Below are 72,089 nucleotides of genomic sequence, written 5' to 3' on the forward strand. Positions count from 1 at the left end.
AACCAAAAAGATTACAACGTAGAGCTAAACAAGCTCGAAATCAGCATAAAAATATCAAAATAAACACTAACAGCCCGAACAGAGCTCAAAACAACACCTATTCCCACACAACAAAGAGCTAAACAAGCTCAAAATCAGCATGAATATAACAAAAAACAGCACCACTAGCTCAAACAAAGCTCGAAATTGAATTGAAAATATCACAATATGGAGCTAAACAAGCTCGAAATTAGCATGAATATAACAAAATCAATACCACCAGCTTAAACAAAGCTCAGAACCGAATAAAAAATATCACAATATAGAGCTAAACAAGCTCAAAATCAACACGAAAATATCAAAATCAGCACCACCAGCTCAAATAGAGCTCAAAACTAAATCTATTTACACAAAATATAGAGCTAAGCAAGCTCGAAATTAGCATGATAACATCAAAAACAGCTCTAGAAACTCAAACAGAGCTCAAAATAGCACCAATTCCCACACAATATAGAGCTAAATAAGCTCAAAATCAGCACCAGAATCCATGAATACTTACTAAGGCTCCGGATATAAATAGATTGGTCATAAAAGATTGTCTCGCCTATAAAACTATGATGCAATGTAGGCTACTCTTCTGAGGGATTGCATCACTCAAACACTGTAATATCAATGTAGATTGCATTCCACACAAAATTACCTCGCCTAAACATTACATAATAAATATAGGCTGCATTCTTAGTTTGTTATCATCATCATTGCCCATCTAAATAAACATGAACAAAAAGAACCCATACCATAATTGAGTACCAAAGAAAGTCATCCGTCATTAAGCTCAAACCGAGCATTATATACCACAAGAAGCCAACAATCATTACCTCAATCTAAGCACAAAATAGCCAACAATAACAATTAACCACATGAATATAACCAAACACAAAGATTACCTATAGAATTGCAACATGTAAAGTTTGCAATTAACAAAATATAAGTAAGCGTAGGCATTTAGGAATTAGCAACATTGTTAGGGTTCTGGTTTTGAACCTACACTATTGTTTTGTTTTGATGATTTTACAAATAATTTATAACTAATTTTGTTTCCTAGTGATTGTGGCTTATTATAGGTTTATATCGGAGTTAAAGATCCAAATCAGCTATGTTTAGGTATTATTGTATATATCGTGTGTTATTTTCTAAGCTCAATATATATTTACACACACATAGTTGTTTCATCTCATGAAAACAATGTGGCTTTGGTTTAAACAATATGGCTTTGGTTTAACATCATGTTTACATTATATATTGCTTTACAAAAGTTTTGCAATACACCTCTTTATTAAAATCAAATGTATATGTTTACATATTTACACATATATGTGCACATTTGCTAAAATGATGATCTTTTACAAATGGCAAATGTAATTTCCAAAATTTCTTCACAAATATGTTTAATATCATGTTTATAAACCATTCCCAAAGTTTTATATTTTTTAGAATTTCTTTGATATTTTTTAACAAGGTTCAAAGTTGAAATTTTTTATGTACATGTTTATGAATCAACTCATGAACAGTATTGAGTCGACTCACAAACTGCTGCGTAGTTTAACATTTGTTTCTGCTGAGTCGACTCATAATCTTATGAGTCGACTTATCAAGTTGAGTCGACTCATGCCTGTCATAAGTCGACTCACAAACTGTGCTAGAAAATGAGTTTTGTTTGTGGTGAGTCGACTCTTGATCTTATGAGTCGACCCATGGTTTATGAGTTGACTCATGAATCTTATGAGTCGACCCATAAGTTGGTTTTTAGCCTATAACGGCTACTTATGAGTCGACTCATGAACAATACCGAGTCGACTCATAACACTGTAACAGCTATTTTCAGTTTTTATCTTCTTCTGGCTTTTTGGTCTTTTTACTTGGGTTCTTGCTGATGTTTTGGGGGTGTTATAAATATCCCAGTGTATTTAACATTCTGACCAATCAAGAGATTTATTTAATTAAGTTTATAAGTGTTTTAGAGGTGTTTAAAGCCTTGTTTCAAGTTTTGTTTCAAAAGAGAAGTTTTACACAAAGAAGAAGCTTTCAATTTCAATTGAGGAATTCATCCTCATCATCATTTCTTCAGTTCTTTGTGTTTATAGAGAAGTTTTTTAAAACTCTTTTATATAGCTTATTGATTGTCAATTTCATATTCATATCTTGCTATATTAAATTGAGTTAGAATTTCATTATTCTTATTTATCACACACACCCTTATTGAGTTTAGATTATTTCATACAATATATTAGTGGGTATTGGTGTGTGAATCTATGAGAGTGAGCTTCATTGTGTTCTCATTCATTATAGAGAACAAAACATTGTATTGAGCTTATATTGTGAGTGTCACTTGTAATACACTTGTACACCGAGAGAAGTGTGTGATGAGAGACGGGGTCGAATCCAAGAGAAGTGGCATCGGTTGACGAACCTAGGGAGAGGTTGTATCCGAGCACTTGAGGAGGAGGACACGGGCTAGAAACCAACATTTAGTGTGATTGATGTGAGAGTTTTCGGTGAGCTTGAAAACCGAGTGTGTAGAAGTTCCGGCTTCCAAACCGGGTTGTGATAGTGGAGATCTCCTCGAGGTGAGGAGCGGGGACATAGGTCATAGGGACCGAACCTCGTGAACATATTGTGTGTTTGTGTTTGCTTGGCGTTCATCTTTATTTGTGCTCACATCATATATCGCTTTCATCTCTTTGTGGTGTCATATTTATTTACACTTGTGTTTATATATCCTTGCATATATTTCACCATTTAGGATATATCTCTTTGTTCATATTGCATATTCTTGCTCATAACATATTGTATATTTATCCTATAAGAATAATTTATTAATAAGTTTTAATTGGTATAAAATAGGATTAGATTAGCATAAGACCCTAATCAACCCCCCCCCCCCCCCCAGGGTCTAACACATGAATTGTAATAACTAAAGTTTGCAATTAACAAAATATAAGTTTGTGTGGAGATTTACATTAATCCATCAAAGGGAGGATGTATCCAATCCTTGGGACGCCGCAAGATTTATAATAAACCTCTTCTGCGCCTCCTTCATTTTGATAAAAAACCTCCTTGCCTCTTTCTCACTTTCATACAAGCGATTTAATACCATGTCGAGGAATTCATCACTGTTTGTGTCACTATGAGACTTCAAGGCTGCAACTAATTACTCAGTCCAATGTATGATGTGTTGATTTCTAATTGAGTCTGACATTGACTCAACAAAGCTACATATCAACTCATCATCATTGGATTTCTAATTTTTTTTACTTGAGAAAGGTATTGTATTAGACTCATGGTGGGATTTTCTAGAAGTGAAGTTAAGGGTAGTGTTAGCATCAGATAGAAGTGGAGTTTAGGGTAATGTTAGCATTAGATTGAGGCTCAGTCTCACTCTCATGTAGAATGCCTCTATCATCATCATCATCAAGAGGAATGACATTATTGGCGCCAATCGTATCATAAACTGGCTTAACAAATTCACTCCTAACATGATCATCACCCATGATCTTCTGTAAGGGGCTGTTTGGTTCAATTTCTATAAAGAAAGGAAAAGAAAAAGTGCTAAAATTTTTATTTCCTTGTATTTCTATAAAATTTTAGAAAAATGTATTGAACCCAAAGAGTAATCATATATATATATATATATATGTATATATATATATATATATATATATATATATTGCTATTTCTTTGTTTGGTTCAAAGCATGGAAAAGTTCCTAACTTTATAGAAAATATGTTGTTTTTTTTTCTTTTGTTTGGTTGGATATCACTTTATAGAAAATAGATTACTAACAATGCTCATGAGAAATCGCATGCGGAATGGTACTAGTGTACTTAATTATTTTTTAATATAAGTGTCAGATTTCTAGACAATTTCCTTTCATTTGGAAAGAAAGTTGATTTCTATAAAATACCCTACTTTTTCTTATTTTATAGAAAATATTTCTATAATTTTTTTGAACCAAACGTAATTTATAGAAATCTATTATTTACAAAAATACTATTGTCTGGTATTTTCTCAAAACATATCTACAAAATGGGTGAACCAAAACACCCCCTTAGCAATAAGATGCTCAAGGAGATAACTGACACTTTATATCCTCATCTTATTTATTACCACCAAACTATAAAATTACTCTCTCTCTCTCTCTCTCTCTCTCAGACTATTACAACTCAACCAACCTCTGAGGTCACCAGCCATGGCTGTGGCACCACTAGCTTGAGCCTAACGGAACCCTTGGTCAACCCGGAACTTATATAAAAACCCCACAAGTATAATAGTCAATGCATTGCATATCGAACCGATCGAAGAGATCTCCAAAAGCAAATTCAGTCAAGGCGGTCATGTTCTTTGAACTAATCAGTTGTTAACCATGAACAAAATAGGAAGAATAATAAGGTATATTGTAGGTTTGCAAGTAACATTCACATGTCTTGATATAAGTTCGTACAAAATATAGTATGTATGGAGATAGTCTTATTCAAAAAACCAAGTTAAAAACTGTGTCGCAATCTCATGCTCGTATATATCACATTGCATCCTCATATTAATAGCTCTGGTTAATCATGATTAGTTTTAAATTACGAATGCTCATTAATAAAATAGAACCCGGCCAGCAGAAGATTAAGGTTCATCTAACCTTGTTACCTTTTTGACGCCCACATATAACACAATTTCTTAAACAATCTCATAGGAGGCCGAGATACTAAATTATCCTAAGAATGTGTTAAAATGTCAATATAATTTAGGTGTAGGTTCACTACAGAATGTAGGACCACTTCCCGTTCACTTTATTAGCTCAGGAAATCTCTAGAAGATCTTGCCCTCAAGTTTTCAGAATGTACACAACATTGACCAAATAATTTTGGAGTACCAATATCGAAGTCACGAAAGTGCATCTGTTAAAAAATTGAGAAAGAAAATTGAGAAAGAGTGATATTCAGGATGATTAGAATATAATTATTTTCTTCTGTTCATCACGCTACATGTTGATGGTAAGCAAGAAATATAAGCGACGGCTCCATTAGAATTTTTATATTGGACAGTCCAGAAATGGTTTGACCGGGGTAGCGTAGGCGTTACATACCTATTATCCTTTTGTGTTGTTATGATATGGTTCGTGAACTGAGATGGACTAAAAGATTAATTATTTGGACATAAAATAGCTCAAAAAGACTGAACCTACTTAAGTCCAAATGTTGTTTTTTAATTTCTGTGTGACATTAGACCGCGTCTCATATATAGTTTTGATAGACCAAACTCATATGTTAAACTGAACAGATGTTAGATTCTCCTAATAAATCTCATGCGGATCCCAAACCTATTTAGCCCCACTCAAGCCCATCGACCCTGACTCAGGGTATTTAGGCCTCGTACTTAATTTGATGAAACCTTATAAATTATTTATTACTTATATTTTTTCTTATTTTGTTGGAGAGTAAAGTAATCTTTTAACATGAACAAGTAAACTCACTTATAAATACCCAAAAAAATATAACTAGGGAAATCCCGGCTTTCCTACTTATAAGGAACAAATAAGTAAATACGTACTTATTTACCAAACATAGATTTGAATCGTTATAAGTGAGAAAAAAAACTTATAATTCGTTAAACTAGGTAATTGGCCAAACATGCTCTTAGATACTGTGACGACATCATGTGCACCCAAGGCGAATCCTAAGCAGCGTTTAATCAAGTTACACAAACCAATATGTAACGTTGCATGCTTTCCACCTTAATTAAATCATAACGGAGTGAGAGATGGACTATGATAAATTGTACATGGACTCAAATTGATTAAAAGGAGTTAACCATATATATTATCTGAGTCATGAATCCAAATATATTTAACTGCATAATCAAACTTTTCCCCCAATGTGATCGAGCCTAAATCTCATGCATGCATGCGCTGCCTTTATTAGACCAGATTCACTCGTTTAACTGAATATGTACGCATCAGACACTTCTAGTACACTTCATTAAAAAAGTTAGAATATATCTTCAATATCCATTTGAAAGATTCAATATTCACCAAGTCACTGAGATTAATTGATCGCTATATTTTATTATTATTATTATCAGCTCGTTTATCTTATACTTGTATATGGATGTTACAAATACCTTGTCGCCGAACATTTATACTGCTTACATGATACTTTAATGTTCCCTCAGCGTCCAACTAAAAGCGACGCTAGCCGAACTCTAGTTTCATTCACACCTGTATTTGACAGGAGAAAATAAATTCGTGACGTGATAAGCATTATATTGGAAGCAACTATATATATTTGCATGCCTAACTTGATCAGCTGGATATGCCATTATATATTTGGCTAGTAAAATCTTTAGATGAGAACTTTATGCAAGGTATATGATAAAGTAGGAAGTTGATTAAGGTTTAGTTGCTTCAAAACAATTATTAATTATGTTCTCTTAATTATTCTTGGTTGGTCGATCATCACTTGAGAAAGAATGGTACTTGTACTATATCCAATGCAATAACGCATTGACCAGTACCTATGCATTAAGAAATCATTGAAGATTCCATCCCAAAAAAAAAAAAAGGAAAAGAAAGAAACCATTGAAGAAGTATATATTTGTTTAAGTCTTAATTCGATTTGGATATATCTATTGCATATGACATGGGATCTGGTAAGATCCCTTACTCTTGAGATCTCAATTTGAATCAATTAATCTTTCATAATCAAATATGTCTTTGCAACAGATTATGACGGCCATTGAATCAATTATCCAACATACTCAAATTTTTAACGAGGTTGTCTCCTAATTAATCTTTCATTCTCTCCAGCTAACAGCTTTGATAGAACTCTGCAACAAATGATCGTAAATATATCAATTACTTTGGTACGGAGTATTCTCATTCATCAACAACAGTTAAAGAGCAGCTCCTCATAAAACCAGACAACAATTTAATAGGATATTATCAAATTGTTGGCATTTATTTAAGGCAATTTTTATAAATTTCTATAAAATCATGCGCTCAATGTCAAGGTCAGCCTCACAAGTTCTTGAAAAAGCCTTTGCATTCAATGTCCTATAAAATTAGTAGATATTCGTTTGTCATGATCCTCAAGAACCGCTCGCATGATTTTCTCAACCTTAATGACCTAATCAGTTACGTAACTATGTTATCTGTGATTATTGATAGTCAAAGTATCCGGATCCGTGGCGCAATGGTAGCGCGTCTGACTCCAGATCAGAAGGTTGCGTGTTCGATTCACGTCGGGTTCAATATCTGAAAGTATTTCTAAGTTTTTAATTTTTTTTAAAACTTTGTTCGGCTTGTGTTGGACCAGTTTGTGGTTTATTCTGGCCTCGGACTTACTGTATACATTAAAAAAGGCTGCATCCAACGGAGAGATTTTGGGCTCAAAGCCCTATAATATCACAGCAAATTTGAACATTAAATGAGTAGGCCGCCTACCTGGGGTTTGTTTGGTTGGCGGAGTACATCTGATCCACGTATAAAGGATTTTGAAAAATCTGGACTTAAAATTTTGTTTGATTGAAATTGATATTGAAGAGTGTATTTGCACGAAGAATAAAATTCAATGAAATTTTTTTGGGTGTAAGTGAATTTTGTTAAGGATATGTATAAAACCACTAAAATCAGGAGAAATCAACTTATGTTTAGAAAATTATATTTAATGCACCAATTTTACATGTTAATCTAAAAATTGTGGCATGCAAAATATCAAATAAATAATATATTCAATGAAAATATGAGATTTTAAACTTGTAGTGTTTTTTATAATGCAAAATCCCACCAAATATACGGAAATAAACAACCCCAAAGAATTTTTTTGGGCCTTGCATATTATTATTGATAACACAGTTGATCTTTGATTACTCCTACCAACTTTATCCTCCAAAACTAGGACAAATAGAGTGACCACAATATTAAGCAAATTAAGAGCAAGCCAAAACAAGATTACCCTTACGTTTGCTACGACTTGACCAGACAAGGTTAAACTTTCCATTTGCATCAGTAACAAAATCGTTTACATTTTCGGGTTATTTAGATATCAAACCCTCATATCTTAAATAATTCCATCGTGGCGCAATGGTAGCGCGTCTGACTCCAGATCAGAAGGTTGCGTGTTCGATTCACGTCGGGTTCAATATCTGAAAGTATTTCTAAGTTTTTAATTTTTTTTAAAACTTTGTTCGGCTTGTGTTGGACCAGTTTGTGGTTTATTCTGGCCTCGGACTTACTGTATACATTAAAAAAGGCTGCATCCAACGGAGAGATTTTGGGCTCAAAGCCCTATAATATCACAGCAAATTTGAACATTAAATGAGTAGGCCGCCTACCTGGGGTTTGTTTGGTTGGCGGAGTACATCTGATCCACGTATAAAGGATTTTGAAAAATCTGGACTTAAAATTTTGTTTGATTGAAATTGATATTGAAGAGTGTATTTGCACGAAGAATAAAATTCAATGAAATTTTTTTGGGTGTAAGTGAATTTTGTTAAGGATATGTATAAAACCACTAAAATCAGGAGAAATCAACTTATGTTTAGAAAATTATATTTAATGCACCAATTTTACATGTTAATCTAAAAATTGTGGCATGCAAAATATCAAATAAATAATATATTCAATGAAAATATGAGATTTTAAACTTGTAGTGTTTTTTATAATGCAAAATCCCACCAAATATACGGAAATAAACAACCCCAAAGAATTTTTTTGGGCCTTGCATATTATTATTGATAACACAGTTGATCTTTGATTACTCCTACCAACTTTATCCTCCAAAACTAGGACAAATAGAGTGACCACAATATTAAGCAAATTAAGAGCAAGCCAAAACAAGATTACCCTTACGTTTGCTACGACTTGACCAGACAAGGTTAAACTTTCCATTTGCATCAGTAACAAAATCGTTTACATTTTCGGGTTATTTAGATATCAAACCCTCATATCTTAAATAATTCCATATCAGTCCCTCAAGTCTATGAAATTTGATTTAGGCCCTCAAAACCTAGAGTTATTGCATTTTGGTCGCTCAATGACCAAAATACCCTCAATTGATGTTTTCTTTAAGGGTTATTTTCAATATGGGCCTAAAATTTAAACCTTTTTAAACTTTGGTACCTCATACCTTACATCTTTTTAACTTTCATATTTCAAACCATTTTTAACACTTTGATACCTCAAACTTTACACATTTTAAAAATTTTATATCCTAGAGATTCCACATTTTCTTTAATCTTTGATACCTCAAAGCTTGCACAATTTTTAACTTCAATACCCTAAAGTTTAGGGTGTTAAGAGTGTCAAAAACAAAACTTTAGGATATTAAAGTTAAGATGTATAAACTTTTTGTCGTAACTAAAGTGTCAGAAGAAAACTTTAAGATGTAAACTTTAAGATATCAGAGTGTCAAAAAACTTCGGCATGTTAAAGTTCAAAAGCTGTATACTTTAGAATACCAAACTGCAAATAATTGTTTTTAAACAAGATGGGTTTTATTTTGAGGGACTAATATCTAAATAACCCTTTTTCAGTAACAAAATCCTTTTGCAATAGGAGATCATGCCACGAGCACACGTAGCCAGTCCAACAGAGGTTGATGAAGGCTACATGATTTGAGCCTTCGGACTCTCAGAAGAGGAAGAAAAAAGATCATAGTATTTGACTCTGTACAGTGCATCAAAGTTTTGTAACTCCACATTTTAAATATAAAAATAAGCTGAGATAGATTTTACTTAGAACCGAAAGTACAACCTTAAGCAAAATTCCAGTTGAAGTAAAAACATTTGTCAAATTTCCCAAGTTTTACAGAGCAAGATGCAAGACCTTATTTTAGTAAAGCATAATACAAAAATAGAGGCGGATTTAAGTGGTGCCCGGGTTAGGCAACTGCACCCCTGGAGATCTTACTTTTGTAGATCATGTTAAGAGCTTTCTGAAAATATATTATAATAGTGATTCCGATAACAGAATCAAAAGTTGTGAGCCGTGCAAGTTTCAGCATATGTGCATGTTTCTAAGTCTGTTGCTAATTGTTTTGATGGTCTTGTAAAAACATTCATATCACTGGTTATACATCTCCGAATTGAGTTGTATTTATTTCTATAAATAGATACTTATAGTCCCCCCCCCTCCCCTGCCCAAGAAAATTTTTCTGAATCTACCACTGTATGATCTCTATCAGTGAGTTTTCAGAGATTATTCCCTGCCTCCGCTTCATATTCTGTTGTACAGTGAGAGCATATCCCTTAACTTCTCTGCTTCAGGCTTCAGGTCGTCAAAGCTTATGGAACTCGGTATCCTCCAACTCCAATTTCCTAGCTGCAGCAACAAAACATATCAAAGGTTAGAAGATTAAAACCCTTGAAATTAAGGACTGTTGAGATTATGTCTTTGATTCTTTATATAACTTCATGAGAATTGGATATGGTTAGATGTCTATCATGATTAGGAGTTTATATTCTATTCTAATTAGAAAGTTTGGCTAGGTTAGGATTTTGATTTTCATATATATATATATTCCTCTATCGTTGAAAGAAAAATCAAAAAAAGAAAAAATAGCTATTCTTGTAATCTTGGTTAGCAGAGGGCATAAAACAGATTCACGAATAGTGTGTGAGAAGCAAGGGTTTCATAGTCTTTCTTCTCGCAAAAGATTACAACATTAGTGAGAGATTCGTAGTCTTTAATAGTGCAAAAGATTATAATATTGAGAGAGGATTTCGCAGTTTTTGTCTGTTTAAAGATTGTAAGGAGAGGGCTTTGGAAAGAATAGGAGAGTTAATTGTGTATGTGAAGTTAAGAGATTGAGAGATGAGAGTTAAGTGATTCCTCTTGTAGTTTTCCTTGACATATAGTGGATTTCTCGTATTATTATCCCGTAGATATAAGTCAAAGTTGATTGACCGAATCACGTAAATCTCAGTGTTGTTTCTACTTAATTGTGGTTGTTTTTATCTTGTGGATTGTTGATTGGCTTCTAAGTTGCACAGATCATAGGAGTGGAGATTAAAAATCCCCAACAAGAACTAGAACACGGACCACGGACTTGTTGTATGAAAATTTTTGGAGTCAGCTACATGAACTAATCTAATTCCTCCATTCAATTTAGTTAGGGGTTATTTCTTCTGTTAAGTAAACTATTATCACATTCTTCAGGGCATAAAATTGGATATCCAGAAATGGTGGATTGACCTGGGTCGCAGGAGTATTCATTCTAGCAGAACTTCCCAAGCTTAAGATATCTTGCATCGGTACAATAGCAGTTCTGGCAACTGAAGAGATGGCAACCTGAATCAAGGCCCATGAGATTTCCGACTCTTCCACAGTACAAAGGTACTTTTTCACCTGTATGTAGATATTTATTTGTAGTCAGCATTAGTAGCACAATATCAGAATATGTTCATGTCCCTAGCAAGTATCATGCACGTTGATGGTAAATGCATATTTTTGTTTAAAAATCATTCATGAAAATATTTTCAGTCAGAATAACATCTAAAACTTTATAAATTACATTTGGTATACATTTTTTCATGTGAAGGCTACAAGGACAAGGTCACAAAATTTTAGTAGTATGAACTCATTCAAGATACATGCATGTTCCTGCAGATGCAAATATATCAATATTCGAGTTATTTGATATAGCCTAAAGATATTAGCCGTTGATATCTTCCTTGAATAAAGTTGACTCATATCCTATTGCTCTCAGTCACACGCAGGACTCCACCCATTAGATCTTCGCATTTAACACTAACTGAATATCTCATTTCTTTCACTTCTGAAAAGAATCAATCAGAAGTAGAATTTAAACATATCAAGCAACAATCCATGTAACTAATTTAATGTTTACTAATAAAAATGGAAACTGCAAACACTAACAAAATTGGAAACTGCAAACTCCAATTTGTGGTTACTAATCCAGTACAATAGAGGACAGGAAGCAAGTCAAAAATACTTACAGTACACTTCTCTTCATGCTTCAAGTTTTCCCACCAGCCTACAGCCTACAACAGGACAATTAGTGCCATTAAGAAATAAATTACCATATTATACAGTATCCATTGTAATTTGCAAAGAGAATACTGCATGGAATTGGATTCGCGGAAACAGATAAAAAGAGCTCTGGATCAAGCATAAAGCTACACAGCTATAAAGCCTAGCATAAACTTTTGGAGCTGGCTCATTGACCAAACACAAGCAGGCTATTTCTTCTTTTATTAAAAATTTCTTCGTACCAACACCTAAAATAGTCTCAAATTCCCCATTTACTTCTAACATCATTTATAACATCCCGTTTAAAATTGGTTTAAGTAGACACAAAGTCCCACCTATCATAAATCACTTGGTTTACAGGTTAAAAAGAAACTAAAAATATTCCATATCTCAGACCTCGATTCAATCAATTGATAATATCAATAACCAATACCAATCTTTCATTGATGATAAACTACAAAACACAGGAGTTGTATATTTATAACCTCAACATCAAGTCAAATTTCCAATAAAGGAAAAAGGCATTAAGTCAAATTTCTAATAAACGAAAAAGGCATCAAGATTAAACCTAACAAACTTAAAAGCCTAAGTAAAAGATAAAGTAAAACAATGCGTCATAATTCTATTCTATTTTAACAAATAACAAACTGGGATAGAGATAGATCCAAAATTTTAACAGAATTCGATTATGGATGACTAGGGGTTCTTCAGGTATCCGTGGATCTTTTATTCAATTTAGTTTTGCATCAATTCTCCTCCTCTCGAAAAGAGACACCTGATCTTGTGTTTTGCATAATAAACAGTAAGTCTCAACACATCGAGATTGGCTTTATTACACAATTCATGTAAAGGAGGAAGACTCCAATGAATATTCAGTTGCAAGAAGATTAAAATTTGATAGTTACCAGACAGTAATGTTTAATGAATCACAAACCCATTTCATACTCCATTAATGACATAGTATCATCAAATTGTGCAATGTAGTGAATCTCGATATGTTCTCAACTTTTGATGATTGGAAAAATAGATTCACTTTTTTCTAGCATCTGGCTCTTCAATTAGTAAGAGAAATTAAAGGAAACTCGAGAGTATTGTCAATTCCATTCATCAAACTGTTGAGTTCATATTTCACTTCTTTGAGCTATTTTAAGAATGATGCATGGAGATTCTAACATCGCTAACCAGCAATAATAACTCTATGAGGTCTTCAAAAGGAATCACCATAAGGAAGAGAGATAAACTTCCAGATGCGGATGGATTAAGGATGTCACACTTAGAATTTTTGGGTGGTTACTACTGCATATTATAGTACTATATTTTTCATTTTTGTACGGAGACTGAAGAGAGCAACAAGGAAGATATGGTGGCAAAGTTGATAAGATTGGAGTAGGTAACTCCATAATCTGATTGATCGAACAAAAGATAACACAAAAAGGTTCGATCCTAGATAATCTTATAAACTTCAACCTTTAATTTGAATATTCTTTCAGTTTCCAGTGCATCATCAACTGGACTTGGCTCGGCATCAGTTGGCATTACATTCACCAATATATGAGTGCATTATTTACTAAATGTAATATCCCAAATTCTCAATTGTGATTAACTAGGTTTACAAATTATTTTCTTATTGCATATTTGAATAACAGAACTGATGAATACTAGATTGCAATTATCCAATTGCAATAGGAGATTTAAGTAAATAGTAATATTAATTATAATACATGTATAATTATAGTTCAGTTGAGGTTTAAATAGTTATATTAATTATAGTACATGTATAATTATAGTTTAGTTGAGGTCGTCAGAGAGAACTGTCAAATGATCAAATGGACAAGTCAAGTATGTTCAAGTTTTGAGGACAAAACTTTTGTTAAGGGAGATAATATGTAATGACCCCTATTTCAGGCTAAAAGAAGTATATATTATGTATTTATTTAAACTAAATGTGGAATTGTAAATATTATATTACAATAAGGTTTTTATGGCTATAATAATAGTAACTATAGTAATATATAGGCTAAACGATCAACTTGGTCCTTGTACTAGGGTCTCATACTCAAATTGGGCCCTCTACTTAATTTTTTCTCAACTTAATCTTTGTACCCCTTCTTAGATGTAAACTTAGTCCTATTTAAACTCTCGGTTAAAAACCCCATTAAATTAAAATTGAAAAGACAAAACTACCCTACACATTTCGTTTCTGAAAAAAGATCACTTTCCACTTAAATGCCTCCCTCCAAAACACAAAATAATGTATCTCAAGATTTCAACAAAGTACATAATTATGCATCTCTATGATTATGACCCAGCACTTGGTAACTCCCTTTGCCATTGTACTGACCATTGAATCTCCCTCTTTTCCTAATTTGCAATTTCAAAGGTCAGGGAGCATCCTTTATTCAATTTAATTAAACCAAAACAAAAAATTAATGCATTCTTAGTAGGGGTGCCAAACGGTTCGGATATATCCGAACCGATCCGCATCCGTATCCGAACGGATACGGATATGGTAAGCTAATTTTGAAACCGAGCGGATACGGTAACGGATACGGATATGGTTTCGGATTTTTTTTCGGATACGGATTCAGAAACGGATATGAGGGTTGCGGATACGGATATCCGCGAATGTAAAAATAATTCGGGTCCCAAAGTTTCATTTCCAAACCCGTAACCGCTAACCCAAACCCGTAAGTATATAGGTTGTAAGTTCAAAACCCTAGCCTCCAGCGGTCCAGCCCATTCCATCTTCCTCCACTCCATTCGTAACCGCTAACCCTAGCGCCTCCATCGCCTCACCAGAAGATCTTCGTCGTCTTCGAACCTCAAGGGCCTAAGTGAAGATCTTCGTCAGATCTTCGTCGTCTTTGTCAGATATTCGTCGTCTTTGAAACCTCAAGGGCCTAAGTGAAGATCTTCGTCAGATCTTCGTCGATCTTCGTCGTCTTCGTATTTGAGAGTAATATATACCCGTCAATTTGAAGAGCTCCTCGAGATTCCTATCTCCTCGTGAGTCATTCCTTTTATTGTGTCACTCCTTTCACTTGTCATGCTCTTTGATGGAGTATTGCTCTGTAGAATGGGTTTTAAAATTTGAGAAGGCTAGTTATTATGTTTTTTATTTGTTTTTTTTTGTTTGCTTAATTGTGCGGGTAAGAAAAAATTTCCACGGCGTACTATTGTTTATACCGATTATTAGAAAAATGTCTCATCTATTTATTTGCATATTGTCTTTGATGTTTCTTGAATCAAAGACGTCGTCTTCGTCTTTTAACTCTCTGCCTCCCTTCACTGAAATCTTCAAGTTTATTGAATATTTATAACTTTGTTTACGTTGTTATTGTATAGTGAAATAGATGGGAATTCATTAGGGGGAAGGGTTCCAGACGTCGTCTTCGTCGATCCACACACTGTCGTATGGACCATAGGACATAATCTGAAGTCTATTTTTGCAAGGTGACAATTGTTCATTTTTTTTCACCTGTTTGCTATTCTGTTAAGAGTCAGATATAGTTACTGTTTTATGTATGAATATAGCTACATGAATAAACAAGGTAAGGTTAAAGATTGCAAAAAACTTTCCAAAGTTCAAACACAAGTAGCCTGGAAGTTTAGAGTTGGGATTAAACTAACAACATATAAATTAGCCTGGAAGTTATTGTGTAGGTAAGCTCATTACAGACATGATTTCTGCAGTGTGTTTTGTGATTCAAATTATGTTTCTGCAGTAAGTTTTATTTCAATGTTTAACATCATACGTTACAGACAACTGAAAGAAGATAATGCAGCAGAAGGGATGATACACATACTTAATAGATTTGTGCTCAATTTTAGTATTTCTAATTATATGTGAATTAAAGAGAAGCCTACAACGGTACAACCACATACATTTACCTATTTGGTTGTAATTCTAACTATACGTGAATATCCGTTTATAACCGTGATCATATCCGATCCGATTCTCAAATATCCGATCCGTATCCGTTTCCGATAAGTGCGGATATGGTTAATGTTTTTTCTTACCGAGAATGATCCGTATCCGTATCCGTATCCGTTTACAAGAAGCGGATATGGATATGGTAAGTGTCATATCCGAACCGTATCCGCTCCGATAACACCCCTAATTCTTAGTCATTAATGTTGTTGAGATAATTTTTTTAGTTGGGTCTGATGATAAATATGTTGTTTGCAGCTGTAAGTGTTTCTGGTTATACACTATGCTACATGTTGTCAATTACTTCTTGATGCAGTTTCTTCTGAATTGCATCGACCTGTTTACTGAAATTCACTCAGATTTTTTGCTTGGGTTTGTTATCTTTATGGATCTTATTTAATTATATTGCTCAGAGTTTGTGCATTGTCATCTTGTCCCTTTTAATTTTCAATGTCAAGGAATGAAAGATTATCAAGTGTCATTGAACCTACAGAGTTTGAGCATCTTTGAATTTGGACCCTGATTTGAGATTTCCAATGAGTTTGAAACTGGAGAAAGGATTCACGAAGGTTTTATTCATGTTGTGTACGGATATGCTCACCATAAAGATATGATTATCGACCACCAAATTTTGTTTGATACTAGTTTACGCCCCTCAAACCAAAACCCCTGTAGAACTCAAAAGCAGCTCATGAGCTACTAATAACTGGTATTGCTTGTGACCAACCTTTTCAACTATTCTTATAACCAAAATTCCTCTACCATGCAGATGTTATCTCTACAGAGTACTGGGTATGGATGTCACTTCACATACGAACACAATATAGTTTTCCTAAGAACAAATTATAGCTTTCTAAAGCACGTGGACCTCTACTATCGACATGCCACTGGGGTAATATGATCATAAATGAAAAGTTTAACATCCTATTTTTAACGGATGTTAAAAAAATGACTCAGTTTGCATTTAATGTGTGGTACAAGAACTAAATTGAGAGATAAGAAAATAGAGGGACCCATTTGAGTATGGAGCCCAGTGCAGGGACTAAATTGGTCTTTGAGCATTTCTTGAGGGTTCTAATGTAAATCAGATCTTAAATACCGAAACCTTACCCCAGTAACCCCACAACGCCGCATCTATATTTTTTATTCTCTTCTCTAGAGCAAGCGACTCTAGGAGAAAAGAAAGAGAGAACAAAAGACCGAAGATCTTCAGGAGAAGCAATTGGATTTTTTGAATTAGAAGCATTTAGCAAGGTAGATATTTCTAATCTTACCTTAATTAGAATGTTTCATTTGATTTCTTTGTCTGTGGTTTGACCATGGCTTCAACCTAGGTTTTCAATGTGGAATTAATCCAACTTAGTTTCTATGAGTTTTTTTGATGCCTCTGTCCAAAGACAAGGCATTAGTCTCGAAACCACCGATTCGTAGGTAACTTGAGGCTGAAGCAGCCCTTTTCTTTTTGTTCTTTTTATATAAAGGTGATTTATAGATAGTCTAGTGTAGGACCTCCTTAATTCCTATTAGATCATATAATACAGATTACTTTTGAGTTGTATTTGAAAGGGATAAGAAGTATTAGAATGTTTGATAATGGCTAGAGCCCACGGATCATGTATATAGTTAAAAACCAGTCAAGTGGGTTGATGTACTAAGTTTTTCTGGAGATAATATAAATCGATGACCGAATCAATATGTGCTAATATAAGAGGTATTAGAATGTTTGATAATGGCTAGAGCCCACGGATCATGTATATAGTTAAAAACCAGTCAAGTGGGTTGATGTACTAAGTTTTTCTGGAGATAATATAAATCGATGACCGAATCAATATGTGCTAATATAAGAGGTATTAGAATGTTTGATAATGGCTAGAGCCCACGGATCATGTATATAGTTAAAAACCAGTCAAGTGGGTTGATGTACTAAGTTTTTCTGGAGATAATATAAATCGATGACCGAATCAATATGTGCTAATATAAGAGGTATTAGAATGTTTGATAATGGCTAGAGCCCACGGATCATGTATATAGTTAAAAACCAGTCAAGTGGGTTGATGTACTAAGTTTTTCTGGAGATAATATAAATCGATGACCGAATCAATATGTGCTAATATAAGAGGTATTAGAATGTTTGATAATGGCTAGAGCCCACGGATCATGTATATAGTTAAAAACCAGTCAAGTGGGTTGATGTACTAAGTTTTTCTGGAGATAATATAAATCGATGACCGAATCAATATGTGCTAATATAAGAGGTATTAGAATGTTTGATAATGGCTAGAGCCCACGGATCATGTATATAGTTAAAAACCAGTCAAGTGGGTTGAGTACAATGTTTGTATTGATGGTTGTGCATATTTATTCTTTAGGTATTCCTAGAAGTTCCAAGGAAGTGTCTTGAGTTGATCTTGGACCATTTTTAGATTTAGATAAGTAGTGAATTTATGCTTTTCGCATTGTGTATTTTTTATCTCTAAAAGTTAGCTTATATATATGAGAATTATTCCACGATGGATTATATCCTTTTGTATGATTTACATGTATATCAATTGTTGATTGGATAGAGTTTGTGATTCACACAAATATTTTGGTATAAGCCATACTTATGTTCTTTGTCAACAGACCTGTCTCTTTCATATATTAGTAGGTTGGGATGCATATGTGGTTGATTTTCACTACTTATTGGTCTTTGGCATATTTCTTTATGAAATATTTTGCTTATATCAACTTTTTTCATTTTTCTTAAAACATGTGTTTCAAGTCAATATATCGGTATATGTCAGATATAAGTCATTTAAACTGGGCTCAATGCGGCTTTATGAGGTTATTTTAACGCTAAGCTCATGTTTTGGGTCTCTATATCCTACTACCACAAGATTAATAAAAGTAGGGATATCGTGTCAGCCGGGATATTAAGCATTGACCTCAATGAGATGTGGCCTATTTATTTTCAATATCATGATTTTTTTAAAGTTTTCAAATATTTGCATCAAATATAAGAGTTCATTGATGATTTTCTATTGTTCTAATATTTTGCTTATCAAGTCAAAATATTTTAGCTTTTGCAGAACTAGTGTTTAATGTATAAATTTATCCACTTATTGAGTTGTGAACTCATTGTATTTTATTAAACTCTTTTAGAGTCTCAAGATTAGGTGGAATTGATGGTTTCTAAATCACTTAAAGAGTAAGGAATAAATTGTAGACTGCTATTTTTTTTGAAGGTTAAATAAAGACTTCGATGTTTAGCTAATACTTGAAAGCTTTTGTAATAATGAGATTTCCCCTTTAGGATAAGTTTTATTTCTATACATATATCTCATCTTAGTGGGAGTAATATTGACTTTTGGATTATGGTGATTAATTGTTGTTGGTTTTAATTTATATGACAAATGGTTATTTGGTGGATATTTGATAAATTTGAGCAGGTTTAGTCCGCCTCCATGTTCTCTCGAGGTCTGGAAAATGGGGTCGTGATATTAAGCCTTTTGGAAAAGAAATGGTGACTAAATGTAATGGGGTTTTGTCTCGACTTAAACAATTCGAAGGCAAAATATGGAATTATGAAGCTCTCAGAGGTGAAGAAGGAATTCAGAAAGATTTTAGTTGTCGACTATGAAAACTCCATTAATTTAATATTATTGCCAACAAAAAATAATTTTTTTCTAAACGGGAAAGGTCAGGTCCACAGAAAAGGGAACTCACTGTATCATTATCATGTGTTCCAGTATATACAACTTGATCTTGCTCATGATTATGAGGCAAATGAGGATTGTCTGAGTCACTTCCAAAAGCTGGTCATTGAAAGATATTATGAATTAGCAACTAAGTTAAACAGTTCGCTGAGGAATATAACTAAGCAATAGCTAAAAGTACCAAATTGCAGAACAGCCATTCCAGGAGCACCGATAGCTTTCCTTAATTGAACAACATCTTCAGTTATAACTCCCTATTGAGCATAAGTTATAATTAGAATAATAATAGAACAATAATAGAACAATAGTAAACATTTTATTCAGCAAATCGTAAAATTGACCTTTAAACTTTTTCATATAATATTTAGCATTCACTGGACCATACCAAGTCTTCAGCAATTATGGTAATTCTTCCAACAGCTTTGGAAATGGCATCAAAGAAGGCTTTCCCTGGTCCAGCCTACTGCCAATGAAATATTAAAAAAAACTTATTTATCAGTAAAGTCTTCAACAGAGAACAATAATGCTTATATATGTGAATCTCACCTTCCATTTTCCAAACATTGCAACCTTTGCTTCTGCAGATTTTGAAATATAGTAACAATCAAACAATCAATGCTCAAATTCCTTGAAGATGAACAGAACAGACTCCCAGAAATTGTAGGCATTTGTTTTACTAAACTAACCCGAAGGAACAGCCCAATACCCGGCAAATCCACGAAAATGGTCTATACGGAACTCATCATACAGGTCAAGTGCTCGGTTTATTCTCTGTATCCACCATGCATATCCATTTTCCTCCATGGCTCTCCAATCATATAGAGGGCTGTAACAGCAAGAAATTAAACTCGAGATTACAATATTGACTTTAAGATGAAGATGAAAATTGCAAGGCGCAAAACTTTTTCAATGAGAATTTAATTCTGTGCTTCAGGAATGAGTGTAATCTTTGTACATAACATGAAAAGAAGGACCTGGTTAACTATGCATTATCTGTTGGTCTCGGGTGTGGAGACCCAAACCTGAAATCAAACAAACGAAGAAAACAGGAAAAACGTGGGTCGGTCGACCAACGGACCTGGTCCGGTCGACCGCAACGCCTGCAAGAAAACAAGCAGAAATCAAAGCTCTGGTCGGTCGACCGAGGGCCTTGATCCGGTCGACCGAAAACATGCACCAAAACCCTGCAGAAATTGACATTTTGGCCGGTCGACCGAAACACATGGCTCGATCAACCGGGAACGGGATTTCCAGATTCCTAAACTGTTTGGGAAACTGTTTTAGATTGGGATCCTATATTATATACTTAAATGATTTTAGGGTTATGAGAACATGTGAAAAAGAATGTTTTGAGAGGATTCTTTCAGAGATCTCAGAGAGATAAAAACCTATTTGTGGACATTGTAATCTTCTTCAATTAATCAAAAGAATTACATGGTGTGACTCCAAAGGACGTAGGCACGTTGCTGAATCTCGCTAAATCTAGTGTGTTTTTTCTTGTTTATCCTTCTTGTAATTTTTCTTTTATTTGCGATGATTTTCCAACTTGCTTGTGACGCCCCAGGGTTCACACAAGGCTACAGTCCATAGTAAGTCGGATTGTCAAACCTGCCAAGCACCAAACACCATGCTACGATATATTTCACAATCACAGTCACTATCTCTTTAGTGAAAACAACAAATAGGTGAATGTACAAAACATACAAATAATCAAAATAGTATAATCTATCTATATCATTTTCCCCGTATCTAATGGAGTTAATATTTAGACACCTACAAGACGAGATGTAGTACCTCGAGCGAAATAATCCAAACAAGGAAACTCTCATATATATACCATATGTCTCAAATCGTAGATCCCTAAATACCAATTCTAACTCTATGAATAAAAATAACACTCAAAAGAAATACTCCAAGCCTAAACCATATAGCACCAATGTCACAATCGCGAACTACTTCTCAAGTAGTTGGCGCAATAATAAGATAATATCATCCAACTAAAAAATCACCATAGGTCATATCATGTATGCCACAAATCAAGGAATGTACCCTACTCATGGGTAATCTAACATGGGAGTAACTACAGCTGATGATATATATATGTATGCATCCCCTTATGCAATAGCAATACTCTTGTAATATTCTTACTCAATCGCTCTGCGACAATAGGTTTTGTCTTCCTATTCCGGATACATAAAATAACGATACTATTATAATACTCTTACTCAATCGTTCTGCGGTCAATAGGTTTTATTGTCCTATTCCGGATACATGAAATGATGATACTTTTATAATACTCTTACTCAATCATCCTGCGAAAATAGGGTTTATCTTCCTATTCCGGATACATAAAATGACGATACTTTTGTAATACTCTTACTTAATCGTCCTGTGAAAATAAGTTTTACCTTCCTATTCCGGATACATGAAATGACGATACTTTTGTAATATTATTACTCAATCGTCCTGTGAAAATAGCTTCTATCTCCCAATTTCGGATACATGAATAACTATACTTCTTTATATGTGCTTACCAATTCAATTTGCGATAAAAGTATGTTAACACAACATAAACTAAGCATACATGCACATATCTCGGTGTGCGTGTCCATAACTGATGTTCAATAACATCTCAGATGCTAAATAACTCTTAATCATTGTAATATAACAGTACAAGATCGAGAAACTCTCTCGAAAATAACAAACAAGAGCGAAAATCAAGAAACTTTCACGTTATATATCAATTATTTCAAATAAGCACATTTACAGTTTTCTGCAGAACATATCATTATTCAATTGAGCATATCTTTCTCTAGACAAACTCTTTTTAAGAATAGTTTTTCGTTTTGAAAACTAGATTCATATAGCTACCATTTGACACTGGTTTGGTTCGGTTTGGAGCTCATATGATATCTCTAATTTCTAATTAAACGTTATATATGTGCAGCAGTTTTTTTGCAGAATGTATCATCAGTAAATTGAGCATATCTTTCTCTAGGAAAACTATCTTTAGGAAATGTTTTCTGTTTTGAAATCTAGATTCACATATCTTTCAATTGGCATTAGTTTGGTTCAATTTGAATTTTATTTGTTATTTTAAATTTCTAGTTAAACAGTATATATGTGCAGCAGTTTTTCTGCAGAACATAACAAGCATGATTATTTGCACAAAAAATCATATTTAAACCTTCAATCATGTTTAAAACAGACTGAAACATATATAAAACATATAACAACACTTAAACTTTAATAATCACTTACTAAAATTATCAACCTAATTAACAAAATTCTTCAATCTAAAGCATGAACTTTTAACATATTAAACATAAGCATGATTGCCAAACAACTTAGAAAAGATATATATTCATTAAATCATATTTTTAACACTTAGGTATCACAAACCTAGGGTTTTCTCATCTTTAATCCACATGTAAACTCAATTAAATATCAAATTAGGGTTTAAACATGATTAGAACATGATTAACAAGTTAAAAATAAAATTTTGAAGAACCTTAATGATCATGATCATGTTTCTATTATAAACAGCAAGAAAAATATGTAGATCTAACATTTTTTAAGATCTAACAACAAAAATCTATTCTTTTTCATATTAGATTAAGATCTAAGCATGTAAACACAATTTAAACTTCTAAACTAGCTATTTAACTATGGGGATGGGTTTGGATGTAAGTGATCTTGCATTAATATTATGTGCAAGCTTCTAAAACAAAGCAAGCAATCCCCGAGCATAAATAACTCGTTCTCCCTCGTCACACGTCGATGATCTCGCCCTCGTGTCAGTGTTTTACTTCACAAAGCTCTCCAAACTCATAAGAAAAGATATAGGATTTTTGAGGGGAGAGGGTGGCTGCTAGGGTTCATAGATATGATAAAAGAAAAGAATTTTCGTGAAAAACACATGTATTTATAGAGGCAAACCCAAAACAAACCTGTTTGACCCGAACCAGGAAACCTAGTCTGACTAGAAAAATAACCTTCGGTATTTTGGCTGTAATTTTCTCATCCAACCTCAGAATGAGGTTATCTAAGATTTGTTGGAAAGCTGTTAAAAAGATCTACAACTTTGGTCTTTTATACTTTACCAGATTCTGACTGCATCGGTATGCAAAACATAGAAACTCATAACTGGTCATTATTCCCAGATTTTCACTCTTTTGGCCTTTGTGCATGTTTTGTGCATTAGATTTTCACTCTTTTGGCCTTTGTGCATGTTTTGTGCATTTGCACTCATATTTTTACAAATATACATTGAATTTGTTTTGTGCATTTGCACTCATATTTTTACAAATATACATTGAATTGATCTCAAATCAATTATTATCATACTCAAACATCAAAATATGTTATTTTTTACTATATAACATATTTACCATTATTTATCATAAAATATTCAAATTTACGGGATTTTACATTGCTAAACTCTTAATACAAGATCCGGAAGGGCACGGCTATGATGCACGGATACAGATATGAGACACGGATACGATACGGACACGGATACGAGATACAGTAAAATCCAAAAAAATAGGATACAAGGATAGAACAAGGATTTTTTTAAAATGATTATTATATATAGAAAAATTTATAAAATTTAATTAACAATCTAAAATATGAATCTATCATAAAATAACAAGTTTGTAAACAAAAAGGAATTAGAGTACTTACTCATTCTATCATAAAATAACAAGTTTGTAAACAAAAAAGAATTGGAGTATATACTCATTCTATCATAAACAAAGAGGAATTCGAGTACATACTCATTCTATCACAAAATAACAAGTTTGTAAACAAAAAGTACATCAAGATGAGTCGAATACATCTCCACAAATATCCCACAGGTTCGATTCTCCTTTTTGATATTCTTGGGATGACCGAGAAAGTAAACGAAGATTGTTATGCACATACACAAGATCTTCTACCCTTGTCGGTGTCATCTTGTTCCTCTTCAAAGAATGAATGAATATGTACTCCAATTCTTTTCGCAGCAAGAGGATGAGCAAGGTTGGCCCAGAATCTTTAAGGCCAATGCTTGCAGATTTGGAGCTGAGAATCCATAGAGCACCCACCATAGTTTTGGATCCATTAATCCTCTATCAGCAAGAGCATATGGATCACTAAAAGTGTCAAGAGCGTCCGAGAACCTAGCATATTCCAAGTTAACTACCTTCCGTTCATCGGCATTAGGATAATATCTCCTCAGAATCAGAGACCTTTCTGAAGAGATCTCCTTATCTTGATAGGGTGCTTGCCGATGGATATTCTCATTGAGCTATGCCTCGTGATAATATCTATAAAAGTTTAACATTGAATTAGACACTATTAATAAAAATAATCACATCAAAAATAATGAATTGATAACATAATCTAAATTACTTGGATTCAAAGAGTGCGCCAAGCACTAAAGTGGCGTGTTGCTCTTATTCCATCTATCCACCAAGATCTTGTGTACGACATCATAAAATAAGGAGGGATCATTTTCTCTTTTGCCCTCATGTCTATAAATAACAACATTTACCTTCTCAATCATTATATCCCACATATCATATACCAAATGAAGGCTGAGTTTGTCGGTATCGATGAGCTAGATCATATCATATATAGGAGCAGTGAAAGCAATAATATAATCCACCCTATCCCACCACAAATCATCAAGCACTTTCTCCTTAACAAATTGTGCTTTTCCCACATCATCATCTCTGTACAAGCTCCACCGGTCGCTAAGAACCATATCTTGAAGGCTTCTCTTGATCACCGTGAACCTCTTTAGCATGATGATCTATGAAGCAAATCGCGTATCAGCAATTGAAAGAAGCTTCATTTTCAAATGCTTATTGAACATAGCCAGCCTCATTGAGTGATACATAATGAAGTTCTTAATCATCAAAGCATCATCAGATACCTCTGTAATCCAGCTGCACTCTGCATAAGCAATTACATTAGCCTCTGTATTCTTCGCAGCATAGATATTCTTAAGGGCTAGATTGAGGGTGTGAAGAACACATAGAGTCCAGAAGATGTGTGAAAATTTACCCTCCATAACTGCCCCTGCTGTAACGCCCCGCCCCGGAATCCTGGAGTCGGTACGTTATTAGATCTGATGGACTGACCTCACAAACCACCACATATCTTTTCAACACGTTTTTGTCCTCACTCAAGTGCTCCCTGGAAAACTTCCCAGGGGGTCACTCATCCTAGAATTTTTTCAGGCTAAGCACGCTTAACTTTAGAGTTTCTAAAAGTTGGATTCCCGAAAAGAAGATGCATCTTGGTGGTATGAGTATTCCAATCAAATCTATCAATACTAATCACATCACCCTCTCAAGGGTTGGGGTATTACAAACTCCCCCACTTAAACTCACAACGTCCTCGTTGTGCCAAATCATATCATCCAAGACCGTACCATCCGTGTGAGATTCTAGAGGTGGCTCCTACGACCTCAAGAGGTGGCTCCCGCCCTCTTAACGTAGCACTTTGCGCCGCATAGCACTTAGCTCTCATAATTCCGGTTGGCTTGGCTCTGATACCATTTGTAACGCCCCGTCCCGGAATCCCGGAATCGGTACGCTACTAGATCTGATGGACTGGCCTCACAAACCACCACATGTCTTTTTAACACGTTTTGTCCTCACTCACGCGTTCCCTGGAAAACTTCCCAGAGGGTCACCCATCATAGAATTTCTCCAGGCCAAGCACGCTTAACTTTGGAGTTTCTAAGAGTTGGGTTCCCGAAAAGAAGATGCATCTTGGTGGTATGAGTATTCCAATCAAATCTATCAATACTAATCACATCACCCTCTCAAGGGTTGGGGTATTACACCTGCGGCCTTGCATGCCGAAACATTATCAATAATGATTTGGATCACATTTTGAGACCAACATCTCTAATGCAATCTTCAAGCTTCTGTGCAATGAAATATCTATTCTTCTGCTCTCCCTCATTAGCCCGTTTTCTGAGACCGCAATGAAATTTATCAGTGTCCTCTGTGCATTTGCCCAACCATCACTGCAAATAGAGATCCTATTCTGTTTCCATGTGCCCCTAATAAGCTCTAACAACCTCTATGTGAGCCTCCTCACATTGCAAAAGAGTGATCCTCAAAAAATTATAACCCGGAGGCTTGTAACCGGCAATTGGATTGCTTGCGGCATATGTGAAAGCTCTGGAGAAATATGAATTTCTTGTCAAATTAAATGACAGCCCATCGGTATAAAACATCTTTGCAATGATTGAATCTAATTCATCTATTGCCCCTGTATTGAAGGCATGTTCAACGGTAATGGCTCCCCTCCTCTTTGGCTCACTTGGACGAGAAGGCATGCTTTGACTTCCTGATGCTGCACTTGAAGTTGAAGAACCTGACAGCATCACTATCCTAGGCATAGAAGCCCTCTACCTTACTTTTGCTTGATCCATATCAGTTTGCATGTCTCTCATATTGTGTGGCTTAACACCTTTGCACATTTTAATTCCTTGCCCACTAATCCGCATTAAATGAGCTTTAACCCTTGAGTGGAAGGATGTAAATATTTCATGACAGTAACTACACATCCACTGCCAATTCCCCCCTCCTTTACCAATCTTCTCCAACTTCGTGACATACTTCCACAAAGAAGTGTGATCATCTTGAACAGACTGTGCACCAGAACTACTTTCTGCTTCCATTGCTATAAACAACAAGGAACAAGTACTAACTAAATATTAAACCATAACATATATAGTAATACGAAAATCTCGATTTAGTATAAATGAGTAACTTTCTCCATCAGATTTATGATAATAATATGAGCTATTAGCATGCATAACATATAGAAGTTTATAAGTTCCCACAAATTACAATGCAAGAAATATGTATTTTCATTTAAAATATGAAATATATTTTTTAAGTAAGAATTAAGTGATTAACAATTAAATATTTACATGTTCATAATTTATTAGTTAGCATGTTAATTACTATTTTAAGCTCTTTTTTCTAATTATACTAATTAATAAGTTGTTGTTCACTGACTTTGTTATTCTTTTTACAGATTGTACTTAAGAGTTAAGTAGCAACGAGCAAGGATGTAGGATCAATCAAAATTTTCAACACAGCTATCAAAATAAATATCCATAACTCATTTATTAAATATGTATATTCATATTGTATTCCTATTTTCTAATTAGGATGCGGTTCTTGTTTTACTTGGTGTCATGACATATAAAAAAGAGAGAATAAATTCTAACTCTTATTAACTTATGTGATAAATACAAAGGTGTGAACGTAATATAATTATTGACTATCAAATAATCAGAATTAACCAAACTTCATCATCATTGTCATAACAAATTGAAATGTTAATATTCATAATTCATTTGTGTAATGTTAATAATTCATTTGTGTTAAAAACCATAACAAATTGAAATGTTAATATTCATAATTCATTTGTGTAATGTTAATAATTCATTTGTGTTAAAAACTAAAATTGAAATTGAAAAAAATTGTGTAATGTTAATAATTCATTTGTGTTAAAAACTAAAATTGAAATTGAAAAAAATATTCATATGTTAAAAAATTGAAACTAAAATTGAAACTAAAATTGAAAAAAAATAAAATACCAAATGAAGTGACTTGCTCAGTTGCAGCAGTAGCACAAAGCTGCATAAACAAAAAAAAGGTAAGTCTTATAACAAAATAAGTGAAGAGAGAGAGAGACTCAGAGATTGAGAGAGACTGAGATATTGAGAGAGAGAGAGACAGAGATATTAAGAGAGAAAGAGAAAGAGAATCGGAGAGAGAGAGAGAGACTCAAAGTTTGAGAGAGACGAAGAGATTGAGAGAGAGAGACGGAGATATTGAGAGAGAGAGACGGAGATATTGAGAGAGAGAGAGAGAGAAAGAGAATCGGAGAGAGACTCAGAGTTTGAGAGAGATGAAGAGATCGAGAGAGAGAGATAAAGAGATCAAGAGAGAGACTCAGAGAGAGAGAGAGAGAAGACGAGATCGATGAGTTAGAGATCTGACCTAGGAGCGACGAGTGGAGCCGAGATCGATGACGAGCGACGGGATCTGAGAGAAGACGAGATCGATGGACGAGGACAAGCGACGAGATTTGAGAGAAGACGAGATCGATGGCGGCGTCGGGACTCCGGTGAGTGAAAATATTAAGGTTTAGCTTTGGGTTTGGGTTTCGGTTATAAGTTTTGTCTTTCAGTGATTCTTTTTTCTTTTTGTTCGGCAAATCCAAGCCGTGTCCTAACTGCCCTTGACCGTGTCCCCCTGGTTGGACCGTTGACCCGTGTCGGACACGGTCACGGATCAACCGTGTCCGACACATGTCGTGCATGAATCCGTGTCCGATTCGGGTCGGACAAGGATTCGTGACCTCCGGGGGCGAATCTGTGCTTCATAGGGCACCGGTTCGATTGATTGTTTTGAATCCTCAACAACTGATATCAGAGCTTCGTTCAGAAGATTTGTGTGAGAACCATGGCAGAGAAAAGCAAATCAAAGATTGAGAAATTTGATGGGTTAGACTTCGCCTACCAGAAGTCGCATATGAAGATCTATCTGTACCAGAAGAATCTTTACCGTCCGTTGATGAGTAAGGCTAAGGGAAAGAATGAGGAATCAGACGAGGAGTGGGAAATACTACATAGGAAGATTTTAGGGCAAATCCGGTTATCGCTTACCAAATCGGTTACCCATAATATATTGAAGGAGAAGACGACGGTGTGACTTATAGAAACGCTCGCGAAGATATACGAGCAACCGTCAGCTACAAACAAGATGCATCTCATCAAAACGCTCTTTAACCTCAAGATGGCAGAAGGATGCTCCTTCACGATGCACCTCAGCGAGTTCAACACGATTGTTGATCAACTTATCTCCGTAAATATCATATTTGATGACGAAGTGCAGGCCCTATTAATTCTATCGCAGTTATCGGATAGTTTGGCAGGTTGTGTGACCCAATTAGTAATTCGACGGGAAAGAAGAAGTTAAAGCTGAGCAAGGTTGTTAGCATGATTCTATCCGAGAAGGTTAGAAGAAAATCGTTCGAATCAGAAGGTTCAGGTTCAGCTCTAAATCTCAAGCAGAAAGGCCGAAGCCAGAAGAAGGAAAACCAGAATAGAAATCGATCGAAGTCAAAAAAAAAAGAGGTCGAACTCAAAGGTTAGGCCTATCAAAGGAAAATATTAAAAGTACGGCCAGGAGGGTCATATGTCTTCAGTCTGCAAAGCGTCAAAAAAGGATGCAAACGAGCAGGAGGCTCACATCGTGCAAGATGTATTGATCCTTGCTATGGACAACGATTCTGATTCTTGGGTTGTTGACTCAGGAACCTCTTTCCACGCCACTGTTACTAGGAAACTTCTTCAAAACTATGTAGCAGGGGACTTTGAGAAAATGTACTTGGGGAACAACGAGCCTTGCAATATTGTTGGAAGAGGCGACATGCAGATTCAGATGAAGGGCTCTAAGTGGAATCTAAAAAATATCAGACACGTACCGAAACTGAAGATAAATCTTGTTTCGGTTGGTCAGCTTGGAGCAGAAGGCTATGTTTCAACATTCACCGAGGATTCGTGGAAAATCTTCAATGGTACTATAGTGGTTGCCCGTGGTAACAAAACCGAAACACTCTACCTTACTTCACATGTGAGTGACACCCTCATAATTATAACTGACAAGGAGAGTGCAGATCTATGACACAACAGCTTGGAACACATGAGCGAGAAGGGTATGAAGATTCTTCACTCACAGGAAAAGCTAACCGGCATCGATTCAGTAGAAGTTGGTGTTTGCGAGAATTGCATCTACGGGAAGCAGAAGAGGGTCAGCTTTCAGAAGAGTGGAAAATCACTAAAGGCTCAAAAGCTAGAGCTTGTTCATACAGATGCATGGGATCCAGCTAGCGTGTCTTCACTTGGCGGTTCGGTGTACTATATCACTTTTATCAATGATCATCGAGGAAGGTGTGAGTATACTTCATGAAGCACAAGTCAGAGGTGTTCGAGATCTTCGAAGTGGAAAGCCTTGGTTGAGAACGAGACAGATCTGAAAGTGAAGTGTTTGAGATCAAACAACGATGGAGAATACAAGTTGGAGGAGTTCAAGAGGTTTTATGCTCTAAATGGGATTCGTTTGGAGAGTACTCCAGGGAAGTCGCAACAGAATGAAGTTGCACAGAGAATAAACAGAACATTGACAAAACAAGCGAGGAACATATGTTTACATGCAGGTCTACCTAAGACGTTTTGGACAGACACGATGCATACGACAGCTTTATCTGATTAATCATAGACCATCACTTCCATTGGATTTTGAGATTCCAAAAGAGGTTTGAAGTGACAAAAAGGTTAATCTCTCACATTTGCGAGTATTTGACTGCGCGGCATATGTTCATATTAGTGACCATGTCAGGGACAAACTAGAAACTAAGTCACAGAAATGTACATTCATTGAATACGATATTGATGAGTTCGGGTATCATCTTTGGGATGAGAACTAGAAAATCATCAGGAGCAAAGATGTGATATTCAATGAGATGATGTACAAGGACAGAGATAATGCCAAAACAGTGAGAGCAGCACTACTGATGCAGGTGGATCTGAGTACATAGATTTAGAGAAACTTTCAGATGGGGGAAACAACGTTAGTTCTGACTGAAGAACGAAGGAGACTCCATATGCAGAGACTACTACCCAGAACGTGAAGCTTAGGAGGTCATCCAGGGTACCCAAACCAAATCTCAAATATCTCTCATCACTCGATTACTTACTTTTGACAGATAGGGAGAACCAAAGTGCTATGAGGAGGCTATGTAAGTGAGTGAATCTCAGCAATGGTAGCATGCGATGCAAGAAGAGATGGATTCTCTACACACTAATAAGACGTGAGAGTTAGCCCAACTATTTACACAGAAGAAAGCCTTACATAACAAATGAGTCTACCAGATCAAACAGGAGAGTAATGGAAGTAAGAGATACAAGGTCAGATTAGTCGTGAAGAGGTCCCAACAGCGGGAAAAAATGGATTATACGGAGATACTTTTTCCTATTATAAAGCTTACAACCATCAGAATGGTGTTGAGCTTAGTAGCTACAGAAGATCTCTACCTTGAACTGTTAGATGTGAAGACTACCTTTCTTCATGGTAACTTGGATGAAATCTATATGAAGTAATCTGTTGGCTTCATTAAAGAAGAAAAGAAAGAGATGGTGTGTAAGCTCAAGAAGAGCTTGTACGGATTAAAACAGGCTCCGAGACAGTGATACAAGAAGTTTGATAACTTCATGCAGAGCAATGGCTATAGAAGATGCAATTCAGATCATCCTGCTATATCGTATTATTATTGTATGTTGACATGTTAGTTGCAGGACCGTGTTTAGAGAAAAAACAAATTAAAAAAGCAATTGACGAAGGAGTTTGCTATGAATGATCTGAATGTAACAAAGCAAATTCTTAGGATGCGAATCAGTCGAGATAGAGCTGAAGGGACGTTAAAATTGAGTCAAGCTGAATACATCGAGAAGGTACTTCAAAGATTCAACATGAAGAATGCTAAGCCCGTCGGCACGTCCCTTGAAAGTCAATTCAAGTTATCTGAGGAGTAATCACCCAAGACAGATGCGAAGAAGGACATGAGCAAAGTATCATTCATCAGCCATTAATAGTCTTATGTACGCGATGGTTTGCATAAGACCGGATATCGCTCATGCAGTGAGAGTTGTGAGTAGGTTTGCAAGCAATCCAGAAAAGCAGCATTAGAAAGCCATGAAGTGGATATTATGTTATTTGAGAGGGACTACGGATATGTCATTGTGTTTCAGGAGGAAAGAGTTGGTACTACGGAGATATATGGATGCAGATTTCATCGGTGATCATGATACGAGGCGAAGCATCATGGGGTATGTTTATATCTTAGCGTCGACAGCAGTGAGTTGAGTCTCACATTTGCAGAAGATAGTAACATTATCCACGACTGAGGCAAAGTATGTCACAGTGACTGAAGCCAGCAAGGAGATGATTTGGTTGACCGGGTGTCTGAAAAAATTAGATTTAAAACAGGGGCACGATGTTTTCTATTGTGATAGCCAGAGTGTTATACACCTTACCAAGAATCCAGTATATCATGTCAGAACGAAGCACATTGACGTACGATACTACTTCTTACGCTCGCTGATTAAGAACGGTAAGTTACGATTGGAGAAGATTTTGAAGAGCCAAAATCATACGGATATGTTGACGAAAACAGTGACTATCGACAAAGTGGAGTTGTGCACAACTTCAGTTGACCTTCACGCGTAGAAGATGAAGGTGGAGCCACACTAGGAGGAATGACGAGATCACCGAGATGATGATGATTGAAGAATGGATTTTTTTTTCGGTGAGGAGAAGATGCTTGCAAAGATGACAGGAGTTCGGGAGAGCTCGTTGATGACGGTTTGATCTCCAAGTGGGAGATTGTCTATCTCGGGTGTGGAAACCCAAACCTGAAATCAAACGAACGAAGAAAATAGGAAAAACGTGGGTCGGTCAACCGACGGACCTGGTCTGATCGACCGTGACGCCTGCAAGAAAACAGGCATAAATTAAAGCTCTGGTCGGTTGAACGAGGGCCTTGATCCGATCGACTGAAAACATGCACCAAAACCCTGCAGAAATTGACATTCTGGCAGGTCAACCGAAGCACATGACCCGATCGACGAGGAACGGGATTTCCAGTTTCCTAAACTGTTTGGGAAACCGTTTTGGGCTAGGATCCTATATATATACCTAAATGATTTTAGGGTTATGAGAACACGTGAAAAATAGGGTTTTGAAAAGATTCTTTAAGAGAGATCTCAAAAAGATAAAAACATATTTGTGGGCATTGTAATCTTCTTCAATTAATCAAAAAAATTGTGTGGTGTGACTCCCGAAGACGTAGGCACGATGCCGGATCACGTTAAATATGGTGTGTTCTTTCTTGTTTATCTTTCCTGCAATTTTTCTTTTATTTGCAATGATTTTCCTACTTGCTAAACTCTTAGCACAAGATCCGGAAGGGCACGGGTTCGATTGATTGTTTCGAATCCCCAACTTTATCTACATCACAAAAGCTTCATACATCCAGCTACAATATTTGGAAGATCTTTCTCAGTTTCAACTCACTACTGATGAACTGTTTCAAAAGTATCATTGGACAAGACAGGCTCTTATCATTTGGTGGCTCTTATCATTTGGTCTGGAATGCCATCTAGCTGACAGAAGTACAGCTTCCTTTTAACACTGATCGGAAACCCCTTTCAACATAGTTAATTTAATGTATACTCAGCTCGACTAGAGAGAATTACTTGAACACATTTAGTAACCAAGCCAGTCAGCTTACACCCTGCTAATATTGGTGTTTTCTTTACTTTTAAGCTTTACCAGAAATATAAAAACAAAAATGAAACCACAACTCTAGTCTCTTACTTTAGAAAGCTACCTCACTTTGAAATCGTCAGACAGTTAAAAAGCCAAGTGCAAGATGATGCTGATTATTCTGTCTACCTCATGCGGTGCACTCTAGTAATCCTGGTGAACTCTGCTTTTTTTGTGTTTTTTTTAAGAATTAAAATTAAAATTAATATTGACTATGGAACTCAAGGTACACCTGTCTTCATTCTTGATAGAAATAAACAGCGCAAGCTAGAGGATTTGAGCTGGCTAGATATATAACAAGCCAGCCACAACATGCCTTGACAAGATCAACGGCTCCTCAATCAAGCTTGGACATTGCCGCTGAGCGTAATACAAGCTCAGGTGGTGCCCTAACCTTAAACCCAGCTTGGGATGTCTATATAAGCTCCGCATAGTTGACATTTTAACTATCCTTGATAAAAAACAAAATAATAATAAATATAAGGTATGGATATTTGTTTTTCGTATTCACATGTGTGTATTTTGTCGAAAGAAATATCATGCAGAAAGCTTGTTCTATTGGTAGGAATTATACTGTATTATGCCTTAAATTGCCTAGAATCAGCTGATTAATTTAGTAATTCCTTCAATGTTTAAAAAGAAAAGAAAGGAAGACAAGAATAAACTAAAGGAAATAAATAAATAATTCGGTGGATGTGTGATCTTAAGTATTTGATTACCAACCTGCCCCATAGCTGACCAGTTTCACTGAAGGCATCAGGGGGGACACCGCTAACAAGAATGGGAAAGCCACTCCTATCCTGCACTCCAAAAAACGGAGCCTACAGCAACTGTATAACTTTTTAAAGCCATTTTTCCAATGTAAAAATCTCTCACCAGCATAAATGATCTCTTGTTTGCCCACACATCTGCACTGTGATGACCTACATAAATAGGCATATCACCCATAATCTTAATTCCCATATTTTGTGCATAATTGCGAACTTTCTGCCATTGCTTCTGAAACAAAAATTGTTGGGCGGTAAATGTATCTATCTGCATCATGAAAGTCAAGGCACATTTAGATAAATCCCTGAATTGACAACCAGGCACCCAAAATTTTCGTAAGGTGCATACATAATCCTTATGGCTTTGATACATGTCTTCCAAAGCTCCAAGATGGCGGTTTTTCAGACATTCAGGCCACTCACTCCAGGAAAATGAATCAATGCTATGGTCAATAGCTGCAAAAAGTGCAGCGTCTTCAAGCCAACCTAGATAGACAAAAATCACCTGATAATTAAGAGCCACTAAAGACCAGGAAATGACAGGTCAAAGTTTTTAAACAAGAAGACCAATTAGCCATGGTGAAGGCTTGGGGATTTAGAACCATCAGTCATGTTAGAGAGTGTGTCAAGTCAAATAATAGAGAAAAAGAGCTAAAGGAAAAAAAAGGAAATTTGGAGAAATTTTCTTTTCAATCCCACATATATAGAAGGCTAAATAACCAATAAGCTCTCCAGCTTCCACATCAATCCCCACCCCAAGCCCAAAAAAAAGCCATCCCCAAATCCTGCATATGCCAATTTCAGCGACATCTTTTCCGTCTTGACACCCACTGCTTCTAATCTAGCATCCCATTAATATCCCCATATACATGTGTTGTTTATTAGTTGGTCTTGATTCTTCTAGGCTAATGTTACATAATTAAACGAAGAGTTACAGGCAAAAAGATAGTCAAAGCGGGTAGCTTTCAAGAGTGAAAAGTGTCCACTGAGCCCTCATCAGCATTCATAGTCCAAACGGAATAAGTATTATATCAGTGTTAAGAACATGACTAAGTTAGTTCGTATATTATGAACTTTCGGAACAAGTTATATGAATACTTTACCATGCTCTAATTTAGCTGTCCAATTTGACATTGACATTGAAAAAAAACTCACGAGTGGTCTAGCCAAGTACCACAAATCCATAGCTAATCCAACTTAATTGAAGTTGGATAGATTTTCCAAGGCTCCTATCTACTAACGATGCACAAGAATGTTTTCACACGACAAATTCCGTCTCAATGCAATTCTTACAATATCATTTAGCCAGTGAAATTTGCTTGAGTCCAACTTTTAGAAAATTTCATCCTTTTCTGACTAGATTACTTGCTGCTATAGAGCAAGAAAACCTAAATTAAACGGGTGATTTGTACTTATATTGCAAAAGACAAGTGTGCTAATCCCAGAGTGAAAGGTGGTGTCAACTTCAATGGCCACCTGCCTTTGTGGATGCTGGCTCTGGCTGGGAACAGAGAGGAGATGAGGGCTAGATGCTTGAACATGATGGCTGCAAAGTGATGAGATAAGGAGTGTTGACTAGTGTCAACAAGAAAAGGCAGTGGAGGTGAATTTGTGGGGTGTGGAAATCAGAGAGGAGGATTTATTGATATCAATAAGAGAAGCTCAAAGAGGCTATCTATAATTACAATGCATTTCGGATTCAATGTATCTGGACTACTTTTCTCATAACTAACAAAATCCCTAGATACTTAGAAACAAATGATTCTAACAAGTTGATTCTATAGATCTCCTATAACCTCCTTTCTAACTTCTTTGACGCTCCCCTTCAAGGTAGAGCGTAGATATTTTCGAAGCCAAGCTTGCCCATAAATGTGTGAAAAAGTTTTGGAGGCAATGCTGTTTTGAGGATATGAATAAGCTGCTTATTACTTCAAACACAAGAGAAAGAAATCACTTTCTTCACTCATTCATTACGTACAAAATGACAGTCAACTTCATTATGTTTGGCACATTTGTAGAACACTGAATCCTCAGTAATTTATAGGGCAACCTGATTGTCACAATGGAGAGGAATGGGAGATGATATATGAATGTCTACATCTCATAGAAGGGATCGCAACCATAGGATCTTGGAAACAAGGTGCCAAATAGCTTTGTACTCAGCCTCTATACTGGAACGAGCAACAACTGATTGTTTCTTGCTCTTCCATGATACTAATTTTCTTTCAAGGAATACAAAATATTCACTAGTGAACATTCTATCATTAGCAGATCTTTTCCAATCAGTATCTGAATATCCTCGTAGGCTCAAAGAATCGCCAAGTTTGAAGAGAAGCATTGACGTGGTGCTTTCTTGAGATATTATAGAATGCAGATAACTGCTTCACAATGAGTGATGGCAGGTGCATGCATGAATTGACTGCCTTGCTAACTGCATATGCAATATATGGTCTAGTCACTAATAAGAATATTAGTTTTCCAACAAGTCTTCGGTACTGCCCTAGATTAGAAAATGGAGGATCAGTTGTGAAAGGAGATAGCCTAATATTAGGGTTCATAGGCGTGTCTTTTTGTAAAAGGAAGATATCATCCTTATTGCGAGCGACCTCAATAGCAAGAAATTAACAAAGTGGGCCAAGATCATTTGTATGAAAAACATGTGATAGTTGTTGCTTGATGTCTGCAATACCCTGTGAGTCACTACAGTGATGATAATGTCATCTACATATACTAGTAGAATCACAATACCCCTGCTTCTCTTTTTGGTGAAAATAGAATGATCTGCCTTACTTTTTGAAAATCCATAAGAGTAGACAACTTTTCTTAACTTCTCAAACAAAGCTCGAGGAGAATGCTTAAGCCCGTAAAGTGACTTTTTGAGCGAACACACCAAATTCTCTCGTTGTCGCTCAAAACCAGGTGGTTGTTGCATATATACTACCTTGCTTAGATCCCCATTAAGAAATGCATTCTTGACATCCAGTTGATGACGTGACCATGATCAACTGGATGGTCATGTCATCAACTGGATGCAACAAAGATGAATAACCGAATTGAGATGAGCTTGCCAATAAGTAAAAAGACCTCGGTAACAACTCTATATTGCTGAGAGTAGCCCTTAGCTAAGATGTTCAACAGTACCATCTGATTGTACTTCACGGTGAACACCCAACGACAACTAACTATTTTACCAGTAGGTAGGAGACCAACTGCCAGGTATGATTTTACTGAAAAGCTTGCATCTTATCTTCCATCGTTGCTTTCCAACCAGGATGCTTGAGAGCTACTTGAATATGTTCGAGTACATAAATGAAATCTAACAAGGTAAAAGTGCCAAAGGATCTGTTCAGTTTACGAGAGGAAAACAAACTTTATAATAGGATGGTGAGTGCAAGAACATTTTGCTTTATGAATAGCAGTAGGAATATCAATTGTCTCAGGGGTATTACTAATCAAGGAATGTGATGTGCCTAAAGGAACAATAGAAATAATATCTTTGATAGTGTTGTCGATTATACCCTTTCGCTTTTATATACAAACCTATATTGGTTTCTCGGGTGGAAAATCTAAGCTCTCAACAATGACCCTTAGTAAATCTAAAGAAGTTTGATCATAAGAAATTTTTGATTGAAAGAAAGGTTTTATTTCAAAAAATGACACATCATCTGAAGTAAACACTTGCTTACTATTGGGAGAATAGCAAAAGTACCCTTTTGATAATCGTGAATAATCGAGAAACACATAATGGCCATGGGATCTAATTTATCATTGTCAGGTCCTAGAGTCTGGACAAAACATGTACAACCAAAGACACATGGTGAAATAGGAAAGGCCTCTCGACACGGAAGGACAACGCTAAAGGGTGAGGAATGGTCAAGAACAAAATTCAACATAAAATTGATTAAAAAATAAGTAGTGAGTACAACAAAAATCCAATAAAAATTTGGAACTTTCATTTCAACCATTAAAAATCTAGCAGTGTTAAGCAAGTGTTAGTTCATGTCCACTCCATTTTGTTGTGGAGTGTAGACAAATAAAGTCCGGTGAATAATCCCATGTATGAAGAAAAAGTTTTGAAACTCACTACTCATATATTCTTTAGCACTGTCAGAACGAATTTGTTTAATAGTAGTACCAAATATAGTTTTATTTCATTAAAAAATATAGTGAATACATCAAACAATTCAAAATGATCTTTTAATGGAAAAAGACATGTCATTCGAGAAAAATCATCAATACATGTAGCAAAGTAGCGATATTTATTAAAAGAAGGAAAGCTCACTGGACCCCAGACATCAGAGTGAATCAAATAAAATAAAGTTTTACTAGTTTATTGACAAGTTTAGGGAAACCAAACTCACATGACTCACACGAGAAATTAAAAGTAGACTCACACTTAGGTACTAAATGTGGAAGAGTAATTGAGCAAGGATGCCCCATATGTAGATGGCACAATACAGGATCTGTGCAATAACTAAGGGCAGAAATCGAATATGGACTATCCAAAAGATATAAGCCATGTTATTCACGACCAGCTCTAATCACTTTTCTTGTCGCAATATCCTGAAAAAAACAGTGAGAAGGGAGGAATGTCACTAAACAATTTAAGTATTTACAAACTTTGTGAATAGAGAAGATACTACTAGGAAAAGTAGGAACCCATAATACAGATTTGAGTGAAGGATTAGATGTGAGGGTAATATTTTCTCCGCCTTCAACATCGACAGGTAAACCATTAGCAACACACACATCAGAGTTATCAAGTGGAGAGCGATGAAAGAGTTAAAGGAGACGTGTTCAGAAGCACTTGAATCTATAATCTACCGATGAGATGATCATGACAAACATCACATAATTGAACTGAGATACCAGAGGGTTTAGATAGCAACTGTCGGAAGGCTCGATATTCTTCAATGGAAAGGATGACCTGAGAGGACATAGTCATATTTGATGGTGCCATAGTCGATGTAGAAGAGTAGGAAGTTGCTGTGAAAGTAGAGGAAGAATTCACCATGGGAACAAGAACAAAAGGAGATGACCACCAATGATAGAAGTACTTGCGAGTTGACCTAAATAAGATCTGTGATGTTGAGACAGAGAATCACCACATCTAGCAAATCATTGTGATGCTCATAAGAGACAATTGGCATCGTCAATGAGATTGAAGGCGAATGCAGTGCTCATGTCGATGGAGCGGAGAATCTAGAAACAAAGATAGATATAGTGCTCATTGGCAAGATCTGTGAACTGAGATGGAACTAAGAGGGGCAGTTAAGTCTGTTAAATGAAGAAGTCAGAGAAGGATGGAGGATAACTAGGGTCTAGAATTTGGGAGGGGGTCGGATCTGAGGCTTGGGTATAATAGTTTGGCTCAGTTTGAAGTGGGTTGAGATTGTATTTGGCTGTTTAAGGTCAGTTTGAGATCTGTTTTAGGTTTCGTGAGATCTGTTGGGATCTGTTTGATGTGGTTTGGGCTGCTGGAATGCTGGTGAGGGTTGGATTCAGGTTAGCAGCAAGGCTACATGGCAGAGGAAAGCCTGCGGGCAGAGTTGAGGGCTGCTAGGGTTGTGGCTGATAGGACTACATGTCAGAGGCGGGTTGAGGCCTGAAGAGGCTACAGGGTTGCTGATGGAAAGTTGTTAGAGGGCTGTTTAGAGCATCTGGGAGTTGTGGTGGCAGCAAGGGTGACAGCCTGATAGAGGTTTGTGTGGTTTTAAGTAGGTCTTTAGTAGAGAGAAGATGGTAGGGTGACAGTGGCATAGGAAAGTGGTAGTGGAAGTGGCAGTAGCTGGGTAAAAGGTGGTGATGGCAGTAGTGGCAAGTCAGGGTATAGAGAAGAAGAATTTAACAAAAGGTTATGGTGAGTGTTGAGGATTATATTTTATATTAATTCTAACACGTCTCCCCAGGTTGAATGCCTTTTTATGGGCCGAAACCTGAGATCATGCAAATTCATAACTAGTGAGATTTGAACCTGAGTTCTCTAAATACCATATGGAAATTAGAGAGGAGGATTTTTTTGATATCAATAAGAGAAGCCCAAACCCCAAAGAGGATATTTATAACCACAATGCATTCCAAATTCAATGTATCTGGACTACTTTCCTCATAACTAACAAGATCTCCTAGATACTTAGAAATAAATGATTCTAAAAACTTTATTCTATAGATCTCCTATAACCGCCTTTCTAACTTCTTTGACATGGGGGAAGTAAAAGGCCATGTGGAGATGATTAGTTATTAAGATTTCTAAAAACTTTATTCTATAGATCTCCTATAACCGCCTTTCTAACTTCTTTGACATGGGGGAAGTAAAAGGCCATGTGGAGATGATTAGTTATTAAGGAAGAGAAATAGGAAGTCAGTAATTAGTTGATGTGAGGGGGAGAAGAGTTTTGATGACATATCAAAGAAGCTAATAAAGACGAGAATGTTATGGCTAAGTCATTGGTGTGACATATTATGAAGGGAGAGGCCGAGAACAGAAAGAATCCTGTTATAGGAACATGAAGTCATGTTTACATATTTTAGTAATTAATTTAGTTAATAAGGTTACATTGTTCTGGTTGATTTCTTATTTCTGCCTGTTGTTTTCTAATTTCTAGCTAATTTGACGCTTTTTCTAGCTAATTTATGGTATTTTGGTTTATTTCTAGCTAGCTTTTGTGGCTGATTTCATTAGATCTGAGTTGTAAATGCTGATTTCTCAATATTTAGATGGCTGAGATGTCAAATATCACGAGCTCTTCGACCATTTCTATTCCTCTTATTTTTATGGAGAGATCTACTCCCAAAACTATTTTGAGAACCATTTTAAAACTAAATGGATCTAATTATTTGTTATGGACACAATCATTTAGAATTTTTATCGACTCTCATAACAAATTGGAGCATTTTCTGAAAAATCCACTTGCTTCTACAGATTAAGTGTAAGACCTAGCTTTCTGGAGATTATTGTGTTATGATTTGACTTCTCAACAATATGGAAAAAAAGGACAGCAGTAATGTCATGTTCTTATCTACTGCTAAGGAAATGTGGGACACGCTTAAGGTGATATATGTGAATGAGAAGAATGTGTCCAAAGTTTATGAGATATACAAGCGATTGTCTTCTCTATAGCAAGGAGATGGATTTGTACCAAAGTTCTATGGAAAGTTAAAAGAGGTTGATCGATGAGTTAGAGATGCATTAGCTGCTCCAGGGACACTAAGGGGATATCGTCAGGATCTAGCAGTGTCGAGGTTTTTGTCTGGTTTGGATCCGTCATTGGCACATTAGGTGTGAGTACAAATTTTAAGAGGAGATAATGTTCCCTCATTGATATTTACCTTCTTCAGGGTCATGCGAGAATTAATTGGAGCTGATGCACCCTTTACACCATCTATTGAGCAGTCTACCATAGTTATTGAACATGGCAGAGGATGTGGTCGTGCTCGTGGTCGTGATTTAGGGGGAAGCCATGGTTCTTATGGTGGTAGGAAAAATGAATTTGATAAAGGACCATGTAGATGTACTCATTGTGAGAGGAATAAAAACATAACGGATAAGTGCTAGCAAAAGTTTGGCAAGCCTAAGTGAGCATAGTTTACTGATTTTATCACTCTTGCTAATATAGTGTAGCTTCTCCTTCCTCAGCAGCCTTTTAAGAAATTCCTACTGTTCAAATATCACATGTAGACTATAAGCAATTCATGCAGCTCTAATCTTTAGTCTACTCAAGCAGTCATTTAGCAACTCATGCATCCTCTCCAGGCAAAAATGTTTATATTACCTCTTCAGACATACCATAGATATTAGATTTAGGAGCTTCATCCCGCATGACAGGTATAAAAAAAATTTCATTCCTCAATCTTTTTTAGATAAATTTCTTTCAATCCATATCGCTGATGGTTCTTTTACACCTGTACTTAGTGATAGGGTGGTTCAGGTTACTCCATCCTTGACTCTAACTGATGTGTTTCTAAATTTCTTGTTAGTCACTTATTGTTTAGCCAATTCACAAAAAATAATAACTATGAAATAACCTTTTTTAGGACCTACAAACTGGGATGAAGATTGGTTCAGGTGATGAGAGAGGGCATTTACTATCTGAATGAGTGTCTCCTTCTGGACTTTTTGCTGGAGTATCTGATACCCCTCTACAGTGACACCTGTGTCTGGAATATCCATCTCTTCAGAAACTTCAAATGGTGGTTTCTATTGAGTTCTCTTTTTCTTCTTTAGGATGTGAGTCATGAGTTAGGAAAGCATCGTGGTGCTTCTTATCAAAATCGAGTCAATAAACGCAGTAGTTCTCCTTTTGAGTTAATTCACTCTGATGTCTGGTGTCTGTGTCAAGTTCCTTCAGTGAAAGGATTTAGGTATTTTATTATCTCTGTGGATGACTTCTCTCGCTATATTTAAAGAAAGAGAGCTCAGAAGTTGCTAATGCAATTCAACTTTTTCTAATGAAATAAAAAAATCAATTTTCTAGTACTATTCGTTTTCTTCGTACTAATAATGCATTGGAGTATATGAAAACTGATGTCTAGATCTTGTGCCAGTAACAACATTCTTTATCAGACTTTATCTTCTCATACTTCTCCTTAATATGGTGTTGCTAAAGGAAAACACACACATATTAGATGTTGCTAGATCACTAATTATTCATATACATGTTCTGAAATATTTATTCTTTGATGTTGTTTTGTGTGCATATTATTTAATTAACAAGATGTCCTCGTATATCCCTAATGGAAAAATCCCTTTGTCATGTCTTTATCCTAACAAGAGTGTATTTCCAGTTATCCCTAGAGTGTTTAGTTGCACTGGCTTTGTTAGGATTTGAGTCCAAGTCTTGATAAGCTATCTCCTAGATCTATTGTGTCTTTATGGGTATTCTAAAACTCAGAAGGGATATAGATATTACAATCCAATGTCTAAAAATCTAGTGTCTAAAAAATATATTATATCAGTGAATGTCACCTTTTTTTATTATGTATATTTTTTCTCATCAGCCAGTACAGGACCTCCACCAGTTTCTACTGCTCTGCCTCAATCAGTGCTTACTTCTGAAGTAGAAGATAGACTTGCACAAAAATCATTACAGTTGTATGCTCGAAGACAGAAAGCATGTGTTCCTCCTTCATGCTCGGCCGAACTACAGTCTATAGATACACCCATCAGCAATCTTCTACTCTTTCTAATCTTGATCTTCCTATTGCCCTTAGAAAAGGTAAATGATCTACTACAGCTTATCCTATCTTCAATTTTATCACTTATGATTGTCTCATCCCATCCTTCCGCTAATTTACTATCTTTGTCTACCGAATCTATACCCAGGTTTCATGAAGAGGCAATGTTAGTTCCTACCTAGAAACAAGCTATAAATTAGATGGATACACTTGTCTCTAGGAAAACTTAGAACTTAGTCCCCACTTCGATGGGTGCATGGGTTAATGGTTGTCGATGGGTGTATACTATGAAGTATCAGCCATATGGCTCTGCGAATAGATATAAAGCCTGATTGGAAAGCTAATATAACTTACAATCACTAGACCCGAAATCAGTGTTTTCAATGCGCGAGGCGCAATGCGAGGCGCAAAGCATCTTTACGCGCACATGCGCAAGGCGTAACGCGATGCGCGCGCCCGAGTGATGCGAGGCGCACACCACACACATAATATTTCAATATATGTAATCAAGCATGAAAGAACATATTTTTAGAATTTACATAAAAAATATCATGATAAATAATATCTTGCTACAAAATCACAATATATTGCCTTAATTTCTAATGCTAACACCCAACATAGTAGCAAATTTCATAAATTTTCAAATCAAATGTTAAATCAAGACTTATACCCAAACTAAGGATTAGTAATGGTCCTCAATTGAAGGTTATTAAAAAAGCCCAATGGATTTATTTTGTTTTTTGGGATATGGAATATCAAGTATAAAGACTCGATTGAAATGTTAACAAAAAAAACTATATGGGGAAATGCACTACATGCATCCTACACAAAGTACGTATGTACGCGAGGCGCAAAAGGCGCTGCTGCATCAGATGTGGGGCGCATCGCCACCGCCCCGCATCGTAAGACGCATGAGGCGCAATGAGGCGCGCGCATTTGAAAACACTGCCCGAAATATCCTATGTTATTGGGATTCTAAGTCGATTCATGCACAAGCCTAGAGAGGTTCATTGGGGAGCTGCTTTGAGGGTCTTGCTTATGTGAAAAGCTCTCTTGGTATACAACAAGTGTGAAAATGCATATATCTCCACATATTCTAAATTAGGCTATGTAGCAGATAAGGGAGACAAGAAGTCTACTACTGGGTATTGCACATTTGTTGGAGACAATCTAGTAACTTAGAGAAAACATGATGTGATTTCTCGATCTAGAGCAGAGGCTGAGTATAGGGCGATGGTGCATAAAGCTTGTGAGATGATGTGACCAAGGAATAACGTTAGACCTAGTTTTGTCCAGCCTAAACTTATGCTTATGCACTGTGATAATCAATCTGCTATTTACATTGCCAAGAATCCTTTTTTTCGTGATAAAACAAAGCAAATTTAGGTTGATTGTCATTTTGTTAGGAATGCAGTGATGAAAAACTTGATTCACACTCTATTCATTCCTTTAGAACAATTGGCAGGAATTCTCACAAAGGCGGCTTCACCTAAAGTGTTTTCTACTTTATGTAACATGCTGGACATGATTAATATCTATGCCCCAGCTTGAGGGTGAGAGTTAAATTAGTTAGGTAAGTATTTGATCAAGTATTCGATTATTGGGTATCGATCTGTTATCCATATTCGCATTATAACCCTATAATTTAGACTTGTCCATTCGGACCGGTCCTGCCCGGCCCGAAAATCTGGGTCCGGCCCGTGCAAAACGGGTGGCCCAGACCAGGACCTAGCGGGGCCAGCCCCGGGTTCAATGCCAACCCGATTTTTTTTTAAGTTGCTTAAAATTTAGTTATTTCAAAAAAAAGAAATTTCAAGAGTAATTAAGATATGGAAAATTTGGACAAAAATTTAACCATATTATTAATCACTTATAAATACACAATTTGCAAATACAAATATCATAGAAATTAAAATGATAAAATCTTTATTATTAATCACTAACAGTTATAATTTTTTTTGAAATTCGTTACATCATAATAGATGAATACATCACAACTAGGTTGGCACCTACTCATCTATATCTTGCGTCTCTTTCCAAAATAAGTTATCACAAAGTTACAGCTAGGAAATAAAAATTTCAAACTAATTTATATTCTCTATCTCCTTCTCCTATTGCCATCTATCTTCAATACTAGCTATCTGATCGATGCCTTGAGTTCTCTTCTCGGACCTCCACTAATTTTATAGGCACATTACCACATGTACGGTAGACAAATCTAAATAATATTTTGTGATTGTCGATCGAACGTCCTAATGTGCTAAAGACGGATTTCGAAGATAATATAGAAACCTGCATTGTTAGTAAGTCACGACCATAATGAAAAGTATAGGTATGAAACTGTTTCATATATTCTCCATCATTGCAAAATACCAAAATTATTATTTTAAAAATTAACTAAAAATACGGCTAAATATTGTTCAATTTTAAAAATTTACCTTGATGATGATCCAGATTCAGATCCGTGGCTACTACCAGTTAGCCTCACTATCATCGACTGCCTATCAAAAATCTTAGTATCTTACATTTGCCCCGTCTTGAACTTGTAGAAGATGTAGGTTGAGGTGTACTTACATCATATCTACATGCATACTCATCATATAATCTTTAAAAAATAATAATTAATAGTGTTATGATGAGTAAGAGCAGTAACAGTCTGACCATCATCAACGTCTATTATCATATTCTCATATAAAGAATTTAACAAATTTTAAAAGGCAATATCCTTCAAGCATGAATCAATAATAGAAATCGGTCTAAATTACTTATTAAATTTACTTTCTATTTTAAAAATCATGTTTCCAAAATAATTATTCATCGATAATTAGTAAAAAAAATTGAATATCTAAAACTTGTAAAGTAGCTTGAGTAATAGTTAGATAATAACAACCAGATAATAACATAGTAGGTTTATAAAAAACTTGTAGCATCTTTTTTACACTACATATAATTGTCCACTCGTCAGCAATTATTCCATACATACTATCAGAGCTAGAACTAGAAGCATAGAAAGCAATAAAATCATTTATAATTCCTTTATACTGTATAGCTACATTGAACATTGCATATGAGGAATTCCACCTACGGTCAACATCTTTTGGAAATGACTTCGGTTTCTTTTTTTTACCAAATTACTTCCATCTTTTTAAGTCTTTGTTCAGAAGCATTATGAGCATAAACTATAACCCTAACTTTTTCTATCATAGGTTTAATTTCATTAAATGTACTTCTGAATAATTAAATTTAAAATATGATACGTGTATCTAATATGAAAAATATCATCATGACATAGCAATAGCAAAGATGATTTAATATGATCTACGGCTATATTACTATTACTTGCATTATCTAGTGAAAGAAAAAATATTTTTTTTAAATTTCTAGTTTAGAAACTTCTTGTATTATTAAATTTACAACATTAACACTAGTATGTGAATCTTCAGATGCAATAAAAAAATAACTCTTTTAAACATTTGCTAAGTATCATCAATCCAGTGTGTTGTGATATATAAATAACCAGTTTGTGCTTTAGACGTCCAATATCATAAGTTAGAAAAAATTTACAGTTTAAACCTTGAAAATAAGAAATTATTTTTGTTTGTTCCTTATGATAATATTTCAAAATATCACATTGACAAGATTAACAAGAAAATTTTTGAAATACAGGAAAAATCATCTCTAATCCTATCTTTAAATTCATCATCTTCTACTAATTTAAAAGATTTTTAAGAACAATAAATCTGATGACACATTTCCTAGCTTTAACTGGCACTGCCTCATAGCTCTAGGAACCAAGGCTACCGGAGGTGGATGATTGAGAGAATAGAGATTGGCGGATGTCTCCTTGAAACATTCCTCCTTACGTCCTGTTGTATTTTTCCAAATGGCTTTTGAGATGGTTGGTGCCACTCTTATGATGAGCTTGAAAATTATGACCACACAACACATTTGACCTTCTAGGTGAAAATTTTACTGCGTTGATCCCTAATGACTTCTATCTTCTCGAAAAAATTTCACACCGAATCTGGGCCTTTTGGGAGCTCTAAGTGTGAGATCACCGTCACCGGAATCAGAATCAACATAGATAGTAGGAGTAGCGATAGGCTTTGTAGGTGTAGTAGGACCCATTTTGATATCGGGAGTTGGAACTTGCGCTTTATAAGGAGGAAGCTATTTGATTGGAGAATTAGAGAGTATAAGAAAGAATAAGAGAGTATAAGAGGGTATTAGAGAGTATAAGAGTATTAGAAGTAGATGAGTTTTGGATGAGAAAAATAAATAAAAACACTCTATTTATAGAGGCAGCCCCTAGCCAAATGACCAAAATACCATCAAATTTTGATCGTTTTTTGACCGTTTTTAGGGGTATTTTGATCAAATACCCAAAATAGGTGTTACGCCTATCCGAACCGGGCCAGATCCTGGCCGCCCTGCCTAACGTCAAAAAAGTGACGCGTTCAGCCACCGGCCAGGCCGGAACGCGGCTCGGTCCATTTTCGCCGTCGGAGCCGGGGCCTCGGTCCGGGTACCCGACCAGGCCAAGTCCGGGTGCGGGCGCAACCGAGGCGACCCAGACCCAGGCTCGTAGCCCGATCTTTCTCGAATCCGGGTAGGGCGGCGCCGCGCCGGTCCAGTCTAAACACCGTGGCTGGGTCCGGGCCTCGAACCGAGGATACCCCTACTATAATCGTATTGGTACTCTAATCAATAAGATTTACTAGGTCTTTTCCTTTGACAAAGTAGACCTTGGAAACATACATAGATCTAATGTCCTGATTTGAGAAATAAGACTTTTAACGTTTAAGCGTATTGTGGATGTCATGATCCAGAGTGCCTAAATGTAACACCAAAATACAGAATCACAAGTCTTTACTCGACCCAGTACACTCAATGAATAGGGTAAACATATCTTCTCATCAGAACTCATGCAAAGAAGAACGTAAAAAATGCATTTAGTTGGGGAGCAGAACAACTCACATGAAATTCTCGGGTCTTTGCGGAAATTGTCAAGCTGTCTTTTGAGCTTTCCTCGACTTGAAATGAGCCTCTTTGCTGCCTAATAGATCAGAATAAAAAAAACCCGAACATATTAACTTACACGAAGAGGAAAAAAAAAAGGCAGATTCGGATATTTCAGAAACACATACTATGTAAGGTTGATTTATATAATTAATGCCTACCTACCATCCACATAATCAAATCAAATAATTCATCCATATATAAAACTGATGGCTACAGATTAAAGATAGCATGCCTGTAAATGATTATTTATATCAACCAAGTCTTACCAAGCAAAATATAGTCAAGTTTGAGATGTCAAAAATAGAAGGGAAGAGTGCTCATGTGGCATTTGGTTCTAATGAAATGCAACTATAAACAAAATTTGCATCTTTCAAGAATCCATGATGTCAAGCTCTGAGGTCTGCAGGACCAACCTTTCGGCAACAAAATGGAAAGAAAGTTCAAAAACTTGCAGAAGTAAATGAGAATCTATGTAGGATAAATTTATGCGTGTGACAATACAACGAATGTAGCAACCATGCAGAAAGGATTCAAAATGAAAATCTCCATAACTAATCATGTTAATGAATGATGCTTAACTTCTTTATTATGTTCAGAGAAATTAAAAAATGCATTTCAGTTTCATAAACTAACCTTTGCTATTAAAAAATAATAAAGTACGTATCTAAAACACTATAGCAAATTACGAAACTGAAATAATGACACTACAATGAATGTAGCAACATGCAGAAAGGATTCAAAATGAAAATCTCCACAACTAATCATGTTACTAACCTTCGCTATTAAAGGATCTTTTACACCTGCAACTGCTGCAAATTGAACTTGCTCCACTTTCCTATATTTGATTACTTTGAATGTGAAAATCAAAAAAGGAAAGAAACTTTGATAAATTCAATCATGTTCAGCAGATTACACAAGAAAACTCACATGGCTTCCGGAAGTTCATCAGCCATTAAAAGGCCATCTTTGACGAGTTCTTCAAGGGAGATCAAAAGGGTGTTTCCACAGTTCGCATCCTTCATACAAATAACAAATGTTGTAAAAAAATATTGTTCTAAATATAAGGTAATAAAATTGGACTCCATGATATTTTTGCATAAACAATATGTTAGCACACAAAAGAAATTCTTAATCAGATTTAGACCTTAATTGCAGGGCCGTTATGGGGTCATATTATATTGTCATACTGTCATTCTGAGGTCACATTAACTGTACAGAAAAACCATTCTTGTACTATTATAATTTTAAAGTTGGCATTAGAAAATTCCTCATTAGCGTATACTCTTTCTTGAGGAAACGTTTATACATATTACTTTTGGCTCCTTGCTTTGTCTATGCCATGAAGTGTTACCTACAGTACAAGCCACACGGTCTCCATGGTTTTGCAATACAATGATTTTGCCTATCTTTGTTCATTGCTCCCTCCCTCCCTCGCTTTTTTTGTACGACTATACATACATTATATGTATTAATTTCATGTTTATATATATATAAACACACACACACACACACACACACACACACACACACACACACACACACACACACACACACACACACACACACACACACACACACACACACACACACACACACACATACATACATATATATATATATACACACAGCGTGCGTCCGCGCGCGTGCGTGCGTCCACGCGCGTGCGTGCGTGTGTGTGAGCATACCTGTGTTTGCTTTGAGCCTATATGTTTGCAGTTAACTTTTCTTACTAACCTCTACCCATCCCCTACCTCCCCCCACCCCCTTCATTTTTTATCAGTGTTGCAGGCAACAGGTATGTAGATCTCGCACTTCCGACATTGTAGGGTCCCATCTTTAAACACCTAGGCCGATGTTATTTAAAGTGACAGTAGAATACCAACAATTTCTAAAGTGCGCATAAAAAGTCATTAAAATGTCATTTGATCATAAGGACCTATGTTGTTCAGTTGATAAAGATACGTGTTTGTAAACGTGTGCGTAACATTAGAGTAAGGTTTTAACGATAGTTGACTGCATTTATTGGGTAATAATTTTCATCAAACATGTATTTATCTTCGTTTTGCATTAGACTAGTTTGCACGATTAAAACCTAAACTTTTAACTATTTATACTCGAAAATTGTAGAAATGTTTAAAGAATTACCACCAAAAAGGATATTAAGATATGTGGTATGAAGTGAATTTTTTTTCATGAAGTAATAGTGATTTTTTATATATACCCATATTTTTAAGAAAAAAACATTTCACTTTCCTTTTGAATATTTTCAATATGAATTATTTTAGGGCTCTGCAATATACTCTTCTTTCATGTGAAAATAGGCAATTTTAGTTAATGTTAAATTTTAATAGCTTATGGATTATTTAAATTTAGTTTTTACCATTTGCAGAAATAACTAAATTAAAATTATTGGTTTTACTCATACTCACTAGCAGATTACTTTATATACAACTAGTTCTCCAATGCATGCGATGTGTACATTAAATAGTAAGGTTGTGCGTAAAAAAATGTTTTAGCACCTTAATAATCAATGCTAATATGAACAAATTTTTTTTAAAAAATGATGGAAATAAGTTTTAGAAAATCATTGCCAAAAGTGAGACAAAGTATCTTACTTAGAAAATGTGGGGAGAGGAGGGAATTATCAAATAGTGAATGGTAGCTAGGGTGTTTTTAGATCTTTCTAATTTTTCCCTTCTAATTAGTTTTAATTTAGTGTAAATTGTTGAGGACATATTTGTGGGCGGTTAAAAATGCAATGCATCCAACAGATCACCCTAATGCAGCATCGGCCCCACTAGGGGCAATTTGGTCATTTAACATTACCCATGGAATTATCAAATGTAATGAAAGTCCACAAGTTGACTAAGAATACTAAAGCCCAAATCCTAAGTCAAATGAGCTGAAAATAACCTTAGCTTCGCTCTAGACAAGTTTGAGTCATGCAACTACGAGTCGCAGAGTTAACAGGCTCCTAGCTGAGCTCCACACAACTAAAGCAGGCTTAACCCCGCAATGGTTGCAGAGTTATCTCAAAGACACAGGTTGGACAGCAGCATATGTCAGAGGTCAAATCCTCATTCGGCGCAAAGGATATTGCACTCATGGCGTCAGATCTGTGTTGTACTGTTCCATTGGAGAATGTGCTGAGTTAGCCTCAAAATCCCTCATAATTCTGGATCATGTAGCTAATAAAGTATTGAAAATCATTGCTCCGCGATTTAATGCTCCAGGAGTCAAAAATGAATTGAGCAACATTCCGCTACATTTAATGCCAGTATGGCGGTGTCAGCTCCGTGACACGGGATAGCTCCAGGGCTCGGGCAGATTTCCGCCTATAAGTATAGCCGTTCACCAACTTTTCAAAGGCTGTCAATCCCTCAATATTTTTGGTTGCTCCTGTTGCTGCTCTCCAACTAGTTCCACAACATGGCAGCAATTAGCTCTTGCAATCCAAGAGTTTAGCCATCCATTAGCTTAATAGATGGTTTATCCGACTCACTTTGTTCACAAAGCTCGGTGTTTATCACCTCATCACTCCTTTCGGGGTTTAATTGGTCTTTAGAGGTGATCCCTCCAGAACAAATTATAGCCTTTTTTATTTTGGTTTGTTATTAGAGGTGATCCCTCCAAAACAAACTATAGTTCTTTGAACAAGAGTTCCCCTCATACCAAACTCGATGTCAATGGCAGCAACTCAAGCAACATTGTTTGTGTGGTCATCAGAGCCAAAGTCTAGTCTCTTCCGGCACAACTCTCCAGAATCAAACTTGTAATATTTTCGTTTTTAAATCAATAGAACAATGACAACTTCATCTGTTTCTTTTGATGAGAAAACAATGTCAAATTTTTTGAAATCTTGACACACACAAGAGTAGAACCAAAAGAGTGGCTTTTCTTAAATAATAGTAATAGATAATAGAATGACTTCACTTTAAAAAGACATAAAATCAAAACACTTGTAGGGTGGGATACCCTCCTCAGAAATTCCCATAGAAACAGGAATCCCAAAGACAATGAACCTAGATGCTGCAGCAAATCAGATACATTATTCAAATTTTCTACAGCTAAACTCATTGAATAGGAAAGTTTTCCTGTTAACCTGGCCTGAATATGGGGATCCGTCTTCGTTGGACTTTCTCCCTGGGGGAACAAGTGGTAGCACCTGCAAGAGTAGAAAAAGGAGCTTACAGTCAGAGAATGGAGAAGGACAGCGGTTCAATCAATTCCCTTGTAGTAGAATTCAACAAAATATGATGCACAATGTTGTACCATATACAGATTTAATGATCGCAGATAGGTGCGTAAGAAGAACCATTTTCAACTTTATATCTGTTATCTGATTGAACCTTCAGAGAACAGCCTGAGTATATTAATCTCACCCAAAAAAGGCCCTTCATTACAGCCAGTGCAGACAGTAATCTCACTCAAAAAAGGCCCTTCATAACAACCAGTGCAGACAAAAATAACAGATTAATAATACTAGAGATCAAGGTCCAAAGGTTCACAATGTGAATGACACCATGAACGGGGATGATTCCTTATAGATTGGTATTTACTGCCTCTAGGCTTACCTAAGCTCTCATTTTTGTTGCTTCTAAGGTTTGAAATACCTGACATGTATCAATCTCCATATAATGTTGGGTTTTAAACATGTCACCCAAAGGCTGAATCTAATCAAAATCATCTGAAATCACTGATACGACTAATAATACTTGACACAAACTGATATTGGTTAGAAATGATGATACATGGATATGAGACTTGAAGAAGCAAAATTTATTTGGTAGTATTAAACAGTACGGTAAACCAACGTACAAAATTTGTGATCTCCGAATGGCCAAAACTCCCAGTACTTACATCCGATACATCCAAGCTCAAGCTGTTGAAACAAACAGAACTTTTGAAACTAAATATTATAAAGGTTTTAAGGTTATGAGCTGGCAGTTCATTTAGCAAAATAAGCTATCAAGAGATAGGCTACTAGTGAGGCCCACCCAACTATTCACATCAAAAGGTGTGGACCTTACCGCCTCTATCTCTTGGTAGCTCATTTTGCTAAATGAGCCGTCACTTCATACCCATTAATTGCTATTATAAATCATGGACCAACATTGAGGCTGATTACAGAAATTTCAAACCTTTAGTTGCTACACATTATCATGTTAAGTTGATATTACATGTCAAGTTGTAATGGTATTTTAGCATTGACATATTCTTTTACTAGGCCTATAAGGGTCCTTCAGAAGTTACGACCTCACATTCTGGCTACATGCCTTTGTAACTCTTGTTTCATTATAGTCTCTGAAATAAGACCTCTGAAATAGAGTTGCCTTATTCTACCTTTTCCCTCAAAAGAATATTGATCAACAAGCCCATATTAAAAGTCAATGTTTGTTTTTCAGTAGAGGTGGAAGACACCAAAATGGACATGGATCCAACCATTCTAAAGTCATGTGCTAATTTAACAGAGATGGCGGCCATTGAAGAAATCGAATGGATAGAGCCGACCATAAAAAGCTCAAAGAGAAGGACTTGACCATACTCCATCACCAAAAATTCCCAAAGGGAAGGACTTGACTATAAATCATCTGTGGGCAACTAGAATCTAAACTCGGACTTGACTAATAAACTGGAACCTTTTTTTTCCCCACCATGCACGAAACATCTCAAAAGCTATAAATGATTAACCCAATGATAGCCTCCTCAGGCTAAAAATGCACATCATCCTTCTCGAGATCAACACATTAGAGCAACTTCAGCCAAAACTATTAGTGATGCAACATAACTTCAAGATATTTTTCAAGAAGTAAAATCGTGCGACCAACACGATGCACACTTCAACTGCTACTTACATGCCTCCAAAAGCTTTGCATTACACAATTCAATTGATAATTACCCAGAAATAAGCAACCGAAGAGCTCTTAAATAAAAGAAAAAATTGCAAATTAGACAAATGAAGGGTCTTAATTGGAGAGGGATTTTTAAAAAAAAATAAAGATCAGCACCTGCCAAACAGAGAAACCAGCAGAGTGAAGCCAATCCAAGAACCTAAAAGCATTGTCCCCAAAATCCCCGATCCCGTAGGGCCCAGGCAACGAGCTCGGGTGGAGAAGAACCCCCGCCCTCCTCCGGCGGGTCGGATCCCGCGACGGGAACTCCGACCCGTACTCCTCCGGCAAGTCATCGCCGGCATTTATGATCAGATCCGTCGGGGGTGCGGTCGCGGTGGTAGCGGCTGCTGATAGGATTCGGTTGAGAGATCGATGGCGAGTGTTTGTACGAAATGGGAGAGATAGGGCTTTGGATGAGAGAGCGGTGGGTTTAAAGGTAGGAGGCGGAGGAGGAGATAATGATAGGGGAAGTGAAGAGATGAGGTGAAGCGATCGAGAGAGCGCCATTGAGATACAGTGGAGAGAAAAGAGAATGCTAGAAGAAGGAGAAGAAAGAAGAAGAAGGGAGGCGTTGGATCTCGTGAGAGAGCTCCTTTAAAGTATCACCTGTGCATCAGTTAAAGCGTACTGATAAAAAGTGGGACCTTGTGCATCATTTATGTTGGGGTTAATTGTATATTGGTCCCTTACATCATCATTAAATGCCAATTAGTCCTTCAAATCTCAGTGTTTGCTCCCTAGTCCCTCAAATCTTTTTTTTTATACAATTTCATCCCACTTGTTAGATAACTTTATTTATAAGGGTGGATATCTGTCGAGTTTAATAGAAATTAATGGTTTTCCTATTATACCCTTACTCATAATTAGCTCCGTCATTTAAAAGCTTACAACCCCATTTCATAACGGGTTTAAACTAGGGGTGTGCAACGGTCGGTTCGGTTCGGTTTTTACCAAAATTTGAACAACCGAACCGAACCGCCTATAATTCAAAACCGAACCGAACTGTTACAAGTCGGTTCGGTGTGGTTCGGTTTGGTTTGTTCGGTTCTAACTTCATCAAACTTCTTATCAAACAACAAACTGTGTTAAAGAAAAAAATCAACAAAGTAGGAGATTATGAAGCATTAAACACTGATATAATGATATTGTTTTTAACCCATAATGATCCAGAAAATGAGTTTAGAGTTTGAGTCTTTGACTCTTTGGTGATGGGTCGGGTAGGGTTTGAGATCAGAATGTGTAGTATTGCACTATATTCGGTCGGTTCGGGTTGAAAAGTTTTCAAACCGACCCGAACCGCCCTACTCATAAAACCGATTTTTCGGGTCGATTCGGGTCGGTTCAGTCGGTTTTTTCGGTTTGGACCGAAGCATGCTCAGCCCTAGTTTAAACACACAACCCACTCAAATTAAAACCAAACCAATTCATAGATTTTTCTTTCCCCCTTTCATAGAGCGGGAAAGTTTAGGGAAGAAATGAACTTTGGGTTGCTTGACAGTGTAACACACACGCAAGGGAAATTAGGTAACTCTAGTTTCTAGATGTTGGATTAGGGATTAAATTAACCTAACTAAAGCTAGGGAAACTAACATGAGTTCTAACAGAGAGATGAAATTGCAAAAAAAATGGAGCTTTGAGGGAGTAATGAACGAATATTGAGATATGAAGGAGTAATCAGCAATTAGGAATAATGTAAGACACTAATATGCAATTAACTCTTTATGCTGTGCATCTAAGTGTATCGGTTAATCCTAAACATTTCCCTTTTAAGTTAGGGTTTTTTTAGATATTAGTCCCATGAATAATAGGTATTGTGTGATTAGTCCCCTAGAACTTCATATTTTGTATTAGTCCAAAGTACCTTAATATGTTGATATTAGTCATTACCCTTAAGTCCAAACCCCCCCCCCGCCCCGCCACACACCACCACCACCACCACGCCACACCACCAACAAAAAAGAAAAAAAAAACACACGACCGTGCGTGTCGGTATTATTTGCATCCACCTCATCTCTTCCAGCTTCTATCCAGTGCCGGAAGACTTAGTGCTTCGTATGGGGGGCGATCGGCCCCCCTTCGTTCAAATTTTGTTTGAATATATAAAGATATATCACTATACTATATAGTATACTATATTATATATATTATATATATATATATATATATATATACTATATATTTATATTTAAATATAGTGTATATTTGCACCCCGCCTATATTTACTACAGTGATATTATATTAATAAATAATTATTGTATAAAATAATATACTAAATTTATTTTGACATATTTTTTATTAGTTATTACCATTTTAAAGTATAAGGAAATAACATAGCCAAACATGGCCTTAGCAAACACACTTATCATTATTGCCATGTCAATTGCCACGTGTTAAGGAAAAGCACAAAACTAATTGAAAAAATCCTAGGAACTTATCTATGTTGGCTTTGTTAAGAAAAAACAAAAAACAAGGAGGCAAAACATATCAAAGTCGAAACAGAGGCGGCAAAATAGAAGAAGTCCATTTGTTTCTTTTCTCTTCCCAAATTACTCCGCAAGTCCGCAACGTCTGCTCCGATTCTCAAATTGGAATCAGAATTTTCAATCTCCAAACAAAATCGAAGCTGATTCTAACTTTTGGGGCAAAAGGCTACTCTATTTTTCTGTAAGGCTTGTGAATTTCTATTCTTTTCCATTTGTATTGATTAACTTGATTTTGTAATTTCTCCTGTTTGGCTGATTTGCTTAGCTAGTAATTTATTTCTTAAGAATTGGTAATGGCATAATCAAATTGTAATTGAATTATTTGGAGAAATAGGGAGAAGAATCATGCAATTCAGCAGTTGTAAACTTAATACTTGTATTGAATTAAATTACAGTTCGGCTCATCCTGCTTGTCTTTTGAGCTTGAGTGTTTTATATAATTTTTAATCAAAGTATCTAATTTTATCTAGTTGTCTAAACTTAAATAGAGGAGATGGGAAAAACAGTGACAACACTTTTTTCATTTTTTAAGAAAAAAGGAACAGAAGCTTCTCAAGACATTGTATCTCCATCAGAGGAGACTGAGGAGTTGGTGTCTCCTCCAGTAGTTGTAAAACGCCCAGTTGTTGATTCTAGTCAACTAAATCGGCCTAAAAAGAAACAGCGTGGTGATATTGACATAAACAATTTAGAGCGTGATCCAGGCTTACGTCCTCATATTTCGAGCTATCATGGAGATGTAAAAGATGAAGTAAGGAGGGCATATTTAGCTATGGGACCTTACAAGTTCAAAATGGAAGAGTATCCATTAAATGATGATCCTAATCCCCGTCGATTTGTGTTTGATTGGTTTGCCTTGTTTCCTGACTGGTTGGAGTATTCTCCTGATAAAAGATGCTTTATTTTGCTTGCCTTGTTTTCTTTTTCACACACCAAGGGGTCACAAAGGTTCTGATGCATTTACAGTTAAAGGATTTAAATCGTGGAATAAAGTTGGAGGAAAAACATGCTCATGTTAGACCCTAGAGGAGGGTGATTAGGGTCAAGAGGCTCTAATATGCAATAAAAAATAAACACAAGCAAACCACAAATATTCTAATGCGATTAAAGTAAAAGAGATAGGGTTAGGAATTGTTATCCTTTGACGCGCGATGTGTTAACGAGGTTCGGTCCACTGACCTACGTCCCCGCTCCCCACTCTCGAGGAGAAATCCACTACACACCTGGTTTGGAAGCCGGAGCTTCGTCTACACAGCGATTCCCTCTCAATCTCTCACTACACAGTTGATCTTAACAGATCCCACACCCTCACAGTTGATCTACACAAGATCACACTCACACAGCAGTAGAAATGATGCAAGACTCTCTCTTTACAAGTCCCTGTGGTAAAGAGAAAGAGTACTGAAGCTGGGAAGTGAACTCACACAAGAAACACAGTGAAAAACCACAAAAAACAGAGTTTGAAAATTTTTCTCAGAAGACAGCGTCTCTCTGGTTTTTCAGCAGAAGTTAGGGCAACAGGAAGAAGAAGAAGTCTTGGTTTATATAGAAAGGATTAATCATTTTAAAATCACAACTCAATCTTCCCAATTAAGAAAATAATCTCCTATTCAGACTATTGTAGCAGATTGTGCCAAACACAGTTAAGTAAAAGCACAGTAAACAAGACAAACGACCGTTTGAGAAAAAGTCACGGTTGACCGAATAAACCATCGGTCGACCGCCAGAACGTTCGGTCGACCGAAAAGATGAATTCGGTCAACCGACCGAAAATCCGGTCGACCGCGAACAGCTTTGAAAACTTAGAAAACAAGCAGAGCCATCATCGGTCGACCGATGCGGTCGACCGATATAAAAATCGAGATTTCGATCGACCGCACCGGTCGACCGACGACCTCTCTGGAGCCCAGTGACGAATGACCTTAAGTGCGGTCGACCGGTGCGGTCGACTGCATTCTGATATGCTCCAGAAAAGTGTTTTGACTCAAACAAAAATATTTAGAAAATATTTATATGACCTCTGAAAATTATGAAACTTTATAAAATGTTTTTAATACTAAAAACAAACTGTTTAGAAAAGGAATTTTGCAGATAGGTCCTTATACTTGTGAAAAATAGTATTTTGTGAAAAACGCTTAAAAGCTTAAGTATGAAAATGTGTGTGTGAGTCCCAATAGCTTCAAGTGAATTCAATAACTCTTTGCCTACATCCTAATACTAGAGAGAGAATAAAAACTAGCTAATATCCTCACATAGAATACGATCTTTGAGTCTTGATATAGCTTGATTTTGGATGAAGCTTTTATATGAATTTGTTGTTCTTGAAATAACATTGCTTCATCACTATGCCTCCTCCTCCTTTGGATATCATCGTTGTAGCGTATATTCCATCCAATCCTCCATAAATGGCACTAACAAGCTTGATAAATGAATTTACTATATTTGTACTCAATAAGCCATTAGTACCGTTAATGGTGGTTGTAAAACATCATCAAAACATAAGGGCTAACAAACTCCTCCTTTTTGATGATGACAACCAACCATTATAAGAGCAAAAATAAAATAACTTATAGATAGGTGCTCCCCCTATCTATGAGCTCCCCCTAAGTATATGCAACAAATGAGGAGATTTCTCTCCCCCTTTGTCACCATAAAAAATGGGGTAAAGAGAAATATAAAATGCAACTAAACAAGCAAACAATGTAGAACTTTCACATAGTGCATAAGCCCAAACCATTTCTTATGCGACAAAAATCATCCTCTCCAAGAGGCTTAGTAAATATATCCGCTAATTGAGATTTTGTGTCAACAAATACTAGGGATACATCTTGTCTCTCTACATGATCGCGTAAGAAATGATGGCGCACATCAATATGCTTGATTCTAGAATGCAAAACCGAATTTTTGGAAATATTTATAGCACTTGTGTTATCACAAATTTTTTTAATATTTTGAAAACTCAAATTATAGTCAACTAAGCTTTGTTTCATCCATAAGACTTGAGCACAACATAAGCCGGCGGCAATGTATTCCGCTTCCGTAGTGGACAATGCAACACAATTTTGTTTCTTGGAAGCCCAAGAAACAAGTGAATTTCCTAAGAATTGGCATGTTCCACTAGTACTCTTGCGATCTACCTTACATCCGGCAAAGTCGGCATCACAAAAACCATATAAATCAAAAGAGGTGCTTCTTGGATAAAATAAACCAAGATTAAAAGTACCATTAACATATTTAATGATCCTTTTAACCACAATTAAATGAGATGCTTTAGGAGATGTTTGAAAACGTGCACATGCACACACACTAAACATAATATCGGGTCTACTAGCGGTAAGATAAAGAAGACTACCTATCATACCTCGGTATAATTTTTGGTCCACGTCTTCACCACTCTCATCCGCATCAAGCTTAACACTAGTACTCATGGGAGTAGACGCATGCTTAGAATTCTTCAAATTGAATTTCTTAACCAATTCCTTTGCATACTTGCTTTGTGAAATGAAGATCTCATCCTTAGTTTGCTTGACTTGTAGCCCGAGAAAGAATGTAAGCTCTCCCATCATACTCATCTCAAAGTGGTCCTGCATAACTTTAAAAAATTCCTTGCACAATGATTCATTAGTAACACCAAAAATGATGTCATCCACATATATTTGAACTAAAATGAAATCATTTTTCCTTTTTCGCACAAAAAGAGTGTTATCAATTGTTCCTTTTGAAAAACCATTTTCAACAAGAAAACTAGAGAGGCGAGCATACCAAGCTCTAGGAGCTTGTTTCAACCCATATAAAGCTTTTTGTACCCGGTAAACATGATTAGGAAAAGCATGATCTATAAAACCGGGGGGTTGCTCAACATACACTTCCTCTTCTATAAAACCATTTAAGAAAGCACTTTTAACATCCATTTGAAATAGTTTGAAATTTTTAAAGCTAGCAAAAGCCAAAAATATCCTAATAGATTCCAACCTTGCAACCGGTACAAAAAGTTTCATCATAGTCTATGCCCTCCTCTTGATTGTATCCTTGGGCAACCAAACGAGCTTTATTCCTAGTAACAATGCCATGTTCATCAAGTTTGTTTCTAAAAACCCATTTAGTACCAATAACACTAGCATTGTTAGGTCTAGGAACTAACTTCCAAACTTCATTTCTTTGAAAATTGTTTAATTCTTCATGCATAGCCAAAACCCAAAATTCATCATTTAAAGCATCATTAATCTTTTTAGGTTCTAGTTGAGATAGGAATGCAACATTACTTGACCGAGTAATAACTCCTTGTGAAGGGCTTCCAATAATTTGTTCCTTTGGATGGTTTGATGTGAATTTCCAAGCTTTAGGAAGTTCAATTTGTTCATTGTCATTTGAGCTATCCACGTCCTTTTGAGCTTCTATAGAAGGAGTATCATTGATTTGCAATAAGTCCAATCCTCCCTCAACATCATCATCATCATCTTTCCTAGGTAGAAAAACTTGAGAACCAACATTAGTTTCATCAAAAATAACGTTTATAGATTCTTCAACAACGAGACTTCGTTTATTGAAGACCCTATAAGCCTTACTTCGAGGTGCATAGCCCAAGAAAATACCAACATCAATTTTGGAGTCAAATTTATCATGGTGATCTTTTGTATTTAAAATAAAACATTTACAACCAAAGATACGAAAATAACCAATAAAAGGAGTTTTTCCATAAAAAAGTTCATATGGAGTTTTCTTAAGCTTTGGTCTAATCAAAACACGATTAAAAACATGGAAAGCCGTATTGACGGCTTCCGCCCAAAAATATTTTGGTAAATCAAATGAGTTTAGCATAGTGCGTGCCATCTCTTGTATGGTGCGATTTTTCCGTTCAACAACACCATTTTGTTGTGGTGTTCTAGGAGCGGAAAACATATGAGTTATACCATGATGAGCACAAAAATCATAGAAAAATTCATTTTGAAATTCACCACCATGATCACTTCTTATTTTAACAACTTTCAAATCTTTTTCATTTTCAATTCTTTTAACATGATTAGCAAATTCTTCAAAACAATCATTTTTCTTAGCAAGAAATATTGTCCATGTAAAACGAGAAAAATCATCAATAATCACAAAAACATAGTGTTTGCCTCCAAGAGAGGTAACACGCATAGGACCAAATAAATCAAGATGAAGTAATTGCAAGGGTTTAGAAGTCGATACCTCATGGATGGATTTGAAAGAAGACTTTGTTTGTTTACCTTTGGCACAATCCTCACAAATTGTATCTTTTATGAAGTGCAAGTTAGGTAGCCCTTTCACAAGATTCTTCTTAGACAATTTTGAGATTAGCTCCATATTTGCATGTCCAAGTCTCTTGTGCCAAATCCAAGGATTTTCATCAATTGCCGCAAGACATTTCACATCTTGATTCACTAATTCATTCATCTCAAAAATGTATACATTAGATTTGCGATTAGCAATAAAAACAATTTTTCCATTCATACTAATGATGCATTTATCCGGTTTAAATGAAATATCAAAACCTTTATCACTTAATTGGCTAATGCTAAGAAGATTATGATTCAAACCACTTACTAAATAAACATCTTCAATTGTGGGTGAGGGTTTCTTACCAATAGACCCGATACCAATGATTTTACCTTTCTCACCACCACCGAAGGAGACATTGCCTCCTTCAATCCTTGATAGGGTTGCAAATAACTCTTTGTTGTTCGTCATATGATGTGAGCAACCACTATCAAGGTACCACATCTCCTTACGTCGTTGCCGTGACGTTCCCTACAAAAGATGAAGATGAAGGTGTAGTAGCTTTAGGTACCCATGTCTTGGGTCCTTGGTGGTTAGTAGTCTTGGTACCTTTGGGTACCCATATCAAACCATAAAAATCTTCATTGTCTTTAATTCTACAATGAGTAGAAATGTGTCCATGTCTCATACAATAGGTGCATACAAAATTTCTTTTGTATGTACGGATGTTAGAACCATGAAACCTATTTCTATCATGGTGATTATAGTTAGCATAAGCATGAGTGAGTCTAGTTCTACAACTCTCAATTTCTAATCTTTCAATCTTTGATCTTAATTGCTTATTCTCGAAATCGAGATCTCCTAGCAATTCAACTTTTAGAGCAAAAGAGGTTGTTAATTGTTCTAGCTTAATATCACAAGAGGCATGCAATCTTTTAAAAGAAGAATATTCTTTAGACATTCTTTTAAATTCAAAGTTCAATTCTTCTAAAGCCATAGCTATGTCACATTGCATATAGAAAGATTCACTTTCGGCCTCGGATATTACCTCATGTTCATTTGCCATGAAACAAACATTTGGGTCATGAAGAGCAAGTTTGGCTCCTTCTTCATCACTATCCGAATCACTTGGTTCGGATTCTTCCCATCCGGCATACATAGCCTTCTTCTTCTTGTACTTCATGTACTTTTCCTTGAGCTTAGGGCAATCCTTAGTGATGCGACCCGGTTTATTGCACTAAAAACATTTACCTACACGAGAGGAAAACTTGTTGTTAGATCGAGGGTTAAATTTCTTGTTCATTTTTATGAGTCTAGAGATTCTTCTAAAGAGATGAGCCACTTCTCTAGAAAAATCGACTTCACTATCCGACGACGAAGATGAGTTGTCACTAGCTCCTTTGAGAGCTATGGTCTTCAACTTTGGTGACGGCTCCTCAACTTCACGTGATGGCACTTCCTCCTTCTCCTTCCCCTTGAGCTTCTTCTCATGCACTTTGAGCTTTCCGATGAGGCTATCAAGAGCTAAGGTAGTGAGGTCATGAGCTTCCTCAATGGCCGTAGCTTTGGGCTCCCATGCCGGAGTAAGGGAGCGAAGTATCTTGTAGTTCATCTCTTGAATGGATAATTGCTTATCAAGACCATGTAATTCATTGATGATATTAGTAAAACGGGAAAACATAGCATCAATGGATTCATTAGGAAGTATTTTAAATAGCTCATAATCATGCATAAGTGTTTGGTGGAAAATTTGTAACAAGAAAAATGAATGAAAGAACTGTATTTGATTTTATTCTCTCTAACTGCTTAGAAAAAGAATGATTACAACTCTCTCAACTCTCGATTACAATTTGAATTCCTGATTACAAAAGAGAAGAGAATGATCTAGATTCTCTCCTTTGTTTAATTCTGGGTTCTTCTTGGTAGCGATGAGATGCCTCCCTCGAATGCTTGCGTCGAGTTTGCTTCTCGTTGACGATCCGAATATCTATGCTCACTGGAACAACAGTCTTGTCTGGTTGATAACTCTTGATGAGTTTCGTGATTCAGAATAAACTCTAGTAATAGAGTTGTTCAAACCGAAAATAATTCGGTTAATAAGTCAAGTATCGACGGTTTAGAGCTCCTCCGCTTGTTGATTCCCCAGAGTGTGTAAGGATTCAATCCTCTTTTTCTGATTCTGGAAAATCTGATCGAAAGATCCTCTCCGGAAAAATCTGATCTCCAATGATATCTCGTCCCTCGATCTGATTATCAAAAATTCGATCTAAGTAATCCAAAAAGAGATCCCTACTCTGTTGAGTTTGTTGATATTTATAAGGGGATTAGGGGTGTAACTGCCCCCATAATCCGCACCTAAATGGGGGTTTAGTTACCCCATTAATCAGGTGTAACAACCCACGTAAGCCACTCCTCAAATCGTGGGTGAAGAGCGTTTCCAAACTGCCTGGATCGTGTTTGAACAGGTCAGAACTTTGACATGCGTTCTGGCCTGAATTCTGTGTTTGAACGCAGCATCTGGAGGTGCGTTTCTACAGCGATATTGAGCTGCGTTCTTCGATGTTTGAAGGTGCGTGGCAGCAGTATAGAGCTGCGTTCGACGTCGGTTGGAGCTGCGTTGGGCAGCGATGATGAGCTGCGTTAGGCCGCGATGATGAGCTGCGTTGGGCAGCGATGATGAGCTGCATTGGGCAGCGATGATGAGCTGCGTTGGGCAGCGATGATGAGCTACGTTTGATGAGCTGCGTTGGGCAGCGATGATGATCTGCGTTTGACCTGTGATTGGTAGCGATTGGAGTTGCGTTTGAGCTTCTCTGTCTTTATATATGGATGACACCAATGACCAGTAGAGAAGGTCTTATTCAGGCCATTTGTAACAATTGAGGCATCTTAATAACGCTCTATCAACTGCAGGTCACGATCTCCACTAAGATTTCTTTGCATGGTTTAACCAGGTGCTCCTTAGTGCGTCGAACATCATTACACTGCTCATCAGCATCTCTAATAGTTGTTAATATTAGTCATGTTGTTGTCGCAGCCATCAAGATCAATCATCTCACATATGAAGCTGCATTCGTGTTTGCAGCGGTTGAAACTGTGTAGGTGGTTGGATTGGTGTTGTGCATTGACGATGGTACGCAGGGAGGACTTCCACGTCTTGATTTGAAGAGATCGTCGATTTGTAATCTCTTTCTGTCAGAGCGTTGCTGCAGATCGTCGTTTTGTAATCTTTGCTTTAGCTCTTTGATATGTGAAAGTCTTCAAATTGTAGCCTTCTGGAAGTCGTCAGATTTTTACTTCCATCATCGGTGTTTGATGGGGAATCAGCTATCTCCCCCTCCAAAGTTTTCGAAAGTTCGCGGTTGACTGGGACGAATTTTCGAAACACTTTGGAATCCAAAAATTTTGTTGATCAAATGCACCTCATCATAGATTGAGTGAAGCATTAACGTTGACTTCTTCATTCTCTTTTGGTTCATCCGTAATGACTTTAGCTTGTTTGACTAAGATCGTCATCTTCAGGGAAGCTGGGCATTTCTGAGTTTAAGACAGGTCTGACGTCATAGATGGAGAGAACCACAAGCCTGTATAAGAAGGACTTTATCCCCAGCTTAGTCAGGAAGACGGTCCTCAGAGGGATTTATCTTCTCTCCTGATCATATCCCCATTACTTGGAATATTAACCCCCTTGAAAGGGTTATTTGTGTGACTGGCTGAGGTTGATCACCAGAACGCATGTCCAGATCATGCATTCGACTGCTGAAACGTGAAGGTGCATTCGGAAGTTGAAACCCCCCTTTTTGAAAACGCGAGAATCACGTTTCGGGTGAGATTTGCCTAAAATCCCGCTCTGATTTGACAGCTACAGCTGTTTATAAATGGGCCACTGAGGTCAAATCAAAAGGTCATTCGACTTTTCCCCCTTTTACTCGATTTCTAAACAGAGCTACTGTTCATCTTCTCCAGCACTTCAACGGAGAAAAAGATCCGTTCCTAAATACTTCGCCCATCTTCGTCTTCTTCGCCACAGTTGCTATGGGACCTAAGAAGAAAATGGCGTCCAAATCGAAGATCGCCGAAGCTCAGGGTGCTTCTTCAGCTAGAACCTCTGGGGACGATCAAATCCCCGCGCCTTCGTCGCTGGTTTCTTCAACTAACGGTAAGATTGAGCCATTGGAAGTTGGTTTGATAGATCTCACGTCCCTTACCCCTGATTGACGATCTGTATTTAAGCTCAAGAGATAATTCTGGGCTGGTAATCGATTTCAAGAAAACGCATGGCCAGCTCCATCGTTCATAAAATTTCAACGTAGGTTTAGACCCTGCGTTTAAAATCTTGGAGGTAGGTTGAGACCCCGCGTTCGAGAATCTAAACGCAGGTCTAAACCTTGCGTTCAAAATTAGATGCAGGTTAAGACCCCGCGTTCGAGAATCTGAACGCAGGTCTAAACCTTGCGTTCAAAATTAGATGCAGGTTAAGGCTCTGCATTAAATGATCTGGACGCAGGTCTGAGACTTCTTCTGACTAACTTTTCTATTTGCAGTATGCTACTCCAGCGAGCCTCTTTCTTTCAACTATTACTTCGGTCATGCGGGAGGTGCGGTGAAGAATACAATCTTCAGTTTTGCCTTCGAGTATCCAATATTCCAGGACACCCACAAAGAGCGGGTGAAACTCATCACTCAGGCTTTTCCTGAGACTCTCAGGTCTTTGGTTACGAGTGCCAAATTTGAAACCGCAGAGCGTGAGATTTTAAAGAAGCCGTCCTTCCTATTCGGGGATTCTGTAAAAATGGACCCCAAGCGGATGTCCGAGGGGAATTACAAATGGCTGAAGGTCGTCAACAACCGTCGTCTTTTCCTTCCTAATTTGGAGCGGATGTGGCCGATCTCTTATTATCAGTGCGCTTCTATCCCGCGGTCGATGAATTGGGAACTTGTTCAAGACCAAGGCGGTGTTGCTACGGGGCACATCACTCATCGGGGCACTCATCCGGCTGGTTTCAATAATTTTATGGCTTTAAAACCAGGTTTATTCCAAAAAGAGCATTTACAGCGGTATTTTCGCTATGCTGGAATTCTACAACCCTCACACCGGCACCTTTTTCACCCCAGTTGGTGAACTGGGCTTCGCTCTCCACGAAATGTTTGAAATTTTTGGACTGTCTTTTGGAGAATTGCCTTATGAGGAGTTTGTTCTCGGAAGCAGGGAATTAGAGATCCTGAAAAATGGTGCTCTCGAAATCTACGACACTTACTGGGAATTGATGTGCCATTTCCAGATATGTGTACAAATTACTGGGAAAAGAGCAAGCGGCATGAAACAAGGACAGTGGTCGGAGTATCTTTTCCGCAATCTATGGGACAAAGAAGCCGATGTGACTCGCTTAGCCGCCAGTACTCTTGAGGAGATCACGGAACGCATCAATGATGCAACTTCTCACTACACTTGTGAGGTAGAAGAGGATGTTTTCCCAGCGTTCACCACATTTGAGAGCTTCCATTATCAGGCAGAAGTCCTAATCTCCGACATGGCTTTGTTTGCTGGTTTTCTAACTCTTTGGTTGAAGCGTTGTGTGGTACCCACAAGGCCAGTGGATGCTATTACAGTAGAAGTCTTGTATCCCGCCGTTCTATTGGCTTATGGACGACCCTTGAATCTTCTTTCAGCCATGGTGTGCTGCTTACAAAGTGGTTTGCGGGAACTATCTTCCGAATTTGTTGCTGTCAAGAAAGTGGATTCCGACGGGATCATTCAGACCCCAACCCCTCGAGTGCCGATGCCATACATTTATTTGGTATCTTGGTTTGTGTTGCATTACCCTCCGATAACGACGACTCCTGAATCAAGTGGTACTTCAGCTCCTCTTGTTCAACAGTTAGAAACCTCTAAGTGGGCTAGTTGGCATCAAGTTAAATTCCGTAAAATATTGAGACGGGATTATAATTACGAGATTGCTTGCAAGTTTCCTGCTTTCGAAGGTGGCGCGTATGGAGAACTTCATCAAGACACTCCGGGACCGAATTCTTTCACCATGCTTAGCAGGGGTGCCTTTTCGACAAGGGAGGAAATGCTTTATTGAACCTTATCAGCCTTATCGCTTTTCTCGGCAATTTGGCTATGATCAGCTCTATGTTGGGAACCCAAACCCTACTCTTGCGTACACAGGTAATGTGTATGAAGGAGCACGAGCTTGGTACTACTCGGTGGCTGGTTGTACCGGAGCAAAATTTCGGCTACCACATAAGATGCCCAATGCACGTACCTCTCTGAGCTTCTGTACCTGGTACCAGGCCGCTTCTCAGATTTCAGCTTACAATATGAATACTTCTTGTTTGAAGGCCATCCGCAAATGGTATGCTTCAAAGAAGAGTGCCAAAAGGTTCCGCGCCCGTGGTGCTAGCGAATATTTATCATATGAGAAGTCGATTCCAGAGGACGAACGGCAACAATCACCAGAGCCAATTCAGGAAGAGGTCAGGATGCCGGATACTCGCGAGGTAGAACCTTCAAGAGTTCAGACTCGGAGTAAGAGTGCCACTGGAAAGAGGGCACTAGGGCTGGTCGAAGAAGCCAAATATGACAAAAGAGCTCGTCGGAAGTTAACGCTCGAACCCCCTGCTTCTAAACTTATGACGGATGCTAAGAAAGCATGGTGTACCGAAGATGAAGAAGAATCGACTGCCATGGAACTCTCGCCTCAGCCTGGTCTCCCCACAGTTGGTCCTGTTTTAGGAGGCCATGATTCTTCTGCTCATTCATTACCTGAAGAAGAGTGTGGAGATGAATCTTTTGCAGGGGGCGCAGAGTTTGTTCCCGAAGACATGCTTCATGATACAGCCTCCACTGCCTCTCATGTTGCAGAAGACATATCCCATGTCCCAGAACCTCTAGAGGCTGCCCAGCAAGGCTTAGCCACGGACAAGTCTCCTTCCACTTCTGTGTTATTACCAATTGTAGGCGACTCGTAGCCTAGTCCTACTACTAGAATCATAGCAAAGCCTACTGTCGCCGAAGATGCACCAGAATTTCCCCCTGTAGGCGAAGAGGAACCTATGGATCACAGCGAAGGTGCAGATGCCACAGATGATGAAGGCGACCAGCGTGGGAATGAAGGGAGCAATGATAACCTAGGTGATGACAGCGATGATCCCGATGACTGGGATATTCCACCACCATCTTTTTCCGACAAAGCGTCAGCCTACATTCCTCTACCTCTCACTGGTAAGTGTCGTTTATTTCGGCTTGCGACTAGTCTTTAATCTGTATTTAAACGATTTTCTCATGCAGATCCTATGATACATGAGGCAAGTACTGTCACCCCTCCTTCGACGCAACAGCTTATGCTAGCACCGGCTCAAGTGTCAGAGCCACCTCGCTTGGAGACCTCAACGACGGTCCTCCCACCGACGACTTTATTGATAATTTCTTTAGCCTCTACGGAAGTTGTAGACGTGCCAAGGTCATCTCAAATGGGGGAACTGATGACTTTGCAATCGAGTCCATCTCAGCTGGATATTAGCACTCCTTCCCAAGCTACTACACCGAAATCACATGCTGGTCTTTTACTTGGCTTCGCGTGTTCAGAAGTTTCTGTACCGTCGCCTATTGCTGTTTCGAGCCCCGCAGACGTACCAGATTTTGTCAAGATTTCCCTTGACTACTTGGGAGGGCTTACCAAGAAAATAATTGAGGTTGTGCTAGCTGGACGAGATACTTTTGATACCTTCAAGCCCATGCTCACGAACAGTTTTAACAACCTCAAGCTCGTAGGTGACGTCGACGTTGTTCAGCGCTGCTCCGAAGCCATCTCACGTCTAGAGGGACAACTCAGATTCTTGGAGGCTTTGGGTCACGCTGATATCCAAGCGCAGATTGCATCTACTTTTGAGGATATTCGAGCCGAAGAACTCAATAAGTATGAAGCCGCTCGACGTCATATAGCTGAGGAAGAGGTTGAGGTTGAACAACTGCAACAACTACACGCTAGAAAACAAGTTGATCTGACACTTTCGAACACTTCTCTGGAGAACTTGCGAGATAAGATCGCTGCCGCTGAAGTGGAGTTGACTAGGATGAAGGCTCAATTCAAACGAGAAGAATCTATTGTCACTGAGCTCAACGTCAAAAGTGCTGACGAGAGTCGATAAGTTAGAAGTGTTGCGTTTGGAGCAACTTTGAGGACTTATCGCTCTATTGACGAGAGTCGATAAGTTAGAAGTGTTGCGTTTGGAGCAACTTTGAGGACTTATCGCTCTATTGACGAGAGTCGATAAGTTAGAAGTGTTGCGTTTGGAGCAACTTTGAGGACTTATCGCTCTATTGACGAGAGTCGATAAGTTAGAAGTGTTGCGTTTGGAGCAACTTTGAGGACTTATCGCTCTATTGACGAGAGTCGATAAGTTAGAAGTGTTGCGTTTGGAGCAACTTTGAGGACTTATCGCTCTATTGACGAGAGTCGATAAGTTAGAAGTGTTGCGTTTGGAGCAACTTTGAGGACTTATCGCTCTATTGACGAGAGTCGATAAGTTAGAAGTGTTGCGTTTGGAGCAACTTTGAGGACTTATCGCTCTATTGACGAGAGTCGATAAGTTAGAAGTGTTGCGTTTGGAGCAACTTTGAGGACTTATCGCTCTATTGACGAGAGTCGATAAATTAGAAGTGTTGCGTTTGGAGCAACTTTGAGGACTTATCGCTCTATTGACGAGAGTCGATAAGGTAGAAGTGTTGCGATCGGAGCAACTTTGAGGATTTATCGCTCTATTGACGAGAGTCGATAAGGTAGAAGTGTTGCGATCGGAGCAACTTTGAGGAAAATAGAGTTCAAACTCTGTAGCAATGAAACCCATAATGGGTTTAATGCTGACATAAGAAATGTACAAAAGTTTTAAGCTAAAGCAGCATATTTCCCAAGAATTCCAATTCTAGAACTAGGGGTACCCCCTTGCGTTCATGTCCTTGAGTAGGACTGCGTATTTTTGAAGGAACGCATATCTGAACCATTGCGTTTGGTCCGACTTTTATGGACGCAGGGCTTTGTCCCGCGTCTAACAGGAAGCTGAAGCGGCCGTAATGATGACGAAGAGGCCTTTCTCAACGGGGAGTCTTGGAACTCTGCACCGTTATTAATTATTATAAAATGGGTTTGATTAGTCTTGTCAGAAGCCTTAACGCTTAGACTTCTCCTTTGAACTCAGAAATGAGTTTCTTCTCGTTAATTCTTCCACGATTTGATTTCGTCGTCTGGCCATGGCTCCCAAGAGATCTCACGAACAGATGGCGAACATTCTTCCGCCGTTGAAGGGTGCTTCTGAATCCGCCTCCAAACCGTCGTCGACGCCTCCGGCGTCTGGTCATCGAGGTAATCCTCTTTTTCTTCTCTGTTTAGGCATTCTTTGTCAATGGGTTTTCTTGACATTCTATAGACGAGTTCTGGTTAATGGTGACGAATGAAATT

At 37.0% G+C, this 72,089-nt stretch overlaps 1 protein-coding gene, 2 non-coding genes and 1 pseudogene across 3 annotated transcripts; 3 read left to right on the forward strand and 1 right to left on the reverse strand.

Moving 5' to 3' along the window:
* TRNAW-CCA lies at nt 7,207–7,278 on the forward strand. Its single transcript has one exon. It is a non-coding gene; the product is annotated as a tRNA-Trp (tRNA).
* TRNAW-CCA lies at nt 8,097–8,166 on the forward strand. Its single transcript has one exon. It is a non-coding gene; the product is annotated as a tRNA-Trp (tRNA).
* On the reverse strand, nt 9,950–55,521 carry LOC109833891 (4-alpha-glucanotransferase, chloroplastic/amyloplastic). Its single transcript, XM_020401743.1, has 16 exons — nt 55,025–55,521; nt 53,119–53,181; nt 49,944–50,032; nt 49,791–49,851; nt 48,972–49,050; nt 35,170–35,306; nt 34,930–35,088; nt 34,777–34,853; nt 20,332–20,471; nt 20,192–20,223; nt 20,031–20,105; nt 19,827–19,899; nt 19,656–19,744; nt 11,986–12,030; nt 11,222–11,374; nt 9,950–10,348 (listed from the first exon to the last, which is right to left on the reverse strand). Exons 1-16 carry the CDS (start codon nt 55,415–55,417, stop codon nt 10,244–10,246), a joined length of 1,770 nt encoding a protein of 589 aa, XP_020257332.1. The 5' UTR covers nt 55,418–55,521; the 3' UTR covers nt 9,950–10,243.
* LOC109834985 overlaps nt 57,887–72,089 on the forward strand; it is a 29,405-nt pseudogene continuing 15,202 nt past the window's right edge.

Source organism: Asparagus officinalis, chromosome 3 (assembly GCF_001876935.1).
Source record: "Asparagus officinalis chromosome 3, Aspof.V1, whole genome shotgun sequence".
In the NCBI taxonomy this organism is placed as follows: domain Eukaryota; kingdom Viridiplantae; phylum Streptophyta; class Magnoliopsida; order Asparagales; family Asparagaceae; genus Asparagus; species Asparagus officinalis.

Coding starts and splice junctions, on each gene's coding strand:
- LOC109833891 (XM_020401743.1), bottom strand. CDS start 55,417: ATGGCGCTCTCTCGATCGCTTCACCTCATCTCTTCACTTCCCCTATCA. Junction 35,307..48,971: donor CAAAGACCCGAGAATTTCAT/GTGAGTTGTTCT, acceptor TTGTCTATCTAG/GTTGGCTTGAAGACGCTGCA. Junction 34,854..34,929: donor ACAAGAGATCATTTATGCTG/GTGAGAGATTTT, acceptor TTTGGAGTGCAG/GATAGGAGTGGCTTTCCCAT.